Consider the following 69,902-nt stretch of genomic DNA (forward strand, 5'->3'; position numbering starts at 1 on the left):
AGGGCAGAAGGATTATCCAACAAGGCATGTTGTGGAGAGTGGGCAACGGTGCATCAATTCATATTTACCATGATAATTGGCTGCCTGATCCTAGCCTCAAGAAAATCATCTCTAAACCCCTCTTTTTGGACAGCCGGGTAAAGGTTTCAACTCTTATCGACAATGTGGGACAGTGCTGGTCTTAAAAGATAATTGACACAAACTTCCTTCCCTATGAAGCGGCCATAATCAAGGCCATTCCTCTCAGCTTGGGCAATTGCGAAGATGTTAGGTTCTGGCCGCTAAACAGTGATGGTATTTACTCTATAAGGTCTGGTTATCACTTGTTGGTGAATATGGAACTTGATGAGCTCCCCAGGGCCTCAGACCCCTCCAGTTCTAGGCGGCTGTGGAAAGGCATTTGGAGATTAAAAGTTCCGAATAGAGTAAAGAACTTAATTTGGAGAACGGGGTCTGACTCACTGCCATCGAAATCAAACCTCAGGAAAAGGAAAATACCAATCGATGCTACTTGCTCAATCTGTGGTCTGGAACTGGAAACATCGCTCTGTGCAATCTGGTCATGCTCTTCACTATTGCAGGTTTGGAATGTTCACTTTGGTTGGCTTGTTAAAGAAGCGGGTAAGGCCTCAAGCTTTCTTGATGTTCTGCAAGTTTGCTTTGAAAGGAGTCACCATATGGATTTATTTGCCATGATTGTTTCCCAGATTTGGACTAGGCGCAACAAGCTCCGTGTGGGTGATGCAGTCGCTCCTCTAGCTTTGGTCAACCAACTGGCGTCTGCCAGCCTTCTGGAATTCCAACAATCCTCCCTTAACCATCCAAAAACTCCCTCCCATCCAAAGGTCACAAAATGGTTGCCTCCTCCTTCGAACTGGATTAAAGTTAACTTCGACGGAGCAACATTCGGTGACTCTAGCTCTGCTGGTTTGGGAGCAATAATTCGCAATGACATGGGTCTAGTTATGGCTACTTTTACACAACTCATTCCACTGCCTACATCTGTAGAGATGGTGGAAGTATTGGCAGCTCGGGGTGCCCTCTGCTTTGCAAAGGATCTCGGCTTCAACAAGGTAATTGTGGAAGGTGACTCTGAGATTATCATTAAAGCCCTTAGCAGTAATGGTCTCTCTGCTTCCAGCCTCGGACACATTTTGCAAGATATCAAATCGGTGTCCTCATCGCTTGGAAGTGTTCTCTTTAATCATACTCGTAGACAGGGCAATAGAGTTGCCCACGGGCTTGCTAGAATGGCATGTAACTTTGTTAATTTCCAATCCTGGATGGAGGATGTTCCTCCAGGAGTGAAAGACATGTATGTTTCTGAAGTTATAAAATGATCCCCCCCCCCCCCTTTTTCTACGAGGGTGGTTTCTCCAAATAAAAAAAAAAAAAAAAATACAATTGTAGTCTGTCCGTTCCCAGTGCACATTAGCACACGCCCCTTATAGTGCGCCGCAGTCAAAGGTCCGTACTATTCTAAAATCTAAAATCTAAACTAAAACAAAGTTTAACTAGAAAGTGGAATCAAAGGGAACTTCCGAGTTCCAACTTCCTCGACTTCGATCAGTACTCTGTTGTTCCTCTCCTTTCTTTCTTTCTATATTAACAAATTCTTTAACTTCTTCTTTTCCTTTTTTATTTATATCCAAAACTTGAAACCCCCAAATCCAATACTTTAATATCTCTCTCTCTCTCTTTCTCTCTCAATTTCTGGATTTTTTTTTTTGGAGAGAACAAGCCAAAAAAAAAAAACAATGGGTACAGAAATACCAGAAGGAACGTTACAGAACATAATGGAGCAAGAGTCTCTGAAATGGGTATTCGTGGGAGGCAAAGGTGGTGTGGGCAAGACCACCTGTAGCTCCATCCTCTCTATCCTTCTCTCTAGGGTTCGCTCCTCTGTTTTGATTATCTCCACCGACCCTGCTCACAATCTCAGCGATGCCTTTCAGCAACGTTTCACTAAGACCCCCACTTTGGTTAATGGCTTCTCCAATCTCTTCGCTATGGTACTCTTTTTCCACTTCTACTTCAGTTTTATTTTTTGGGGTTTCTGGGTTTTTTTTTTTTTTGGTGGGTTTTTAAATTTCGAGTTTTTGATGAATTTGAGAGATACCCAGATTTCAAATTAGCTTTATTTGGTTGAATTTCATCTTGATTTGACTAGAATGTGGTTCTATTTGATGGATTTGGAAATATCCAGTTCTGCTTTTCTATATCTTTATGGACTACTTGTAGAAAATTTAGATTTTTCTTCTTCTTTTGATTATGTAGGATAAATTCTCTTATAGAGTTTTTTATGCAATGATGAAAACTGCTGGTTTGATAATTGGCATCTGAGTTATTTGGGCTTTACTCTAAGGGTAAAACTTAAGTACAGTCTCTTAGGTGCTAGACCTTCAGTTCTCCAATTGATTGTATTGACTAGTGCATGAAAATGATTTTTTTTTTTTCTAATGACAATTAACTTTTCAGTCACGTGGCTCATTGGTCAATGCAGCCAAATGGTTGAATTTAATTAGGGAACCTAAGATACAACACTTAAGTAACTGTATCTAAGTTTTATCCTTATTCTAAAAAAAAATAAGGATATACCTGAACCACCATATTTGGGTTTATATATCTTTACAAAATAGCAATGTACTTGCATTTTTATCTATTGTTCATGTTGTGTTTTTAGTGAGTTAATGTTTGGATGTTGCATGTATAGATTATGTGATCTCATTCTTTAGGTATGGTCCTTTGTAGGAGGTGGATCCTAATGTTGAAAGTGAGGATGTGGGCAGTTCTGATGGAATGGATAGCTTGTTTTCTGAACTAGCAAATGCAATTCCTGGAATTGATGAAGCTATGAGCTTTGCAGAGATGCTAAAGTAAGAGTCTTGTTTCCTTTTATTTGATTATATTGGACCTTCCAAATTCATCAGGTCATTGTTCCTCATTTCAGTTTCAAGTGTAACTGAGAATTTTTATGATCACTATAGCTTGTACTTGACTAATGTCGAGGTCTTGGTGGACTCCAATTTTGATTGAGATAAGTAGGTGATTGGGGGTCTTGGAGGACTAATGTCTGCGAATAGGCTTTTCATTTGTACCAATTATAGGCATTCATCAGCAGTTCGCTGCTAGTGCAAATATCTTTGTGCATTTGTTAGAGTTGAATAGCTAGCCATGTCAAAGATAAGGTCTCCTGAGGAAGTGGCTCTTCTGCCATATAGTCAACATTTTATTGGTTGGCTAATCTATTGAGGGGGTGAATGAAGTGATACAAATTTTAAAAGTTTGCTTTAAAACTTGGGTTCTTTAAAGTAACTAGGACAAAATTACCATATCTTGTACCAATTGATGCAAGTAAAATACGTTACTATGATATTGACCCTTTACTCACTTTATGAACTAAAGCTATCTTCATGCTTGTTTCTCACGTACTCTCCAATATTATGATACCTAATCATAGAATTGGAGTCTTAGACAAATTTTAGGTTGTAAAGGAGATATTTAATTTGATATTTTATTCAAGTTGTTTGCGAGAGACCTTGAGGTTAACTTCTGTTAACCATATCCAAGTGTACATAACATTTTGTAGCATATAAACTAAAATGAAAATGAAGACATTAAGCATATTTATGTTATACATTATTTGCAAGATTATACAGCAGGTCACAGCCTGCATCAATTTTGAGTGGCCTATTGATGCTTATGCATCTCTTCTTTTTTGAAACAATCACCCAGAAATTTGTGCTCTTTCTTTGCAGACTTCCTTTAAATGCTGTTAACCTACTTAATTTATTTACATATATTTTTCTGATTTACCTGCATGGACTAACTTCTTGCAGATTGGTGCAAACAATGGATTATTCTGTTATAGTATTTGACACTGCCCCAACTGGCCATACACTGCGGCTGTTGCAATTTCCGTCAACCTTAGAAAAGGGTCTCACGAAAATGATGTCCTTGAAAAATAAATTTGGTGGTGTAATCAGTCAGGTATGTTCTTTGTATGATAGAGCATAATCCTACTCTCTCAATGAATTTGGAACTATTTGTGGTGTGTATGGCACAGAAATCATTGGATTTGGCAACCTGAATTTTATGTATTCTCCTTGTTGCCTTAGATTTGGACAATTGTTCTGAAATCATCTCTAAAACCAGACCCCCTTGCTGGGCATCTTTAACCATTTCTGCTGCAATAATGGAAGAGTAGAAGTAGGTCATGTTGCTTTTGCAGTTTCTATTGTTAATTGTCTTACTTGCACCATCCCCTATGTGTAAACTTCTAGTAAATGTGAATTTGGTTTCATTACTTTAAATATTTATTTTGCTTGTAAGCTAGAAATGGTTCAATTTATAGTATTGATATATCTTTGTTGGTGATGTTAATGATGTAAATGGTAAGCTTTAAAATTATTCATGGCAGATGTCCCGCCTTTTTGGTGTTGAAGAAGATTTTGGCGAGGATGCAATTCTGGGAAGGCTTGAAGGCATGAAAGATGTGATTGAACAAGTTAATAAGCAATTCAAAGACCCAGTAAGATCACCTTATTCATATTTCATTTACTCTTCTCTATGTTAAATGATGATCATTTCATTATTCTTTTTTGCAGATTTCCAATTATTTCTGTTGAATCATGTATGCTGTGAAATTTTATAAAAGTTGAAGCCAGACTCTAAATGCTTAAGGTTTTTAAAGCTAGGGTTCTAAATTCATCAAGAGGGATGTGTGAACTATAGTTTTGAGAATGGGTATGGAGCGCTGGAAGCTTAGGGGGAATAGGAAGTCTAATGAGAAATTTGTATAAAGTGCTTAGGAAGCTTTTGTTATTATTGTTCATGAGCTTTAGGGTTCAAGTGATAGCCTAATGATAATAGCATCCTTTGTGGTATACATTTGTGGTAATGGCATCCTTTGTGGTGTCCCGTGTCTGTCGTTCAAACCCCACCTCCCCCTCCCCAACCATCTACCTATAAAAAAAATTGTTGTTCATGAACTACAAAGTTCCTAGCCCAAAAATAAACTTAAAATGGATAAATAAATAAACTTTGGATAGTTACATCAGCTGCATATATAAATTACCTCCTTCCCCGTCTCAGATTTTTTTCTTTTTCTCTTTAAAGATCTACGTGATCTCAGCATCAATTATCATTATTGTTTTTATGAGCATTACTATAGGTCAAGTGATGTATTACTCATAGCTGATACTAATGGGAATTTATTAACTAATTTAACCATGATTACATTCTTTCATCAATAGTAATATGATAATCTTTGTAAGAGGGAAATTGAAACTCTTGGAGAAATAGACTATTGGAAGCACAACGCTGTTGTAGGTATCCACTATACAGAAACTGTTTCGATGATTTGGTGTGCTCTTTTTATATAATCAATACAGCTATTTATTACTTATAAAAAAGGGTGTTTTTTAACTCATGGCTTCTTGCAGTAACAATGAAGCATGATTTGCAATTCTACTGAAGCATGATTTGCACCCCTCTGGTGCCTGCAAGCAGTTGCATTAACTATGGGTGTGAATTACTTTGGCATTTTTGCTGATATTTTGTCCTGTGGCTACTTTCTCCTTTGCAGTAATTGCTATGTTTAGGAAGTTAAGGCGTTTTAATGACATCAAAATTGACCTTTTACTTAGTCATTTTGAGGAGACTTAAATTCAATGAGACATCTGAACGTAATGATCACTAGCTTGCGAATTGCTCAAAGCATCAAGATTTAAGGCTCAAATGGTCATTAGTCATTACAAGCTAATACACTATATAAATGTAAAAGATGCTTTAATTTTTTTTTTAATAACTTTTTTTCAAGTTTTTGGTTCTTTATTGATATGATTTCTGGATAAATGATTTTTTTTGGGGGATCAGCAAGTGAAGAGCTTTATTAAAGAAAAAAGTATAAAAATATGTTGTTGCTACCTTACTTATCAAAAAAATACATATGTTGTTGCTACTTTATCTAGATGTATGCTAGACATGGTTCTCCCTTATGTTTTCCTTCTTAAATCTAGAGGAGTTAAAAGCACTAGGACTTGTGAGGTTTATTGTAATTTTATTTGACTTGCCAAAACTTAATCAATCAAGTTTGCATTTAGTTTCTGAATGTTTTATAGTTATTTCTGAAGCACTTGATCTGATGTTCCTTGTTAATTATGACTCAAAATTATATTGAATGTCTGATTGTTTTGTATTTATTTCTTAATGCACTTGTATTTCCCTGTTGGCAGGAGTTGACAACCTTTGTCTGTGTTTGCATTCCAGAGTTCCTCTCTCTTTATGAAACAGAGAGACTGGTCCAGGAACTCGCCAAGTTTGAGATAGATACACACAACATTATCATTAACCAAGTACTTTATGATGAAGATGGTGAGTTTACATGTTCTCATACTTCATTTTACCCTTGGAATAATTTTTTTATTAGAACAAGAGTTATAAATCTATTGGGCTCTTTCCTAATTGTAGACGTAGAATCCAAGTTACTTAAAGCTAGAATGCGGATGCAACAAAAGTACCTTGACCAGTTCTATATGTTGTATGATGACTTTAACATCACCAAGCTCCCATTGCTGCCAGAAGAGGTAATTTACAATGCCAAAAAATTATAAATCTTTAAAAAGAAAATATCTTATTTTGAAATCATCTTTTCAATTGTCATACATTAACCAATCTTATCAGGTGTAGACGTATAGTCTAACAGATCGTTAATTTTCAAGACTATTGATGATTAATTCCAAATGATTTTAGATCGAACTTGTGGAAAGACATGATGTTTCTATTTTTTCCAACATACATTGCTCTAAGTTGAACTCATGTCATTCTTACACATCTTTTCTCCAAATTATTTCCAATGCTAATTGCTGAATTTATTATATTTTCCTTAAATTTCTTGCTTGTTTCTTCAGGAGGTGGTATCCTCCTAGCTTGTGAATTCTTAGTTGATCATCATACCAAACTGAGAACCTAAATCTGAAATTCAGTAATTCTAGATGGGGTGTAAAAAAATTATTTTTACTTATTATTATTGGCCCTTTTGACATTTTTTGATTTGTAGGTTACTGGCGTTGAAGCTCTGAAAGCATTTTCATGTCATTTTCTGTCACCATATCAACCTTCCACCGGCACAGTGGAAGCGTTGGAGAGAAGGGTATCCACACTAAGGCAGCAGCTGCAAAATGCGGAAGCAGAACTAGAAAAACTGAGAAAGGGAAAACAAAAGGTCTGATGATGCTCTGGTCAAAGTATGGCCTCTGTTGCATTTTCCTTTCTTCATTCTTTTCCAAGTGACAATCAGGTGGCACCATACCCCGCTTTATGCTGCCAAGAGAAGTTCATCTTCTGCTTTTGTTTTGGTTCATGTTTTCTGTAGCTTAACTAATTTATAATTTTTTACGTGAACCTTTCAGATATAATAAATGGTATATTTTACTTTCATTGTGTGTTACACCCAGTGACAATGTGACATATCAATCATGTGATAAATGTGATCAATGATTTTGAAAGTATGGTTCATTTATGATTTTCTTATCTTATCAAGAACTATCTCTACAATGGTAAATTCCTTTTCTTTCTTTCTTTTTTTTTCTTTTTTTTTTTTTTTTTTTTTTTTTTTTTTTGTGGTGATAATTCCATAGACGAGAGTGGTGGTATTTGAACGACGTCTTCATTGGAAACACAGTTTTCTGTGGCATTTTGTTTCTCTCCTATTTGTATCTTTTTTAGGATTTTAATAAGAGAACTCATCCTATTTCTTTCATCATTTACGGAGCTGAGACCAAGACACTATCTAAAAAAACAAGAATTTCAAGTTTTGATGCTACATAAAAAAATGTGCTCCTCCCACGCTTGTTCTGTTTTGTCTAAGTGGTAGGAAGGAATCTTTGAAGGCAATTGTTTTCTGCTACGTAAGTAATGTAGTATAATAGTAATAATAGTGTAGCTTTAAAAAATAAAATAAAAGCAAATTAATGGTGAGGGTTATGCTACACTTTAAAAAAGAAAGCATCAGGAATGCTCTTATTTTTTTCTCTTAACCCTTCAAGGTAAATAGAAAGAGGATCGCTTGTGAGTAAAAAAAAAAAATGTTAAAAATTTCATCGAGAAAGAGAGGCTTTGAAATTTTGCGGCTTGAAAGAGCAAAAGCAACCAAGATGGATATCCATTAGCATAATCCTTGTAGCATAAGTTACAACTCCAAAGCTTACTCATGTATCTGCCTTTCTATCTTTGATTAAGAATCAATTGTTTAGGAAAAGAACTAGGACAACTTGTAATATTTTATGGAACAAAATAAAATATAGGTATGAATGAGAGAAACCAATGAGTTTATGTTCCTTTTAATAAAAGTTGTGTTCCATTTTGCTTCCTCTGTTTTTTTTTTTTTTTTTTTTTGGCAACACCATATCCTAATAATTCCCAACTCCAACTCCACATCGAACTGGATGTCGATTTATTAGAAGAAAGAAGTGGAAACAATTGATTGCTATAAGAATTATAAAATAAAGAATAATATTCAAAGTTGGACACATATGTCAAGCATTGTTGAGATGGCCGAGTTGGTCTAAGGCGCCAGATTAAGGTTCTGGTCCGAAAGGGCGTGGGTTCAAATCCCACTCTCAACACCTCCTTTTCGCTCTTTTTTTTTTTTTTTTTTTTTTTTGGGTAATTCGAATCCCATCTATTATTATTCCTGGAGGAACAATTTTACATTTTAAAAACTTCTAAAATGACTTGGTAGTAATTTGTTATCTTGTTAATCCTCTTTCTAAAAAGTTTAGTATTCTGCATAGTTAATCAGGTTGGATTGCAAAATAGTGAAAATACTGCAATCAAGAACAGAAAAAATCTTTTTTAAACTCTTTGACGATTTAGAAGTCACAACACAACACTGATACATTACCCTCTCTATTATTTGGTCCTTGTTTTTTTTTTTTTTTTTTTTTTTTTTTTTGGTTAAAGAGGAGCTGCAATAAAATTAACTAGCCATAAACGGCGATGTTCTGGTTGAAAGCCTTAGAGTATACAATCCATTAGCATCCGCATTTAAAATATTACAAAAGTCATCACTAGGCGGAGCATTAAGTACAACAAAATTTCCAGAGAAGGAGCAGCCAGCTCTAGCGAGATTATCGGCGCATTTATTTGCCTCTCTAAACACATGGGTGATCTTGACATGCTGGATTTGCTTCAGGAGGTACCTGCAGTCATTGAGCAGAGCAGCACATGAGTTATTAATATCTTTCTTAGACTGCACAAGGTTTACAACAACTTGGGCATCTAATTCAACATGCAGGTGGTTAATACCAAGTTGGACTGCAAGCAACAGCCCATCCCTCAAGGCCCAAAATTCAGCAGCCACACTTGTAGCCAGCCCAATATTTCTCATGTATCCCATAACCCACTTCCCATTATGGTCACAGATGATACCGCCCCCACCAGCACTTCCCGGATTCCCCTGTGACGCCCCATCAGAGTTTAGCTTAAACCACCCTTGGTCTGGTTTGTTCCAGTAGATCTGATTTATAGTGCAATGCCTTAATTTATGCCTCCTACTCACGCAATAGAAGAACTCACGTGCAAGCTGGATGCACGTCAGGTGAAGGTTGGGATTGATAGGAGCATTTTCAAAGACTACGGTTCTATGCCTCCATAGCACCAAATCGCAAATGGAAATTGGATATTCCAGGGAATTCCATTAGCAAGGATATGGTTACTGCCAACACAGCTCTGCTTGATCTAGTCCAATGGATTTAACTGCAGAAAGTTAGAGAAAATCTGGGGCGTACCCAATTTCTTCCAAAATGTAAGAGCAAAGGAGCAATCTCTTAAGAGATGGATGATGGACTCCTCATGGCAATGACAAATGGGGCATGTCGTGTGGCAGATGATGCCTCTATCTGCAAGTCTTCCGCACCGGTATACTATTGTGAAAGCAAAGCCAAATGAAATGTTGAATTTTTGGTAAGGTATCAATTTTCCACAGCCAGCCTCCGGAAAAGGCGATGCTGTTTGTTCCATCATCACGCGCCAGATCATACGCTGAGGCTGCACTGAACTCCCCATTCTGTGAAAATTTCCATACTAGAGTGTCCTCTTTCTCACCAAACATTTGCATAGGTATAGCTAGGATTTTCTCCAACACTTCCTTTGGCAAAACAAATGAAAGTTTCTCCCAACACCATCTTCCTTCTTGAAACACATTTGCAATTGTTAGCTCAAGGTCAGATTGAGTGAGCGGGCCTTCAATCAGTTCCCTTACTGAATCTCCTTTTATCCATTTACTTCCCCAAAAGAGAAGCTTTGATTTGGTGCCAGCAATCCAACCAACCCCTTTTTCAAAAACAGGAAAGCCCGCCTTGATGGCAGACCATACAGAGGAGCAAGGAAGCTTTTCAGGATCTTTGGAACTTCTTCTTGTCCGTGAGCAATATTTATTCAGAATAATTTTTGTCCATAGCGCATCCTTTTCATGGTAAAGTCTCCAGTTGAGCTTAGCAAGGAGAGCGATATTTTTTGCTCTCGCTTGTTGTATGCCGAGACCACCTTCCTCCTTTGGCATGATAATCTTGTTCCAGCCAACAAGATGAAGTTTTTTCTTTTCTACGGTAGAGCCCCATAGAAAGTCCTTGTTTTTCCATTAGCAAACCAAACCTTGCATCTCAACAAAATAGAATAGAACCCATATTTAGATTCTGCTTTGTCCCCCCTTAACCTCTTAACTTAAAAGAACATTCACATCAAGTGCTAAAAGCCTAAAATAGCTAAAATGCTATTCACCCCAAAAACACTAAAAAACTCACTATTGTTGCTAGATGGTAAATACAAAAAACGTTATTTAAATGAGAGAGAGAGAGAGAGAGAGGGAAAAGAAAGAATATTAAGTATATTGTAATGTGAAATGTTAAAATAGATAAAAAAAAAATTTTGCGTGGCTAAAAGCCTTTTCTTTCTTTTTTTTTTTTGTAAATTTAATGCGAATGCTTTACATTAAGTGGACCCAATTTGCACTAGAATCTAGATTCACTGCCGCCTTAAAGAATCTAACTGCAAAACTCCAAACAGGAAGTCTATATAATTCTTAAAATATAGGCATTTGATCTCCTACGAATTCTTAAATTTACAGAGATAAAATGGAAATGAAAAACAGATCATTTCAACAAATCTACTTGTCAACAAGAGAAAATGGAAAAGAAAATGGGCAGTAAAATCAACAAAACAAACAAAACCTCTTATAACTTGTGGGGGTACTTGGGGGGTCACTTTCCTGAATGCTTCAGTAATGAATATCAGCAAAGTACACAAACAAGGCTAGGATGCCAAAGCTCTTAATAATCTCATAATAACAATTACATTATCATCTAGTACACAACACAATCATCTCATCTAGATACTATCCACCATGCAAGGTTGAGATGAAAACCACCACATCCTTCTCTTCTAGGGTTGTATCGAGCTGCCCACTTAGCTCCCAATCACAATCATTCACAAGGACAAGAACACCAGGTCTCCTGCAAGACAAACAAAACCTCTACATGTTTAATAAGGATGTTTATGATGATAGATTGCATTAATTATCTTACTTAAAATCCTCTCCTTTCTCCAGGTACTCCCCTTTTTCACATCACTTATATTCATCACCCTAAAAGTGTTATTACCCATATCTATTTCATAGCAAAATTATGGGGTAAACTACGGATCCTCAACAGACTACTCAAGGTCAGCAACATGTATTCTTTTCCGCCTCTCAAGTGACTCTCCCATTTCATTCATAACTACAATTTCATAGTTTTGGAGTGTATGTGCACACGCCCACCTTCAAGATTGAAATTTAGAAGCAAATTTAAACTTACACAGTATCTCCTTTCATGAACATTTCAGGCCTCTCCTTGATCAAATTGGTACGAACCCAACCGAGCAAATCTTTCATTATTAACTGCCAAGTGCAAAGATAAACACATTGAGTCTGCTCACATATCTCACACTTTAAGCTTTTAGGAAAGCATCTGTTAAAACTAGAAATTTACCTTTTCTGCACCCTTTGGCATATCAACATTGACATTATGGACCTTTACAGAGTCACAGAGAAGCTCTAATCCCCCGCTGCCAATAAAATTAACATTGCATCCATTCCAATGAGACATAAAGCGTAGACAAAGATTAAAAGCAACCAATCATGTACAAAGTTAAAAATTGGAACATGATAAGTAAATTGATGTCATAAAAGAACCTAAGACATGCCCATATGAACCTTTTAACTGAACACACTGCACTGCTACAGTACTTGCAAAATCCCAAATCTTACAAAACAAAATACCCATCAATTTTTTTTTTTTTTTTTTTTTTTTTTTTTGAGATTACAAATATTGAAAATTTGGAGAATAAAGAAGTGGGTTTCGTTTATTATGCAACCTTTTTATCAGTAATCAATAAACACTTGACTGAGACAGTGAAAAACAGATTAAAGATCAAATTTTTATTGAACGCTAAACAAAAAAGGATTCATCTTGACAAATTCATGTTAACCTTAAAACTCTCAAACTTAAAAGCAGATTGAAACCAAAAAAAAAAAAAAAGAAAGAAAGAAGAAGAGAGAAGCAGTTGTTATTAAAGTCATATGCCCAAGTTTTGATGTAAGATTACAAGACAAAAGGAGCATTACCCGAATTCGAGAGTGATTTGCATTTTTTTGAATTTTCTCCTGTGTTGCAAAAATTAGAAACCCTAGAGAGAATGATATTTTTTGTATGGACGCGCCTTCTGTTTTGGCCTTGCTGTAGCGTAGGATCTAGTCAGATAACACGGCGTCGTTTCTCGACTCTGTCCCAAACTAAGTTCACTTGCTCTCTCTCTCTCTCTCTCTCTCTCTCTCTCTCTCTCTCTCTCTCTCTCTCCACGTTATGGGATTTTTAAAAAGATAAATTGTCAATCTACCTTTTTTTTCTTCTTACAAATGGTTTTATAATAATATTAATTTAATGAAAATTATTGAGTCGTATAATATTGTTTAATGTTTCACATAATATGTCCTATTCTCTCTCTCTCCATGTGATGTGATTTTAAAAAAAAAAAATGCAGTGTCAATCTAACCTTTTTTTCTTACAAATGGTTTTAATAATTAATTTAATGAAAATTATTAAGTCGTATAATATTGCTTAGTCTACATATATATATATATATATATATATATATTAGGCTAAAATACAAAACTGATCCTCTAACTTTTTTCAGATTTCATTTCAATCCTCTAACTTTGTGTTTATTTATTTTGATGGTGTCTAAAAATGAGCTAACTCCATACTCGTCCATAGTGGTCGTCCAGAGAAGGAATAACAGAAAACGAGCTACTCGTCCTTGACATGCTTGTCCATAGAGGTTTTTGGACAAGTTCATCGCGCCAACTCTACAGCTTTTGGATGACCTTCCATCCATCATTGCTTATGACGAGCTCAATGACGGTTATAGAAAATAGGAGCATAAAATATAACCTCCATGGCAGTTATGGAGGTGTACTCCAAACTTTTCGAACTCCGTAAAGGTAGGGGAAGTTATTAAATAGATAACTGTTTCCTGAACCTATAAAAACACAAATCTCCGACAAACAAAGGTAAGTTTTTTCCCAGACACAATCCCTATAAGTTTGGAATTCCCTATTTCGGAATAAAAGACTAACTTTATCATCGGAGGGTTTGTGGACGGTCAACCCTGGTCTCCTCTGATCTTTCGTTTCTTCTTTTCCAGGCCCTCAAAATCATCGAAATTCATGCCATCCAGCCTACTGATTTTCTGAGTAATATCAGTTGGCGCCGTCTGTGGGAAGATTTGTTAGACTTTATTGAGTTTTACAATTCCTTTCTTTGACAAAAAGGCTGCAATGGTTCGGACTAGATTGAGGGCTACCAGCCCAGGCCATCAAGAAAGTAAGGATGCTTCTAGCCATCCCCATCGTGATCGTCAATCTGCACCTACCATGCAACCATCCTCTATTCATGTGCAATCCATGGTAGCCGCTATGGCAGAGTTAACTCGCCAGAACTAAGAACTGACAAGGGAGATTCATCTTAGGAGGCAACAACATGAGGCATATGGGTAAGAACAAGACTAGAGCCAGGGAGATGGAAGAAATGCTGCGCCCAAGAGTCAATCAAGGGGCACCACATCAAGAAGGGTGCCACACTTGGAGAGAGAGATTGACCAGATGAGGAAGGTGATGGATGAAATGAGGGAGAACACGAGAAGAACAAATCCTGTAGAGGATCTAGTTCATCGCACAGATTCCCCTTTCACGGCTTCCATCAATGGTCATCCCTTGCCTCCAAAATTCAAGATGCCTTCCTTGGATTCATATGATGGAGCGCGTGACCCGTTTGATCACATTGCTACTTTTAAGACTACAATGCACCTTCAAGGGGTCCCAGATGAAATTATGTGTAAAGCATTCCCTACCACCCTCAAAGGTCCAACACGAGTGTGGTTCAGTAAAATACCCCCGAATTCGGTAAGTTCTTTCGAAGAGTTAAGCAAGTTGTTCGTTAATAACTTCATTGGGGGACAGAGACACAAGCATCCTTCGTCCAGCCTATTGACCATAGAACATGGGGAGAATGAAAGCCTGCGGTCCTTTATCACTCGTTTCAACAGGGCAGTCTTGACGGTAGATGAGGTGGATGATAAGCTACTACTGGCAGTCTTTCATAAAGGAGTTAATTCTGATTTATTCATCCACAATCTTTATGAGAATGAGCCCCAATCCATGGCTGAACTCGTCCATTCAGCCCAGAACTTTATGAATGCAGAAGACGCGATCATAGCCAAGAAGAGGAAGAGAGCGGTAAGAATGGAAGCAAACCCCATGCGCCACTCCGAGCAAGTCCATCGTCCAAAAAAGGGACGAACGGAAGATAAAAAAGGACCGGGATGGTAAGAGGGCTGGTCCTTCAGCACGGAATCAACAATACATGCCACTGAACGTTCTGCTCGAGTAGGTCCTTATGCAAATCAAGGACGATTCTTCCTTGAAATGGCTAGAGAAAATGAAGGGAGATCCCAATAAGCACAATAGAAACAAATATTGCCGCTTCCATGGAGACCATGGGCATGACACGAACAAATGTTATGATCTAAAACAGCAAATTAAAAATCTTATAAGACAAGGAAAGTTGAGAAATTTCCTTGGACGAGAGCATAAGGATGAAAAGTTGAAAGGGAAGGTAGAAAAGTCGTCGCGCCCTCCGCTTGGAGAGATAAGAGTTATTATAGGAGGAAGCTCAGCTGGTCAGTCGTCCAAGTCCAGGAAGATGTATCTGAAAGTAGTGCAGAATGTTCAACTCTCTGGACGATCTCCAAGGACGACGACCACGGACGAGCAAGCAATCACATTCACAAACGCGGACGCTAAAAGAGTTCACCACCCCCATGATGATGCCATTGTTATTACTTTGCTAATTGCCGATTATACAACTAGAAGGGTATTGGTGGATAACAAAAGTTTAGCAGATATTTTATATTACCCTGCCTTTCAGCAAATGAGGCTCGGACGAGACCAACTTCGTCAAGTAAATTCACCCTTGGTAGGATTCGGTGGAATAAAGGTGCAGCTTGTAGGCACTGTCACATTACCTATCGTGGTGGGGGCATACCCACAACAGGTAGCCAAGGACGTGAATTTCTTGGTGGTAGATTGTTCATTTTCCTACAATGCCATAATCGGAAGACCAAATTTAAATAGTTGGAAAGCAGTTACGTCTACTTACCACCTGTCAGTCAAATTTCCAACGGAGCATAGGATAGGACATGTTCAGCGAGATCAGCTGGCAGTAAGAGAGTGCTACCTGGCCATGTTGGCCATAGACGAGCAAGTTCAGACGATGAATATTGAAGAAAAGAGAATGGTGGCTGAGCCCATTGAAGTGTTGGAAGGTATTTCTTTAGACGAGAAAAACCCTGAGAGGTGCACCAAGGTTGAAGCAGATTTAGAAGAGAGGATTAAGAAGGACCTCGTCTGTTTCTTGAGGAAAAGTATTGATGTATTTGCTTGGAGTCATGAGGACATGCCGGGTATAGACTCTAGTGTCATTACCCACCGTCTAAATGTGTATCCTTCCTCTAAGCCTGTACGATAGAAGAAAATGGTGTTTGCTCCTGAGAGAGACAATGCTATCAAAGAAAAGGTGCAGAAGTTAACCGTAGCGAAGTTCATTCGAGAAGTTTATTATCCAGATTGACTAGCCAATGTAGTAATGGTCAATAAGGCAAACAGTAAGTGGAGAATGTGTGTAGACTTTACTGATTTGAATAAGGCTTGCCCCAAAGACAGCTACTCATTGCCTCGCATTGACCAGTTGGTAAATTCCACTGCGGGACACAAGCTGCTTAGTTTTATGGATACTTTCTCCGGATATAATCAGATAAGGATGGACGACGCAGACCAAGAAAAGACATCCTCTGTCACAAGCCAAGGCTTATTCTGTTATAAGGTGATGTCTTTCGGTTTAAAGAACGCTGGGGCAACATATCAGAGGTTGGTTAACCACATGTTTTGTCCGCAAATTGGGTGGAATGTAGAAGTCTACGTAGATGACATGTTGGTGAAAAGTCAGAACGAGGGAAAGCATCTAGACGACCTGCAAGAAACGTTTGACACACTCAGGCAATATAACATGAGGTTGAACCCCAGCAAGTGTGCTTTCGAAGTGTCATCCGGGAAATTCCTGGGGTTCATGGTTTCACATAGGGGGATTGAAGCAAATCCAGACAATAGCCAGGCAATATTGAACATGGAACCTCCCCGGAATATCAAAGAAGTCCAATCTCTTACTGGACGAGTTGTTGCCCTCAACAGGTTTGCCTCTAAAGCTACTGATAAATGTTTGCCATTTTTTAAGATACTTAAAAAGGCATTTGAATGGACAGACGAGTGTCAAAAAGCCTTCCAAGACTTGAAAATCTACCTCACTCATGGTTTTAAAAACCGGTACGGTGAAAGAACCGAAAAATGAGCTAATTACCGGTTTTATGGTCGGACCGGGGTCCGACCGATGGTCGAACCGGTGACGTCATAAATAATTTAATTAATATTTACTTAAATGATATAAATAATTAATAATTTTTTAATTTACTAAAAACATGATTAGGCTCATGACTAGCACATCACAGAGAGTTCACTGCCACACACATTTACAACATTTATCAACAGGTCCTGAAAGCCTATCATAAAATCCTCCTCCAATTACAGGGAAAAACACTAAAACAGTCAAGTAAAACAAATATCCAATGGGAAGTTAGCAACAGTGTTCCTTATTGTTAAATAACAGAACTCCCACCAGAACAGTCAAGCCTTTGAAAAGCAGATACACATATTCTATTCAACAAACTCAACAATTTATACAAAAAGGTGGCTTGGCTTATCATTCTCCCAGCTTTGCTTCAAATCCACCCAAGTTGCCATCCAACCCCAACCACAAAAATGTAGGACATCCAAAGGACATCCAAACAAACTCAACTCATGTACTTTTATCTATAGCTTTGTCTTTTAATAAAAAGATACACATAAATTCCACAACAATAAGTTCATTAGTCATTACATTTACATCCAAATGACAAATAACAAATAAGTTCATTACATCCAAATAGCAAATAAGTTTTAAAGTTTCAAAAAAACTACTAAGTGAAATCAATATCATCATCATGTGACCCAAGCCTCATTTGTTATGAAGAAAATTGAAATCAATATCATCATGTGAACCAAATGCTCCACCACTAGCATCATTATCATCATCCTCATCTTCATCTTCTTCATCTTCAACATGAATAGGATTATTTTTATCTCTAAATCCGGGAGGAGCATCATCTTCATCACCAAATGATTCCAAATTAATGTCATCATCATCCTCAATCACTTCATTGTCCATATCTATACAAATTCCAAAACCAAAGAACAACATCATTTCTCATAAATCATAAATAGTCTAATTAAAATATGCAACTAGGCAAAAAATTGTTATAAGCTAACCTCTTTGTACATGGCTAGAAGATCCTTCTTCAATTCGATAGGCTCCCTCTTCATATAATGCATTCTCTATCTCCTCATGATCAAGAAATGGAGGTTCCTCATCTTCCACTACCCAAAATTCAGTTTTATCGATACTTGCATAATCAATAGGATCAAAATTGAACTTCTTCCTTTTGACTCTATATCATAAGATGAACATAATTAATAATTTAATTAGTAACCAAATCACTTATATTTCACAATCACAAAGAACCCACTTGACCAAATCAGTGAATCACTCATATTTTCTCACAAAAACATTGAAACAAAGAGATTATATAATATATACATTTCTTTCAATTGGTAGTTATAATGAACAAACACAAGATCATTAAGTTGTTGATGCTCCAATCTATTTCTTCTTTTGGTATGTATTTGTTCAAAAACACTTCAATTCCGCTCACATCCCGAAGAGGCAGCTGTTTGGCTAAGGATCCGAATTGCAAACTTTTGTAAGGTTGGAGCACAAGATCCAAACAACTTCCACCACTCATCTAAGTTCCATATAAAACACAAAACAAAAATACAATGAATCAATAAACACAGCTATACTTATCCCAAAAATATAAAAAAGAGCTATGATCTTTAAAACATATTTTCATTTTATTATTAGCTAAAGTAAACATTATCTTACCCGGATGAGATGTCTTGGCTAATTCTTGAGTAAGTTGGGTTCCAAAAGTTTGTTCACGCTCTCGAAATAGCCTTAATTCCTCCACCAACTTCAACCGACCAACTGAAACTTTTGATTCAATAACATCTGTCACGGCCAATTGTGTCTCTAGCCTCTTATTAAGAATGGATGAGTCATATTGGAATGCAGGATTCAACCAATAAGCAGCAGCATGAATATCTCTATAGAATTGATTATCCCAACAATCCTTGATAATATTAACATAAGGCTCCCATAGTCTCTTCTTGTCCTTGAATTTTTTTTTTTGATTCCATCAATTACTTTATACATGCCATCATATACATAACCCATAGTTGGTTTTTCATCAGAATCAACAATGCGTAATAAACGAATCAATGGTGACATAATATGCACAATGACATGACAATCATTCCAAAATTGATTGTCAAGAATAATTTTCACCACTGCCTTTGCTTTCTTATCTTTTGCATATCTTGATTCAACATAAAATTTTCTAGTCACCAATGCTTGTAAGTCATGCTTATGTTCCTTAAGACTCTCTAAGGCAATGAAAGTAGTAGCAAACCTAGTTGGCCCTGGACACACAATTTTCGTCCAATTTTTTCTAGTCCTCAACCAAGCTTGCAAAGCCACATGGTTATAGATGAACGTTGTGATCTTGAATGCACGCTTTGCAAGTTTAGCTACATGATCCATCTTCCTAATCTCCTTAAAAATTAGGTTTAGGCAATGTGCTGCACAAGGTGACCAACTAGTGTTCCTATATTTTCCACACAAAATTCTTCCAGCAGCTACATAATTTGCAGCATTATCAGTGACCAAATGTACTATATTTGCAGGCCCAACCCAACTAACAATTTCATCAAACAAGTTACTCAAATTAATAGCATCTTTAACCAAGTTAGAAGTATCAACAAAACGTATAAAAATAATTCCCTTAGGACAATAGACAAGAAAATTAATCAATGTTCTATACCTAGTATCAGTCCACCCATTAGCCATTATTGTACAACCAGTGTCAGCCCAATATGAACAATGAGAATCAACAATCAATTGGACTTCTCTTTTTGCGTCTCTCAACAAAGGCACTCGAAGGGCATGATAATTTGAGCCTCTATATCCATGACCATAAGAAGCTACAGCATTGAACATAGGTTGATAATAACTAGAATTCATAGCATTAATTGGAATGCAAGCATCATGCATCCATCTTGCTACAGCCATATCAACGCTCCATTTCTTTTCTTTGCCAGCAAGCACACTTTTAATAGACGGTTGAGCTCCTGATGTTGTTCTAGGAGCAAAGTAATTACCAATGTCACCAACCTTTCTCTTGCCAAGATTGGATCTTGGTGGAAAACTACTAATACCACTTCTATTTCCCCTACCTAACCCCCTACCTCTAGGAGTAATTTCTTGGACATCTTAAAATTTTGGTGAGTCCTCTAATGGTGAATAATTAGATGCTTCTTGATCCTTTTTTGTTTATTCTTTAGATTTTGAAAATTCTTTCAAATTCTCAACCATTTGAAGCCTAACATCATAAGGTACACCTATACATGCAGCCACATCACCTTTAATTCCAGCTAGATGTCTTTTCATCCTATTGATACCCCCTCCTTTATAAGTTTTCCCACAATGTATACATCTATAACTACTTTTTCTGTCTTTCAACTCTTCAGTTACATGATCCCATGCTGCGGGATCACATTTCGCTCTCACAGATGAAGAATTAGCATTAGACCCGATTGTAGAAGCATGTTCATTAGATGGTACAGAGGCGGACTCCATTTCACTCAACAATTTCAGACTGGCAGCAACCATTTTATCAACAAATAAATTCATCAACACAACATACACAATCAATAGTATAATACTCTGTAAACTATATTTCACAAACAATAATGCTCTGTGAATCAAACCCACAACATACACAAAATCACAAATAAACTAAAATGCAATTGTAAACTAATAATTGAAGTTACCACTTACTAGTGAAGTCACAGAAGGAGAACCTGAGAACATGAATTGAGAATCTGAGCTGAAGCCGAGAGAAATGAAAAAAAGAAAAAGAAAAAAAAAGAACAGAGCAAATGATTAAAATCAAGTAATCAAAATCAAAATAAATAAATAAAAAAGAATATTAATTATTAGTTTATTACCTGATGAAGCCGAGAGAAATGAAAGAAAAAAAAAAAAAAAACAGAACCGAGAAAATGAAAAAGAAAATCAAAATAAAAAGAAAAGAACATTACCGGTGCCGCTGTGCGTGACGCAGAGAGTGCAGAGAGCGAGAGCGAGAGCGAGGGCGAGAGCGGGCTTGGAAAAAAGGGAAAAAAATAAAACCTCAGCTTGACCGATCTGAGGGAGAGTGTGCTGGTGCCGGTGCCGCTGTGCTTGACTGCTTGAGCTTGACCGATTGTGAGATGAGAGAGTTGAGATTTGAGAGCTTGGATCGTGAGGCTGAGGCTGAGTGAGGCTTAGGCAGTGAGGCTGAGGTAGAGTGATCGTGAGTGAGATGAGAGAGTCTGAGGGTGAAGACTTTAGGCTTAGGGTTAGTTTTTAGGACTTTAATGGAAATTCTAAGGACCAAAACGACGTAGCTTTCCCAGAAAAGTCAAAAAAATCCCAACCGGTCATTAACCGGTTCGACCTCCGATTTTTTCGGTTCTTAGGTTGAACTGGACGGTTTTTACTGTTTGCTAGTTTTTAAGTCATTTCTGGTTTTGTATCATAATCGGATTGGATTAGAGGCCGATTCTCGGTTGAACCAGTCGGACCGGCCGGTCTTGTTTAGTTTTTAAAACTATGACCTCACTACGGCTCCTTTACTAAGTCCATCCGTGTTGGGAGAGAAGTTGTACTTGTACTTAGCAGATACCCCACATGTCGTTAGTTTAGCATTGATATGGGAGGAAGGAAGAGTGCAAAAGCTCGTGTACTATACAAGTAGACCACTAAGGGGAGTGGAAGGACGATATCTGCTAATACAGAAGCTGGCTTTTGTATTGATAACGGCTTCCAGTAAGCTAAGGCATTACTTCCAAGCTCATGTCATCAATATCATTACCGATCATCCGCTCAAGAAAGCAACGAACAAGCTAGAAGCTGCAAGACGACTGATCCAATGGACTGTCGAGTTTAGTGAATTTGATATCAGATATCAACTAAGGCATGCAATAAAAGCTCAAGCCCTGGCAGATTTCATTGCAAAGTTCGCTCCGAGTTATGAAGACTTAAGCGAGGTAGAAAATAGAAAGAAATGGATCATCCATGTGGATGGATCATCTACACAACATGCAAGAGGAATAGGAGTTGTTTTATTATCCCCGAAGGGAGATAAATTGAAGCACAAGGTTCGTCTGCAATATCAAACAACCAACAATGAAGCTAAGTATGAAGCCCTTATTAAAGGGTTGGAGTTGGCTAAATCTGTAAAAGCGAAATCGATACTCATCCTATGAGACTCTCAGCTAGTCATAGGCCAAGTAAATGGGACATGTGAAGCCAAGAAGAACGAATGAAGAAGTACCTTAATAAGGTGGTATGCCTTATAAAGAAATTTAAGGAAGTTGATTTTATTCAGATCCCGAGAGAAGAAAATATGGAAGCAGATACTTTAGCAAAAGAAGCCTCAACGAGAGAAGTAATGAACGAATTTGACGAAATTCAATACCTGCCTAGCATAGACTTTCCAGAGGTGCAACAGATAGAGGGTGAAGAAAATTGGATGACTCCAATAGTATCATACTTGAAGGACGGAAAGCTTCCAAAAGGAAAAGATAAGGCCAGGAAGCTCAGACTCAGATCAGCCAGATACGTCCTCATGAACGAGGTATTATACAAAAGGAGTTTTTCACAACCTTATCTGAGGTGTTTAGCTACGGACGAGGCTAACTATGTATTGAGGGAGGTTCATGAAGGAGCATGTTGCAATCACTCAGGAGCCAGATCACTTATTCACAAAGTCGTCTGTGCAGGCTATTACTGGCCAAACATGCAAGCTGATGCCAAGGCATATGTCAAGGTCTATGATCAATGCCAACGATTTAGTAATGTCCCCAGACAACCATCAGAATATCTCACCCCGATGATGGCCCCATGGCCTTTTGCACAATGGGGGCTAGACAACTTGGGTTCCTTTCCACTTGGGATGAAGTAGATGAAATTTCTGGTGGTAGGTATTGATTATTTCACCAAATGGGTAGAGGCGGAACCCTTAGCAAGTATCACGCAACAAAATGTCAAGAGTTTCATCTGGAAGAACATTGTGTGCAAGTTTGGGGTGCCCAAAGTATTAATGTCTGACAACGGACGACAATTTGACAATGCACTTTTCAGGGACTTTTGTAAACACTTCGGAATTCAAAATCATTATTCCTCACCTGCCCATCCCTAAGCAAACGGCCAGGCTGAAGTTGCAAACTGATCCTTGTTGAAAATCATCAAGACTCGACTTGAGGGGGCAAAGAGAGTATGGCTAGATGAGCTACCAGGTGTTCTATGGGCGTACAGGACGATGGTGAAAACCCCAACGGGGGAAACTCCTTTCAAGCTAGCCTATGGAAGCGAAGTAGTCATACCTACAGAAGTGCACATGGCCAACCACAGGGTGACGATGTATCAGGATAAGGATAACGAGGAGCAACTCTGTTTAAACCTCGATCTAATAGATGAGGTAAGGACAGACGCAGAACATAGGACGGTAAGGTATAAAAACCTAATGTCTAGGCAATATGATGCAATGGTGAAGCCGAGGTGATTCAACATAGGAAACCTCGTCCTAAAAAAGGTTTCTTTGGCAACCAAGAACCCGGCTCATGGGAAATTGGGGCCTAATTGGGAAGGACCCTACAGAGTTATAAACTATAAAAGGCAAGGATCCTACTACTTGGAGGCCCTGGACGGGAGAAAATTGGAGCATTCTTGGAATGTTGAGCACCTGAGGAGGTACTATCAATAGAAGTGCTAGCCTTGATGAGTGTTACTATGGACGAGCTTAGAGCCTGTTTGTCTACTTATGTTCTACTTATGTTTAATAATGCTGCTACTTTATTATTTATGTTGTGGTTATGAACAAAGTTATGGATTTGTTTGTACTTATTAAACTCCCTGGAAGGCATTTGCTTCTAAGTATATGCCTCGTTTGTGAACAATATTTATAACATGCACATAATGTTGTGTGAATCCTAGTTTCTATGCTATTTTTCGTTCAAATTAGTTCATAAGAAGGCTAAGAGCCCAAGATGAGTAAATTCTCTGGACATGGAGATGTAACATCTGTAAACTCTCCTAACGAAGGTATACTCGTCCACATCATGGACGAATAGAAGCCTTAAACTTGGAGTGAAAATGTCCAAATAATGGACAAGGTAAAGCCCATAATACCTTAGTCCAATACATGGATGAGGAGAAAATTGAGCAAGCGCTCAATCTATGGACGAGAGAAAAGTTGGGCCTTCATGAAACGTGAAAAATCAGCTAAGTCTAAGGACGAGTAATGCTAGTAATTATTATTTCACAAACGAATTACACTTGGTGAAATTCAAAATAATATAAATGAATAATGGACGAGCTGAGCTTGAAGTCTATTGTTTATAAAGATAAAGCTGATAAAAGAAAAATAACATTCATTCAGATTGTTCAAGGGCGGACAACCAACGTCCAAACACCCTTACGAAAGTAAAGTCAACTGTTGATAGCTCGTCCTAAAACTATGGACGAGCTTAGTATACTTGAGTTACATTAAAAGGTCCAAAGACCAAGGACCAAACAAAACTCAAAAGAAAAATATATATAAGAATACAAAGGTAACCAAAATATTAAAAGCTCGTCTTCAGGCAGGTGGGGCATCGGTATTTTGGTCGTCCTGATGTGGCTGAGTAGTAGCGTCGTCCTCTATATTGACGTCTTCTGAACTCGTCTAGAGGAGGGAGCTTGTAGGAGCACCACTAAGATTGAGCTTGATAGAACTGAAGTCAATGTCAGGGAAGTTCTCCATGGCGTCCATCCTGAAGTCCTCAAACCCAACTGCATAGTTGGTATCCAGTAAGTCCGTAAACTGCTTGGACACCTTAAACTCCGCAACTGTGTCATCCTTGGCTTTCTTAAGAAGAGCAGTCAGCTCGTCATTCCTCTTCTGAAAGTGGTTAAGACGAGTGTCCTTCTCTACGATATCAGTTTTCAGCTCTTCAATTTGGTTCTGCAGCTCCTTTACCTCTTCCTTGGCCTTCGTAGCTATCTCAGCCCACCGTTTACTCTCGTCTTTCACCTCCTTAATCCTCCTCTCTAGCAAGACCCTCGTCTTGTCCAAATCAGTTGCTTGCCTAAACGCGGTGATGAACTTGGACATTGCCTGAGTCAAAGTTTTGTTAGAGCAAAAATACACGTCTACCTTGCTAACAAGACGAGACATATAAAAAAAAGGGAAAAGAAAAAGCATGCATACCTTGAAAAGGTCATGAACACCAGAATGCTCAAAGTCCTTTAATGACATGTTGTAGCAAGTCGTCACGTCCGCATCTGTCACAGCCGTCCCAAACCTTTCCCAAGCTAGATCCTCATTCCCAATAAGGTTTTGAGGTACCTGTTAGGAAGGCTGAGACGAGGAAGGCGCCTTGGTTGTGGACGGGACCTGCATAGGAGGATCCTTGAGCTCTGGATCATCAAGGATCTGAACATCCCCAGGCTCATGGATAGAGATGGACGAAGTGGACTGAATGTTCTTAGGCTTAGATGACCTATGCTTAGCCTTTTTCTCCTTGCGCCTGCTTGGGAGGTTCCCCAAATCAACCCCTAAGGACAAGCGCTTTCTTTTCTCACCTGCTAATGGATGAGGTTGGGACGGTAACTCCTACCCAGCTGCCTCGTTCACCACTTCTTTACCCTTGTTCTCCTTTATTGTAGCCATTCCTGAAAAGAAAGATGTCAAAAAAAAAAAAAAAGAGGGAGGGACAACAAGAAAACTTACGTCTACGGACGATGGCTTCAACGGACGGTTTAGGACCTAAGCCCTAGATGGCAAGACGTTGGAGACTTACTAGAGAATGAAAAGCACTGTTAGTGTATAGATGAGCCTTCTGAATTCACTCAATGTAAAACCTGCTTAAATGAGGTCGTCTAGCACCTATAAAAAAAGAGAGAAGGAAAATTATTAGGTAACTACCTACAAGAATAAATATAATAAATAACAAAGTCACAGCTATAAGCATACCTTCAGGACGAAGGTTCCCTACCTCTCCTATGTAGGGAGGAAATGGGTCTTAGGCAACCTCAAGGCGTCCAGCCCAAAAACCTGAGACGAAGAAGAACTCCGTCTTCCAGTTCCTATCTGAGGTAACTATGGACTTAATTAATCTATAATCTTTCCCTCTGGCTGTAAATTGATAGAAGCCAAGGGATTGATTAATTTCGGAGGGCTTATAACAGTAGAGGAACTCGTCCACGGTAAGAGGACGATTCCCCTCAAACACCTCCCTCCACAAAACTTGCATAGAGACGATTAACCTCCATGCATTGGGATTGAATTGACAGACACCTAAACCTAACTTAGTAAGTAGTTCTCTAGCAAAAGCATTTAAAGATAACCTAAGTCCACCTAAAAGATAGGCTTTATAGATACCTATCCCAAAATGTGGCTGACAGCACCACTCCCCACGAATCGCTAACCTAGGTTTAAGGTCATCTGGGATTTGATACCATTTCTTAAGTAAATCCAATCTCCTATCGTCCGTCTTGGAAGCTACTCCTATAGCACAACTATACACTACCTCAACCTCGTCCTGACCTGTGGACGAGGGAGCACTCGTACCAGCCTTGGATCCAAACTTAGTCCTCGTCCTAAGTCCTTTCAGGAGAACCTCTAAAGGAACCCCAGGAACACCGGACTTGTACTCGTCCGTGGTGTTTCCTCCACTACTACTATTGCTATTACTACTATCACTAAAGCCACTAAAACTACTAGGATCATGATATTCGTCTATGGCCTTATCCACCCTATTGCTAGACGTGGAAAGAACGGTCTCAAACATTTTTAAGAAAACTTAAAATCTGAGGACGAGAATGAAAAAAGTACCTGAATCTAGACAAGGAAACTAAGGACGAGAGGACATTTCTAGACGAGACACTAAGACGAGGAAGCTAAAGGAAGGAAATTTCAGAAATGTGAAGGATACCGGAGGAATTCTACTATTTATAGGCCGTAAGCTTAGGTATCTGAAACGACACAACCAATCAAAAAGTGACACGTGGCATGCTCCTCGAAAAAAATAACTCGACGCGACTGGTTACCAATGAGATTGTGACACATGGCACACCTAATTGTTGACATTAAATACACATTATGAGAATAACATTAAACTTATCCTAGAGACGACCCATGGACAAGGGGGCAATTAATGGTGTCTAAAAATGAGCCAACTCCATACTCGTCCATAGTGGTCGTCCAGAGAAGGAATAACAGAAAACGAGCTACTCGTCCTTGACACGCTCGTCCATAAAGGTTTTTGGATGAGTTCATCACGCCAACTCTACAGCTTTTGGATGACCTTCCGTCCATCATTGCTTATGACGAGCTCAACGACGGTTATAGAAAATAGGAGCATAAAATATAACCTCCATGGCAGTTATGGAGGTGTACTCTAAACTTTCCGGACTCCGTAAAGGTAAGGGAAGTTATTAAATAGATAATCATTTCCTAAACCTATAAAAAAACGAATCTCTGACAAACAAAGGTAAGTTTTTTCCCAGACACAATCCCCATAAGTTTGGAATTCCCTATTTCGAAATAAAAGACTAACTTTATCATCGAAGGGTTTGTGGCCGGTCAACCCTGGTCTTCTCTGATCTTTCGTTTCTTCTTTTCCAGGCCCTTAAAATCATCGAAATCCGTACCATCTAGCCTACTGATTTTCTGAGTGATATCACATTTCAGTCTTCTAAGTTTTAGATTTATTTAATTAAGGCCTTTTCGTTAACTTTTGTTAAAATTTTTGGAAAAAAAATCTGGAAAATGTTTTTCAATCATTAATTGAATTTTTTTTTAATTTAAAAAATTTGAAGAAAAATTTATAAAATTGAAAAAATAACCACAACATATAACAAAAGTTGATAGAAAAAATTTAATTGAATAAACTTGAAAGTTAGAGGACTGAAATGAAATCTGAAGAAACTTAAAGGGTCAGTTTTGCATTTTACCATATATATTAATACATAAAGCTCAGAGAAAGTTTAATTAGAATTTGAAATTAGAATCCAACTTTGCGCCATGTGTCTAATTTATGTAGGGATCACATCATAATTATCCACTTAAGTTTTTTAATCTTTGTTCCAAGTGAGTTAATGAGTGCAAAATACTAAGAATCTAATATTAATGAACTATAAAATTAAAAAAAAAAAAAAAATCACCTATACTCAATACAAATCATCACACATCAAAGATCACCACACATTCTATCTTATTAAAAAAAAAAATATCATAAGTAGTATTAAATTTGGGTAAGACTTTTAATATATGACTAATTACATTTACTTTAAAAAAAAAAATTTGATTAATTATTTATATTTTTATGATATAAATTGTGTTTAATTTTAAATGTATTCATACATATGCACATGCTACACGCTATTTTTTATTATAATAATTTGACTAATTATATATTTTTATAATAAAAATTGTGTTTAATTTTAAATGCATCTATGCGTTTGCATGGATTACATACTAGTTTCACATAATATATCCTACTCTTTTTCTCTCTCTCTCTCTCTCCATGTCATGTGATGTGATTTTAAAAAAAAAAAAAAAAACATTGTCTTTTTTTTTTTGGTAAGAAAGGGAAGATAATTTAATTAACTACTAATAAGTCTGTTACAAAAAAAGCCAGCCTCATCAAGAGCTAGCAATCTGACCACCACAAGCGGAGGTTCAACAAAACAACAAAAGAGGAAACAACACTTGATCCCAATCTAGCTAGTGCGTCTGCACATTGATTGGCTTCCCGATACACATGCTGTATCCGTTTGTTAGGGATTGTTCTGTACAGGCTCCTGCAATCAGACAGTAAAGGTTCCATTAACAAATTTGGCTTATCACTAGATAACATATGAACAACACTTGAAGCATCTAGCTCAACAATCAAGTTACAAAGCCCAAATTCCTTAGCAATGGTGAGGCCATCTCTGAGAGCCCATAATTCTGCAATAAAGCTATTAGTAGTCCCCAAAGCTCGGTTGTATCCTTTGATCTAGTGACCAAGGTGATCTTGAATCACACCTCCCTTACCTACTCTGCCAGGATTGCCTAAGGCAGAGCCATCCATGTTGAGTTTCGCCCACCCAAGAGGAGGTTTCTGCCAAGCTACGAGAACACAGATTTTGGATGGATGGATTTTGGTTTTCATACCAATGGAGAAATATTCAGCACTGCTCTGAACACATCTCTTGACAAGGTTCAAGTTGTCCCGCCTAGTTCTAAAAACAACTTCATTTCTGTGAATCCATATTTGCCAAATGCTCATGATGAAAATAATTTTCCACGGAATGCCCAGGAACTTAGAGCTGACTTCCATTTTGCAATTCACAAATAGCCACTCCCCTAATGGTTTACCAAAAGAGTCCACAAGACAGAGAGGAAAATCCAATTTTTGCCAAAGTTCCATGGCTATCTTACATCCCCGGAGCAATTGATCTATAGATTCAATATCTGCATTACAAATGGGGTAGTAGATACTGAGGTTTAAACCCCTTGAACCCAGGATTGTGCATGTGGGGAGGCTGTTGTGAAGACAGAGCCATAAGAAGAATAGAATTTTTGGAGGTGCATCCAACTTCCATATCCACGATACAGTATCAGTCCTTGGGTTCAATGGATTTAAATCTCTTGCTAAGAGATAAGTAGACCTTAAAGAGAACCAGCCATCTTTATAAAAAGCCCAGGCAAGGGAGTCTTATGTGTTTGGATCATTTAAGAATGGAATGGCCTTAATCTCTTCAATAAGGTCATTAGGTAACTCAAAGGAGAGATTATGCAAAAACCAACCAAGAGAGACACTATGGCATTGATGTACTGTTAAACATTCTTCATTTCTTGCAAGTGGACCATGGATGTGGCTTCGAAGGGTGCCCTTGGGAAGCTAGAAGTCCTGCCAAAACTTCACAGATTTACCATTTCCAATAGTCCATTTGAGGCCTCTCACATAAACCGAACCCCCAACCTTACATGCAGCCCAAATTTTTGAGCAAGGCCTATTCCTGCCCTCCTCAATCAACCTATTGGGAGTTAGGTACTTCTTTGACAATAGCTGCGCCCAAGGAGACTCATTCTCATTTGCAATCCTCCAACAAAGTTTTGCAAGTAGGGGAAAACCTTACATGCCAGCCTTACATGCCAGCCAACTTATTTTGGACTCTTTCGATCACAAAATTAAAAGCATCACCATTCCTACCTTGGTGTAGTAGGGGAAAACCCAAGTATCTTCCCAAATTTTGGGTTGCAACCATTCCAAGCTTTCTGCAGATAGTATTTTTCTTCCTACCAGAAACATTAGGTGAAAAAAGGATCCGCGACTTGTTAACATTTATTCTTTGACCAGCCAAATTGCAAAAATTGTCCAAAACTTCCAAGATTGCATCACAGTTCTTGGAGTTTGCCTTGGCAAACAGGATCAAATCATCCGCATAAAAGATATAAGAAAAACTCGGACCATTTCTGGATGCCTTGATCTTATCCCATCTCTTTTCCTCGCATAAGGTAGAGATATGAGCTCCCAAGAATTCCATACAAAGCAAAAATAGGTAGGGGGAGATGGGATCTCCTTGCCTAATACCCCTAGAGGGGTGGAATGAGTCTAGCTTGTTACCATTAAACAGAATTGCTGTTGATGTAGACGTCACTCAGCTCATAATCAGGTTGACAATGTTTGGGGGGAAGCCAAAATGATCCAAGACCATTTTTATGAAGCTCCATTCCAATCTGTCATATGCCTTTTCAAGATCAATTTTTACTACCATGAACCCCTCCCTCCCTTTTCTATTCTTCAAGGAGTGGATAAGCTCTTCAGCAATGATGATATTGTCTGAACCTCTTCTACCAGCAAGGAAGGCAGATTGCATGGGAGAAATTAAGGAAGGGAGAAGGGGCTTCAGTCTGTGGACCAGAATCTTTGTGACAATCTTGTAGATGGTAGTACAAAGGCTAATGGGTCTATAGTGGCTCACCAGCTCCGGGCCCATCTGCTTTGGTATAAGTGCAATTAAAGTTTGGTTAAGATAGGCAGGGATTTTTTGGGTAGCAAAGATCTCTTTCACTTCCCTTTTGACCGAGTCTCCCACTAAGAGCCAGAACCTTTGGAAGAATTCGGCATGGAAGCCATCAATACCAGGTGCTTTAAAAGGTTTCATGGATTTAAGGGCATCCCAGATCTCAACATCAGAGGGAGGTTGGGCTAAAATAAGAGTTTCTTCCTCAGCCAAAGAAGCACACCAGTTAGAATCCCATGCTGGGCTTAAAGGGCAATAGACTTGCTCAGATTGATATAATTTATGGAAATAGTCCACAAAAATTCTTTTCACTTCTACAGTATCATGGACCCACTCCCCATGGGCATTTTGAATGCTGGTGATTCTATTCTTACTTCGTCTCACAATGGTAGACAGATGAAAGTAAGAAGTGTTTCGTTCACCGTTGATAATCCAGTTAGTCCTGGCCTTCATAGCCCATAATTCTTCTTCAAGCTCAAGGATATTATTGTACTCATCAGAGAGTTGATTCTGGAGATTGATAAGGAAGGTGCAAGGTCTGTTGGCCATAGCTTTCTGGATTCCCACCAACCTAGCCATAAGTCTCTTCTTCTTGGCAAAAACATTACCAAAAACTTCTCTATTCCAATCCTTGGCTTTAGAAACAAACACAGAGATGGCATCAGCCAAATTGACCTGTTGCCCCGACCAAGCATCTCTTACAATACCCGGAAAATCATTGTGGCTAAGCCATATAGATTGGAATTTGAAAGGCCTATTTAGTTCCTCTCTCACGGAAGGCTTCAGCTTAAGCAGCAAGGGGTAATGATCTAAATTTACTCTGGCCAAATGTGTGACACTTGCTTCATCAAAAAAGGCCTTCCAGGCCGGGTTGGCCTAACATCTGTCCAGCCTACATTGGATCAAATCTTCAACACCCCTCTTATTTGTCCAAGTGAATTTTGGGCCTGAGAACCCAAGGTCAAGCATGTGGCATGTGTCCATACAGTCTTGGATGGCTCTAACCCGTCTCTGGCTAATGTGGTTGCCACTAAATTTCTCTTCCTCAGTTATAACTTCATTAAAGTCACCCATAAGTGCCCAAGGACGGTCATGCATATAAGCTAACATTTTAAGATTTTCCCAAAGAATGCATCTCTCCTCAAACCTAGGACTAGCATAAATAGCACTAATAAGCCAGTTAAAAGTTTGACATCTTACCCGGACAATGGCATGGATTTCTTGTTCTGTGGTCGCCAACTCCTCCACCTGCACCAAATCAGAACGCCATAAAAGCCATATTCCACCAGCAAAGCCAATAGTGTCAGTGACCACCGCACCATCAAAAGGAAGGGTCTCAATAATTTCATTGGCTCTCGCACCACTTAGCCTAGTTTCCGTAATGACCATGATAATGAGGTTATGCCAATCAACTAAATCCATCACCGTTTCCTAAAGAGCGGTTTCATTGCGCCTCTGCAATTCCAGACCAAAACATTCATTTTTGGATATAGGTGGGTAGCAGTTTCAGAATGAGACTCAAAGGAGCTATCCGCTGTGTCCCTCAACCTCCATGCTTCCATCAGTTCCCTCTTCCCCTTCATGCTTCCTCGAAAAAGAGTGATTGAGTGTTTGATTATCCACATCCTCGCCTGGGTTGCTTTGATGAGAATGGTGACTTTCATCTCTGGCTCCGCAAACTGAAGTAGTTTCACTTGATGAAGGTTGCCCCACATCATGCTTTCCACAGGTATTTCCTGAAGAAACTTTCTCACCGTTATCTCCAAGTGAATCCCCTCTATCTCTGCTTCTGAGAGCAATTTTTCCGAAGGGTGCACATTTGATCTTGTTGCAAATGGATCCGAGCTAATCTGAGGAGAGATTTGGACTGCAGGTCGGTCGGAGAGGAACCTCCACCATGGGTTTGGTGTGAGGGCCCAGGCTTCGTCTTTCATGGGCAGGTACCCCAGCCTCTTGCTCACCTCTGTGAGAGGGAACAAATTCTTCCAAGCTAACATCAACTCCAAGTCAAACCAACCCCATATCTCCGTCTAGTCCTGCCTGATCCATTTGATCGTTTCCTCCCCCATCGGAATAACTTTGCCTTGATAGAAAATTGCCCAGCTATTTGTGGTCGTCATTTTTGTGAACTCTCATAGCAGTATCTCTTATCTTTGGTTTAAGTAAAGAAACCTTAGACGGTGCACTCGCTGGGCTAGAAAAAATTAGAGGTATTGGGCTCGGCCCAGGTGCACCCTCATAAGATTGGCTCTCTCCAAAGGAAAAAATGGGTTCGTAGTTGCTTGTCCCCACCTCATATCGTTGGGATTGAACCAAATGCCTTCCCTGTTTAGTTGCCTTCGCGCGCGATTTCACAGTCAATGAGTCAGATTTCACATCCATCCTTTCTTGGGACTGGCCTAGCAGTCTTATCAACCATTCTCTGTGACCCCAATGAAGCCGGAGATGGAACTTTTCTCTTGCCATCTTTTTTGCTTCACTCATCCACTCTAGGTGACCTTTTACCACCTTGCCCCTGAGAGGCATCAGACATTTGACTCATTGTCTGAGTTTGGTTACTTATCTTAGCCTTGCTCATCGGCTTCCGTCTTGTGACCACCATCCAGTCGCCATATTCCTTTGATTTTTCATCCACCTTGCTGCTAGCCTCATTGTTTTCTCTCTGTGGTAACGGGGATTCCTTTTGGCTTAGAGTTGTCTCCTTATGTATATCCTTAATGGTATATGGACATTCCTCCATCCTATGCCCAATCCTACCACAGGAGAAGCAGATAGAGTTAATCCCTTCATATAAAATAGTTTGGGTCCGCTTACCAATGGTTAGAGATTTTGCCAAAGGTTTGTCTAAATTGACTTGTAAGCATATGCGAGCAAAACGTCCCCTAATTCCACTCGCTGTGTGTGCGTCAATGCAAAGCACAGGCCCTATCGCTTGCCCGATTCTCCGGAGAACAGCAGGGTCATAATATTCAATAGGCAATTCAGGTAGGCGCACCCAAACTGCTACAGATGAAAACGTAGCTTCTGAGGCACGAAACTCTGGTTCCCATTGTCTAATAGCAAGAAATTGCTGTCCAATAAACCATGGCCCTCCTTTGAGTACCCTGTTTACATCCTCTTCCAAGTCAAATTTGATTAAAAAATAATCTGAACCCAGATCAATACAATCCATCTTTCCACACGGATTCCACAGGCTTCGGATTTTGGGGTATAAATAATTATACCCTACCTTTCTCCCAAAAGCCTTAATGATTAAAGCCTTTCTCCAAACCGCCCTTATACGTGCTATTTCTTCTCTAGACAAGCATACCACCAAATTTCCTTTAGTACCATCCCCAGTCTCTGAGTCTGATTGAACATCTTCATCTATGTCATTGGACAACCCAAAAGCCCCTGGGATCTCCCCAATGAGTTTGTCTTTATAGCTTGTAGTGTTCTTAAAAGGGTTCTCTTGATTTTCCTCAGTTTCTACGTGACTTTCTTTGAACTTTTTTGTGTTGCGGGTTAAAGCATCCTCTTCTTCCTCGGTGCACTTCAGAGTTTCTCTCTCCATCATACTTTGAGAATTGTCCTAGCCGACTAGTAGTGTCTACCTTTTCTTGTCCTACAATGGTTTTAATAATATTAATTCAATCAAAATTATCGAGTTGTATAACATTATTTAAAGTTTCATATAATATATTCTTCTCTCTCTCTCTCTCTCTCTCCACGTGATATGATTTTTTTTAAAATACGTTGTCAACCTACCTTTTCCTGTCTTACAATGGTTTTAATAATATTAATTCAATCAAAATTATTGAGTCGTATAACATTACTTAAAGTTTCACATAATATATCCTATTCTCTCTCTCTCTCTCTCTCTCTCTCTCTCTCTCTCTCTCTCTCTCTCTCTCTCTCTCTCTCTCTCTCTCTCTCTACGTTATGTGATTTAAAAAAAAAAATACATTGCCAATCTACCTTTTCTTGTCTTACAATGGTTTTAATAATATTAATTCAATCAAAATTATTGAGTTGTGTAACATTATTTAAAGTTTCACATAATATATCCTATAAAAAAGTTTCATTATATATATACATATGTCTTATTTAATGACAAAAAATTTATTGAGTAAAAAAAAAAGACTTATCAATTGAGCTAACTAATTAAAGTGAATGCATAGCTTTAATCCTATCACCAAGATTAAAATAATGACATAAAAAATTAGAAAAAGTCAAATCTAACATCTTGAAGTCCTTACTAAAGAAATACTCTTTTGCAATTAAAAGTGCTTAGGATTCAATTGATATTTAAATTGTAATGACACTATTTGCTGTTCCTGATATCTATGATTCTTTTTTTTTGCTGAATCTAATATCTGTTATTCGAACCCTTACTCTCCACACCAAATATCTATCTAAAAAAAAGGTGTTAAAAAGACTATGGACACATGTTAAGGAAACAAAATTATATTGTGCATGTAATAAATTTATATTATTTTAAATCTAAGAGGTTGACTTAGTAGTTCTTGAGGTCTTAGGTTTGAAACTTCTAATTAGCGTTTTAGCATCACTTCAACAGGTTCCTCCCTGCTATAAAATAGTGTGTATGTGGGATGAGAAAACAACACACACCCATTTGAATAGCTATGTATACTCTTGTTTATAAATAATAATAAAAAAATATATTACTTTTTCAAAATTTAAATTTACATTACTTGTATTAAGCAAAAATAAAATTATATCATGGATCGAAATAAGATATCTTGAGTAATATTGACACTTAATCTCAAAGAGGTACAAATCATAATTTCTTTTTGGTGAGTAATAAAATTTAAAGATTCCTAAAACGAAAGAGAAGTGCTATATTTACAATAATTTCACAACACATTTACAACAAATCCAATATGGTAAGTTATTATTAGTTATAATTTGAATTAAAAACTTAAATTACATTTTTATCCATCATAACAGTCAGTAACAACCTACCACTTAGGATTTGTTGTAAAAATATTGTGGACATGATATTTCTCAAAATGAAATGAGAGATTTACAAAACTACAAATGAATTAGTTAAAAACTTAAAGTAACAAAATTTTTTTTTTTTTTTTTATACCAAATTTGAAAAAGACAATTTTCACCAAACAATTTCCTAACAATAAATATTAGTTGAGAAAATGCTGATATTGGTGAGTAAAATTGTAATTTAAGCAGTAAACTCAGATTAGAACTAGTAACAACTTGTTACCCAAAATTTGTTGTAAAAACATCATGAATAGATCAATAGAGCACTTATCTTATTATTTTTATCCAAAAATAAACTAGAAAAAAACTAAAGGCACTCAGCTGGCTGTGGTGTGGATCCCATACAGTCGGGATCTAAGCAGCAAGTGTAGAATCATTATACATAACAACTACTACAATTGCCAAAGCATGTCATCATTAAAACACATCATAGTATCGGACGGTCCCAATGAACGGACAGATCTAACAACCTTAAATTAGCAAATGACATAAGTTTACAGCTCACCACAACCTTCATTCTCTCTGTCTCTCTTATTATATTCATAGTCATTGCTCAGTTTTGAAGTTCTCAATTATCGGGTGTCAAAATCTAATCCTAGACCAAAAACAAGGTTTCACTATTAGTTTATATGGGTTTCTGGGTCAGGGCCCAAACGGTGAATAAGACCAAGGTGGTGGTGGCTTAGCGAGCCAGGGGTTGAGTTTGCAATCAGTGCTGTGAATTTCTTTGTTTCTGATATGGATGCTTATAAGAGGTGGGTTAGGCGGAACAAGGAGTATGTGCACTCGTTGGAGTCTCTAGCCAATGTGAGCCCCGATCAATTCCTTGTAATTTCGTTTTTTTTTGTTTTTGTTTTGGTACTTTGTCAGTTGTTACAAATTTAAGGACAAAGTTTTAATATTTAATTGGGTATTGGATTGTTTGCTGTGTTTGGCTTTGTGGGTTTTCGTTATTATTGCTTTTGATATCCATGCTAGCTTGATATGTGAGAAATTCCGAGAAAAAAAAGTAAAATTTTATTGCGTTTGAATATTTTGAAATTATGAATTATCTCATATGGGACAATGAAAAAAAGTAATCTTTAAACTATTTTTGGACATGTAATTGAAAGAAGTAATTGTGTTTGGGTATCGAGGTGATGTTATCTCATCTAGGCCAATGTGCGTCCTATCAGTTAATGATAATTATATTATCTGTTGTGTTAAGATTATGAATGTAATTGATCAATATCTAATCTTATGCAGTTTGTGGGTTGTCCATATATGTTTTTGTAGCTCCAAGATGGTAAAAAAAAAAAAAAAGGTACAGAAAAGGGTTTATCATAAACTGTTTTCGTATGATCATATTTTGTTTCTTACCTGACTATTGAAATTCGTGGGTTATTGAAAACCATAGTGAAGAGTCCGAAGCTCTGTTTAGTGGAATTTTTTGATTGATTCTGCTGAGGGCTGAGGCTAAGCATATGGCTTCAAAAAAGGTCCTTGGTTTCTCAATTGAAGCCATACATCTGGAAGCCATGTAACCTATTATAAACTGAGAAGAAGAGGGAGTTAAGTCAGTCACCATCCCAATTAGGCTACTCAACCTTAAGCCTGATTTCGTGGCCAGCTCAGGTTTTGAGCGAGAAACCTTAGGTGGAGGGAAGATTATTGTTCACTGTCTGCCCCAAGAGAAAGAATAGGCATGGATAGGTGTTGTAGCCAGAAGCCCAACCTACGGAGATTTCATGATAACAGGATCAATTTGTAAGATATTTGAGGAATTTGGTCGTGGTGATGCTACTACTAGCGTTAAGCTCCCAAAACCAAGCAGCAACAGAGTCCTAAGGAAATTGATTTAGTAAGTATGGCAGGGTATTCATAGCCTATAATGGAGGATGGGATGCCCATGGGGCAGTGAAAAGAGAGTCAAAAATAAAGAAAAGAAAAATGTTGGCATGAGGCTAAAAATAAGTTTTAGTAGCTACTAGCTTCTAGCAATAGAGGAAGTGCTTAGGAGCAGGGAGCTGATTCAGGAATGGAGGATTGTAGCTCAGGTGAAAAAAAGAAAGGGAAAAAAGATGTATACTCAATGAGGTTGAGGGCCTGTGATTAAGGATCTTCACTATATTTCAACTCATTATTTACCTCAAAATAAAAGGATAAAGTCATGTTCATTTTTGTGAGTTGCTGGTTAATAAGCCATATAAACTACATGCAAACTCATTGCATAATCTGATATATTACTAATTGACCTATACTTTTCCCCAATTTAATTAATTTGATTCTCTTGACTTGTTCTCTAATTATCATATCATCCGTGCTTGCTCATGAATGTTGAAAACATAACTGATCCCGATCTTTGTTTGGCTAGTGGAGCTTTGTTATCTTATTTAGGTGTTGAAAATCTTTTGCAGGGAATGACATGGCTTCTTCCTGAACGGTTTTCTGATTCAGAGATAGGACCAGAAGCAGGTTTTGTGAAATTTTGGTAACCTTTAGCTTCTCTTATTAGCTTAAATATTGAAAAGAGTTTTTCTCCCATTTTGGTTGATGTCTTTTTGAGAAAATGAAGGGATAGAAACAAAAGTAAATTTCTTGGAAAAAGATAATTTAAGCTGGCCTGTGTATATATATATATATATATTTTTTTTTTTTCTTCAGTCTGCATGTAATGGAAAGTTTTAGAATTGTTATTTGTTTTTCCTATCTTTTGGACCGGTTGGTTTGTCTATCCATTTTATTTTATATTCTTTTACAGTATAATTTTGTGTTTTTCAAGTCTAAAAGACAATTTAATCCCCCAAAATTTACACTTCATACAAGTTGTCAATCTGGCCCCTCACATTGGCAAGCATGGTCAATCAAGTCATTTTGCTAGCTGGTGTACACGTTTATTGTTAAATATATAAGATGGAACCATTTTGGACCAAAACTTGATTTTCAACAAGTTTTTACTACAACAACAACAACAACAACAACCCTTGCTTTAGCCCCCAAATTTTGGGGTCAACTATGGATCATCAATAGACTAGTTAAGGTCGGCCTCATTTTTTTTTTTTTTCCCTTATTCTATTCTATCTAAAAGTCATACTTTTTGTTACTTAAATAAAATTTCATTTTTTACTACTTCTATCAATGTTATTTTTGGTCTTCATCTACAGTTACCAATTAACTCACTTTTTCTTACTAGTGCATTAATCGCTCTCCTTTGAAGATGATCAAACCATCTCAAGGGACTGTCCTACATATTTTCATCTATAAGGGTCACCCTTATCTTTAAGTAAATTTCCTCACTTTGAATCCCATCTTTCCTTATATTTCCACTCATCCATCTTAACATTCTACGCAAATTTCCTTATTTTGAATCCTATCTTTCCTTGTAGTTCCACCCATTTTTCTTCCTATTCTATGAATATGTTGCTTCTTAACAAGATTTCATTTAAAAGCAAAAGCATAGATGGTCTTGTAGCAATCTTATAAAAATTTTCACTTTAGCTTAATCAGTTTTCTTTTACTTATCCAAAAGCGGTCGTGGTTTTGAGGTGAGTGGGTATTATCATTCTCTCTCCCCTTCTATTGTCGTATCTTTCTTGTGGAAAATGGAAAATGGTGTGGCAATTGAAGGTTCCTCCTCAGGTAGCTTTTTTCTCTTGGACTGCTTCTTTAGGCAAGATTCTAACTACGGATAATCTTTGGAAGAGGCATATTGTTGTACTTGAGTGGTGTTATATTTGCAAAAGGTGTGGGGAATTTGTAGATCATCTCTTCCTTCGCTGTCTTATAGCATATGAGATGTAGAGTCTTATAGCATATGAGATGTAGAGTATGGTCTTTTGCTTGTTTGGTATTTGTTGGGTGATGCCGCAAAGGGTGGTGGATTTGTTGGATTCTTGGTCATGCAATTATAGGCGACATCGCAATATAGATATATGGAGGATTGTGCCGCGCTGTTTGATGTGGTGTATCTGGCGGGAATGGAATGTTAGAAGCTTTGAGGGATGCGAACAGTTCATTCTTGAGTTTAAGTCTTTTGTCTTTTTTACTTTTCTCGAATGGTGTTTAGTTTTATCATCTTTTTCTTGTCTTTCCCCTCTTGTTTTGCTTGATCATTGTAATTTGGTTTCTTGATGTTTTTGCCCCTTTAGTACATTTCCTATGTACTGGACTGTATATATATATTTTTTAATAAAATCTTTTTGTTACTTATCCCCCCCAAAAAAAAAAAATCCAAAAAAAAAAAAAAAAGGTATTCTATGATCATATAATACTCTTGATGTGTTTTTCCGCTCTATCCACCTGCTCTCATCTAATGATTCACATCCTCTTCAATTTCAACAAGTTCTTACAAAACATATTTTTTAAGTCATGTAATGAGGATAAAGCAAATGGGTCAATGAGGAAGTGCAATTTCTTTATTGTTACCAGGATGGGGAAAAACCAGAAGATGATGGCACTAAGTGAGAGTGATGATGTGGATTATGAACTTGGCAAATTCGAGACTAGACCTTTCTTTGTTGGCAACGTGGGGAAGGGGATTGTATGTGGGTAGTGATTGGTTGGCGTTTGAGGAAGAAGTTTTTGACAAAGATGATGAGAAGCACTCAGAGACTCTCATTGTGCTTGACCACGTGTGCATCTTCTATTCCTCTTGGCTTGAGAGAGATTAGCTTGGAAAGTATTTTGCTTTGTACTCTTCCTGGGTTGAAGCACTAGTCCCAATGACAGTTTTGTTAAAATTTCAACCACACGTAGCCCCATTCAAAATCATCCAAGCCACCACATATCACATTAACCACCATACATGACCTGAATCTCCTTAATTCCAGCCAAACCCACACCCAAACATGCCGCCAACAGCCACTATCAATATTCACCAAACCACTTCACAGTTGCGAACTTTACACATCCATTTCAATGCCGGTCAGCCTGGTCCTGAGGGGCCAAGGATAGGGAAAAGGAGAGAATGATTTTCTGATTTTTTGAAGAAGGGGAAACTGCGTCGTTTTATGCTGCAAATGCTTTTCCTCTTAATAAGCCTGGAAAAAAATGATTCTTTAAATTCAAAATTTATATTAAAAGGGGTGTCATGGACACCAAAGGAAGGGCTTAAATCACTTGAAGACCCTAATTGGCAGGAATTCACATAAAGGGCCAAATTGACAACTCATGTAAAACTTAAAGGGACTTAATTGTTATTGAACCCTGTTTTCTTTGTGCTATATACTGATTGGTGCTTTGTTAAACAATTTGGTGATCTTCTGCAGTAACTACTATTTTGGGCATAATCACTGCTATCAATGAACATATCATTGATACGGCTCCTGCTCCAATGCACAGAGGCTCTGCGGAGCCTTATTCATTTCCTTATCCATTATGTATATCTGCGCTGAAGGACTTGGAAACATTAATTGAAGTTGTGGCACAACATTACTATGGAGATGATAAGAAATGGAATTTCATTGCTATTACAGAGGCTTCCAAGTAAGCAGCTTCCAACACCCCCCCCCCCCCCCCCTTCTTTTCCCCCCCAAAAAAAAGCTGTCTTCAGTCTGCCACTTGTTATCATCTCCAGTTAGGCTTTTATTTTATGATAGCATTTGTCTATTTGACTTATCATTGGGTGTTCAATGAATCTCAGGGTGCTAGTTAGGTTAGCCTTGTTTTGGAACAGTGGATATAAGATGCTTCTGCATGGAGGGGAGACACCAAACATCGACAAGCAGCCAGATGCCTTCAGTTCTCAACATGAAAATGGTGGTTTCGCAAAGCCTGGAGGGCAGAGTGAGTCAGATTACTTAATGAACAATCATGCACAGAATCTAGAAGGAAGAGCACTGTCTGCATTAAACAGGTTCGGAGAAAATGCTAGGATGGTTTCAGAGCCAGTATGGTTGCGCAGGGTTCAACAACAACATGCTATAATGGAGCCTCCAAGTAACTATTCATATAAAATTAAAATAAGTCATTGGTTAAGATGATGTGTTTCATTCATAGAATATGTTACAAAAATAATATTCTGTTGTTACAGGATCAGTGGTTCAGAGGCCAACCATTTCCACCATATTGTCTGAAAAGGGTCTTCATGGGGCTTTATTTCTAGCAGGGGAAATGCTATTTATCACAAGACCACTAATTTATGTTTTATTTATCCGGAAGTATGGAATCAGGTCATGGATTCCTTGGTTGCTTTCTCTGACTGTGGACTTCGTTGGGATGGGCATTCTCTCAAAAGTTACAGAGTCGAGCAGTCTTAGAAAAGAGCAACAGTTTCATCTTTCAATCTCTGAAAAGAATGAGGTTTGAGTCTCTCTGAATCTTACCATGTAGACTTTATAGACATTTTGGGTGCATCCTGCTCATCAGTCTTCTGCATGAATTTAGCAATATGTATTCTTTGGAACTGACTTTTTGGTTTTATTGTTTAGTCCTTCATGAGTAGAGTCAATGCTGAAGTGTTTTTTGATATAGGTTAAAAGAAGGAAGCTGTTATTGGCGCTTTACCTTATGAGAGATCCTTTCTTTAGCACGTATACTAGGTACTGATCTATTTCAGTATTTCATTCTTAATCTACACGGTTTATTTGTGTATGACGTTTCTAAAGAGGAGAAACTATATGAAACAAGACCATAATTGTCATATATATGGTTTTGATATCTCAGGCAAAAACTTGAAAGCACCAGGAACGTCTTGGAACCTGTACCTATCATTGGATTTCTTTCAGGTGCTTTTCATATAGTTTTTCACTTTCAAATTCTTTTTTATGTAACCAAGTGTGCTACATTAATAGTATGCTCGCATCTTTCTCATTTTCTTTACGTATTTCTTCATTTGCAGAGAAAATAGTTGATCTTATTACTGGAGCCCAAACACGATACACTTACATGTCAGGATCATAAGATGGAAGCACCAACTAGTTACCCTTCTTACGGTCCTATATTTTTAGGACCTATTACCCAGAAGGAACAAAAGCAACAAAAGAACAATTTTTGGATGAAGTAATCCTCCAAAATACAATTTGAAAAGCACTAGGGTGAGCTTTGGTGTCTCACACTCTTGCTTTGGTTCAAAATTTTGTCCCCTCTGATTTGGCCACTGGTGATAGCTTAGATCCTCACAGATGTTTTCTTGCGAGTTCCTTATTTTTTATTGTTATTTTATTTTCAGGCCAGAACATAAGTTGGTTTTTTTTTTTTTTTTTAGGGGGTAAAGTTTTCTTGATCCACTGTCAATTTGAACAGTATATTTATTATGAGTCTGGAAAATCCATGTACAAGTTTGGATGGAGGATGTACCTGAGTTTTGGATGTTGTAATTCAACATGACATCATTCGTTACTTGTCTTACTTCTCAATAGTGTAGTACAATTGGTTTTCGAATATCTTTCCTTACATATATTCTGTTTGATAAGATTTTTTTTTTTCTTTTTTTTTTCTTTATAATCATATTATCTATATTTCTGAAAAATTCTTTGTTCCACGGTCAAGTTGCAACCTTTTTGTCTTGCACAAAAAGCATTGCTACTCGTTATGCCGGCGTTGGTCTTCTTGACATGTGACGTATAATTTGTCAACTCTATCCCTTTGTAAACTGTTGTAAATCATGCCTCTCTTGATTCCTGCTGGATATTCCTTTGATTGAAGAAAGCATCTGCTATAACAAAGGATATTCTTTTGATTGGGCCAAAGATTATCAGTATCAGGTTGAGTATGTATATAATTCAATAGTTACAATAATTGGGAGGTCCTTTCAAAGAATCTTGGTTCTCCTATCAAGGAAAAGACAATGCTATTGAACTATATGGCTCTTAAGAGATTGAATCGGTATTTGATAAGCAAAAAGATGTACAAATGAGGTTCACTTGGGAGGGAAGTCTTAACATGCCATTAAGAAACTACTTTATGTCACATCATTATACTTTAGGTTAGATTTTTAATTAATTTTATGAAATGTAGAGCCAATAAAGCTAATTTTTTGAGTTTCATTTATCACTTCAGTTATATTTTAAATTATTTTATTAATTTATATCAATTTTTTATTAAAGAGACCTCACAATAAATAATTCTTAACAAACACTTTAAAGTATCTGTCAACATTTTCCATAAATTAAATGTTCATTTCTTCTGTTTTGGTTTTTTATTTTTATTTTGCTCAAGTCATAGCTAAATCCTAACTTAACCCCATCCATTGGTTGGTTGGGTGAGTATGTCATTGTTTACTATTATTATTATTAAAAAAATCAGCACTATAAAAGTGAGTGCAGGTTTGGCTGATTAGCTTACATTTTTTTAAAAGTACAATTGAGAGAGAGAGAGATATTACATGCAGCACCGCGAAATAGGAATACGTTAGCACTTAGCAGTAGTAGAAATAAACTTGAACAATATTGTAAACAAATTATGTGCAAATGATACTGCTAACTCCACCAAAGACATACCATTACATAATTTACATCTATTAACTATACAAGGAATTAGCAGTAAATTAAAATACATATAAGGTTCTTCCATTATTACATTTTTTTTTTTTCAAAATCAATATGGAATGACATGGGGACACTTGCCAATTCCATATGAAAACTGTGGTGAGCAAAAAAAATGAAATTATCGAGTGGAAGCTTTAGCTAGACCTAGACATAAGCCCTCAATTAACTTCCCCCCCCCCCCCCCCCCCTCCCAAAAAAAAAAAGAGAGCTTAAGATACCAGTTGCTCTGAATTATTTTACATAATTTTTCAAAAACAAACCAAGGCTTACGGTTCAAAAAAAAACACTACAGCTTTTCAAAAGTTCAATAATGGTATGATTTAATTTTCAATTAAAAATTTGGTCCCATGAGCCATGCCCCCCACCAGAAACAAAGAAAAAAAAAAGTGAGATATTACTTTCAAGTTTTCAACAAACAAAAAAGGAAAAACAAAACCGTGCATACGTGCCACGAAGAGTTGGTGGTGGACAAGTTAGTGCAGGAGTTATTAAAACCAAAAAAAAATGTGGGGGTCCCATCCCGTGTACCAAAAAACTAAAATGGAGGGACCAAGCCAAGCCAAGCCAATAAGAGGGTCCCCATCTAGAAAACTAAACATGGACCACTTTTGTGCAAGTGGGTACCTGTAGTGGCCTACTGGAAATGGTTATGGTGGGTCCCCCACCCCCCATAGTCATAGATGTAAATGTGGATGTGGCTGTGGCTGCGAGTAACCAGGAACCGGTAATAATGGTGGATCCCACCCCCAGTTGTATGGTCCATACGGACCACACCACACCACAAAGTGCACGCACAGTTGTAGAATCTGGAAGTAGAACTTAGATGCCACCACAATGGGACCCCCACCAGGTGAGAGTTGAACCGTTAGATTAACTGAAGGGGATTAGATCCCACCACGTATTTTTTAAAAAGTATGAACACTTTATTTAGAATGTTGTATTTATGTTGTATTGATGTCAAAAATTGCTCGTGTTTCTATATCATACTTATATTTGTACCCATACCCACATATATAGTTGTAGAAACTAGAATCTACTATATAGAACCTTGATGCCATCACAAAGGGCCCACCAAAAGAGAGTTGAGCCGAGGGGATTAGACTCCACCACTTATTTGGTAGGTAGTACAAACAATTCGTTTAAAATATTGTACCCGTATTGTATTAGTGTAAAAAATTATTTTTGTATCCGTACCATACCCGTGTAACTATATAGTTTGTAGAATCTACCATGTAGAACTTAGATGCCATCACAATGGGGCCCACCATAGGAGAGTTGAGCCGTTAGATTAGCAGAAAGGGGATTGGACCCCACGGGTCTATTTGTTGCCGTACACAACAAGCTGCGTGTGCAGCCTTTACATTACAGCGGAATCCCCAAGGCCAAGATGAAGATAAAGAAGTGGGTCTCACAGCTCTCACAACCCATGCACGCGTAGGGTACCTAACTAAGCCCATCACCGCATGTTTTTAGTTCCTCGCCATTGTGGGCAAAGTCTTGCCCTATACAACAACAAAGCCACGGCTTGTTTAGAGTGGCTGGGGTCACACATACGCGTTCACATCTCATACTAGCCAATTAGATAAAAATAACTCTGACCCACCTAAGAAAACAAGAAAAGGACAAAACTGAAAAATGTTTTTAGTGTTGTGCAAATAATTGTTGATTTCACTTTCACATTACCCTTCTTTTTTCTCTTTAACATGGAGCAATTCAATAATATGTTTATTTTATTGGGTGTATGTAATCCTCAGACCCCACACACATTAAATAATTTCAAACAAAAACCGAGCTAAAACTTAATATGATAACTTACACAATTGAATCAGTGAAACTCAACAGGCTCTTTGCAACTTAAATAAGTTGTTTTCATCAACCAGTTTTTGTTATTTCGAATACAATTACTTTTATATTTCCATTGTAGTACCATTCTCTACTTCTCTACTATTCAAAATGAGACAATTTGGTAATTTGCTATAGTTAACAACTTATTTGTCAATCTATTTATTTGTTTAGCAAAGACATGTAATAGGATTTTCATCTATTCCATGTCTATTTATTTGAGAAGATATTCATCTATTTATTTGTCAATCTAGAAATTAAATAAGTGTATTTTTTAAAAAACATGTAATAGGATTTTATTTAGCAGAGATATGACTGAAAAATCTTTTAATTTAATGTTTTTTGGTGTTGTTACTTGTAGAACCTTGATTTTCAATTATATTAGGTGACTAGTTTTTTAGACTTAATTTTAAATAGGAATTTAGACATGCTTAATTTTTTTTTAACTTACATATTGATTTTATGATTTCTCAATCATTTTTGTTATATATATATATATATATATATATATATATCAATTTTTATTTTATCTTGTGACTCTGATGTTTCATTGCTTGAATTAGTGACCCAGTAAACCAACTCTTCAACTCGGATTAAATCTTATCTGGGTTTAATGATTATGCTTAGTGTAATAAACATAACTAAATTATTGTATGGACATTAATCAATTAGAATTTTAGAATTCATTTTTTCACAAGATCTGTTGAAATTTATACAAAAAATTCCAATAATAAATAAATTCTTGGTAAATTATGTTTGGTTTCCTCTAAACAATTAGGTTTGGTCTTCAATAAAATATTGTTTGATCTTCTATGAATTTTCGAACTTTTTTTATTCATATGTTTTGGCATCTCAAAACAAAATCTAATCAACTTTAATTTCATTACGTACTCACTCTGTTTAACCCTATATATTCACATGCAATTATATAAACCTACTACATAATATCCTGATTGTTTGTTTTTTAAACACAAAACGACAGCAAAGTCAATAAATATTATGCATGCCCTATTTATTTTATATATATATATATATATATGATTATATATTTTGTTGTATAATATTTGAGGCAAAATTTTTGGATTAGATTATTTATATCTTTATCAGGTTAGGTTTCTGTTTATATTTGACATAAAAAGTTTCGTATTCTGTTTAACATTATATATTCACATTATAAACATAAGTGTGCGTTTGGCATGGTTTAAAACCGAGCTTATTTGATTTATAAGGAATATCTTATTAAACTCACACTTTTTCTGTACACAGCAAATTTTTTCAATCCTCACTTAACAAAATTGATCTCACACGGACCTCACTTTTAAAAACAACTAAAATATACCACAAAGTTTAAGCAATACAAATACCTGCACTTTAATACTCCTATATATTTGTTTTTTTCTCTTAAAAAATTACTCGTATTTGTTTTATAGGTAATCTCCATTACTCTTCATTGTTAATTTGATTAGTATGATCGTTTCTGTGTTTTATTTTTTATTTTTTGAGGAGACTATGTTTAAAAGTTGAAACACAAAAACAAGAGAGACAAAAAATATCATGTCATATTATCGTATTCGAATGAAAAATATATAAACCATAATTATTTTCATAATGTTTTTGTTACATTTATTATGAAATACTATACCCCCATTAAGTTAAATAATTGTAGCAAAGTATTTAGAACATCGTAACTCCACTTTCCTAAAAAAAAAAAAACATCGTAACTCCACTATCTTATGATTGTTTCTCCATTATGTATTTATGTTGTGATTAAAGTATTATTTAAAATTACAATTATTTTAACTCCATATAAAAGACTATTGCCGCATTTGAGATGTCCACCTAATATGTCTTTTTAGGTATAGAATGTGAAAATGATTGATAGCAACATGCATAGAGTGGATATTTTATATCTTATTTTGTGGGTAAAAATGACATTTCCTTGTTTGAGTTCTTACTCTATGGTATAGTGCAGATGCATGGAATGATGGAATATATACAACATATGTGACTTTTTTTCCCCATTAATTATATATATAATTGTAAGGACCAGATTTGAGATCTTAGCCCAAAGTATGAATGGATTTCGGCCCAAAAAACCCAAAACAATAAATTTGTAGAGAATGGGTTGAAGAACTGGGCTCTAATGGATTAGACTAACTAAAAAATAGGTTTAAAGGAGAAAAAGATGTGAATGAACAAGTTTATAATGAATAAAATCGTCCTCAGCAAAGTCCAAGGAGATTTGTTCTTATGTATTTTTTTCAAGTCTGATTACAAAGTCAGTTTTAGATACTACAGTAATTTTCCCTCTCTTTTTTCGATCCCCTTTTCATCGTGGGTCTCTTCTACTATATAGTTTCCTTTAAACAATTTTGGCCTTCCACTTGTTGATCATCCAGGCCTCTAATTGAGCGTCTGTCCCATCGGACACTTTCCTCTGGCTTCTTTGTGCGTTGGGGCGGTCAATACAACCTTGTTCAGGGGTCTTCTCCACATTAATGCAGCCAGCAAGTTAGCTGTAGAGCCTTTAATGCGGTGATAGTAGCTTTCTTCCTAAATATTTTAGGACTCCCCTCTGTACTTTGTTTTTGCAATGCTTATCCGTGTCTGCAGAATTTCTAGGAAAGTCCCTATGGACAGCAGACCACCTATTCGGATCTCGATTTTGTTTACCCGAGGTGACATTCGTCCTTGGCCTACCCTTTTGTGTCGTTGTGATCAAAACTAATCTTGTCATCCACTAACACAAACTCCCTTGACAGCATTTACCCCTTCTCAGACAATCTCTAGTCCTAGGCTTGGGCTTTAGGCCCAGTACATACAGTGATAGTGAGCTCCTGGGCCCAATATCCCTACAATAATAATAGGTAAAGTTAAGAAAAAATTCAATTAGATTTCAAATTAGAATTAAATTAGAGTTTAATTTTACGCTGTGCGCGCCGGAAATGAGGCTGTTGGATTTAACCTCACTTGGGCTCACAACTTACTTATAAGGTGAGCTTAGGATTTCCTACTTTAGGTCGTTCTCGGCACAGAGACTCAACATAGTTTATTCTCTCTCTTTTTGAATCGCTGTTTTGCTCTCTTCTCTATTTCTTTTGTGAACTTCCCAACCCCCCTTTTTCCTTCCCCAACTTCTCCTATTTATAGCTCTAAATTAGTGGAGAGATCATGATTACTGCCATAGTTAGTGCAATTAAAGGTCCAATATTATCTGTTGTAAGTGGATGTTTAGGTGAGAGTGGAATGTAGCGATTGTGGTCTTGGAACTTGGTTCCAACTCAAGCGAATATGCTCGGTAGAGATGTTTCCTAGAAACTGCCGAGCATGCTATGGTATGTTCAGATTTCAGTCTTTCTTTATTATTCGAGCATTTTACGCCGAGCAGTGGTTAGGTGACGAGATTTGGACTTGTAGTTTATGAGGGTAGAATAAAAAGGGATTGAAAAATTGGGCTAAGCTATTGGGCCTGAATCCAAGGCCCAATTGGATCTAGGCACCTCAGTGCCGTACATACACCCTGTATCCCATCTAATCTAAGTTTTTAAATTTTTGTACTAAGTGAGTTAATTCATTAATATAAAAATGGGATTTCAATCAGAGTTTAATTTTGTGACATGTGTCCCATCTAATCTAAGTTTTTTAATTTTTGTGTCAAATGAGTTAATTTAGTGTAAAAAAATGAGAAGTCCAATATAAGTAAATCATAAAAAATATAATTTTTGAATGATTTTATATTTATGAATTTTTTTTGTATAACTAAAAATAATTCAAGTTTATAAGTCATATATATATAAATAGCCAAAGTTAAGAGAAAATCCAATTAAATTCTAAACTGGAGTCTAATTTTGCGTTATGTGTCTCACCTAATTTTTAAATTTATGTTTCAAGTGAATTATTAGGTGCAAAAATTAAAGAATTTAAAATTCAATTAGATTCTAAATTGAATTTTAATTGGAGTTCAATTTTGCGCATGTGTTCCATCTATTTTTTTAAAAAAAATTTCATGACAAGTAAATTATTGAATGCAAAAATAGAAAAGTCTAGATCTAATTAGATTCTATATTATATATATGTATATATATATATATATATATATATGAAATTATGATTGTTTTTAAATGTATCCGTGCATATGCACTGAGTTACACACTAATCTATATATATAATAATAGGTGAAGATGAGAGAAACTCAAATTAGAATTCAAAATTAGAGTTCCAATTTTGCGCCATGTGTCTTAAATTATTTATTCTTAAAGAGTTTTATTTCTTAATTTTAGAATAAAATGTGGAACCACATCATAAATATTCATCTAAATGAGTTATTAAGTACAAAAATCAAAGAGTCTAGACTAAATGAATCTTAAATAAAAATAAATAAAAAAAAAGTGCTTTACAATAATTTTTTAAAAAAAATTACAATTTACATTTTATACCTAATAATATCTTTACAAAATTTTTTAAAGAGTTAACAAAATATAAAAATGACTATTAATAGTATTTAAATTATATATATATAAGAATTATATTATGTATCTTATTGTATATTTTTAAGTGTTTCCATGCATATACATGGGGTTACAAGTTAGTTAAGCATATTTAACAAGAGCCTTGTAATTTAATTAATTTGCGTGTTTTAGTGTTTTTAAGACATTAAGGTTCAATTCCATGGTCCCTTGGAAATTGGAATGAAGTTAGTCAAGCTTTTTATTTTTATTTTTAATATTAATTTCATTAATTTTTCAGTATTTTTACTTAATTAAAAATTTGGACCTATAAAAGGCTATAACTGACTTTAATCCTGATATGGGGAATTTTATATGGACACTGTACCACGTCATAAGTTGGATAAAAATTCATGCTATCCAAGTTGCATAAAAACCTTTTTCCTTTCTTTGAATTCAAGCTTTTAATACGAAATTGACGTACTGAATTGAAAACTGGTAGCCCATTTTTGGGTTTGAAATAGTTAAAATCTTGATTAATTTGGAAAATCTAATTTGCAACTTTTTTTGGACACAATTGGTGACTTTTAATCTCAACTTTGTTTTTATCAAATTTATGTGTTAAATATTTTTTTTAGAGAGTTTTAACATATGTCATCAACTCCTGATGTTAAAAAGTTTTTTTTTTTTTTTTTGGATGTGTTAAATGTTAATTTAGAACTTTTGATTATTTTTTTTAAGGGAACCTTAATTAATATTTGATAGTTAGAATTATACCAAAAATTTCCTTAGGTGATTTAAAACAATTATAAAGTTAATGTTTGTATTTTGATAATAATAATAGTAGAAAATAGGAATAGTTATAATTTATCTATACTATATATAAGAGGATTCCCCTCTTTCAACTATACTTTTATGTGGTTCAAAAATACCATCATTAATAAAGGGTAACTTTATCTAGAAATAGAGACATAAATGTTAAATAACAAATTTTATTTTAAATTCAAAAAGAGAATTTCTAAAATTTAGAATTTTTTTCCTTCACGTTCAAAAAGAAAATTATAGTTACCGCTTATCTCTAAAGTTTATTTATTTTTATTTGTTTGAAAAATAAATAAATATTTTTAAATTATAATAGATGCAATTTATTAACATTTACCTAAAAAAATAAAAGAGCTTCTAAGCAGGCACGTGATCGCGTGCTCAAAGGCTAGTAATAATAATAATAATTTTTTTAGAATACATAATCATCTTATTATAAAGAGAGAGAGAATTTTATTGGAAATTAATTATTATTATTATTATTTTCATAACTTACTTGGGAAGCAACGCATTTATACCAATATCAGCCAAATGCTTGACTAATAAAAACGACAGGTCTCCTGTCCACAGATTTACCAACTGCTTTAGTGACAATTGAAGCCATACTTTTTTTCTCGAACAACACTTTTTAAAATAGTTATACCAAAGAATTCTTAGTTTATATGGCGAGCTATGCTTTGAGATCCCTTTAATTTTCGGATTCAAAAAAAAAAAAAAAGAAAAAGAAAAAAGATCCCTTTAATTTTCTACTCATTTCTTTTTCTCTCTTTTAGTTTCCTTCTGTTTGGATAAAATTTATGGGCACGTCTGTATCTTTTTTATTAACTAAAAAAAAAACGTCTGTATTAGTGTATTAGGATTAGGATTAGCGGTATTATGTCTACTGATTCCAGATTATATTAATAATTACTAGATAAATATCCACATAGTATAGTTATTATATTTTTACTAAAATTACAAAATATATTGCTAAAATTTTTCACCATAACAGGTCATGAGATTACAAATTAGGAATCAAATAATCAATGCTACAATAATATTAAATGAATTTCCACTTTGCTTAGATAAGTATCCATAAAATAAACTCATTGATACACACATATCATTAGCATCTATTTAACAAATTGCTTAACGACCAGGCTTGGGTCTAGTAAAATCCTGTACATTGAATCCATTAAAATTTGGACAAGTTCAAATAATTGCCATCTATGCATATCTCAACGAGTTTAGTACATTAAAGTATTATTGAACCCAACCCTTACCCTTTTCTTATGTAACAAAAACGGAAATTTGAGAATGCTAGAATATTAATGTATTATCGGAAATGAGTTACAAAACACAACCTTATCATTGAGCTTGATGTTTTGAGTATTGTTTTGCTTATGAATAATGAAGCTGAAAATATCATGATGGAACCATTACTTTTTGATTGCAGGAGCCTCTTGAAGCAAATCCCAAACAAGCATGTGTTTCATGCTTACCGTGAAACCAATCAATGTGCGGATGCTTTGGCCAAGTTAGTAGCGCATTCCGGCACTCATTTTGTTGTTTTTTTGTAACCCACCATCTATGGTGGAGACTTTGTTAGCTTTTGATAAAGTTAGCATGTTTTGTAATAGACTTATAAATTCCTAATTTAATATTATATCACGGTTTACCCAAAAAAAAGAAGAAAAGAAAATGAGTTACAAAACCAGTAGAAATGAAACTCATCTAAGGTAAAAAACCATCTTACATTTTACCCTTAAGTCTGGCTCCATGACTTTTTGGCTTGATTGGATTAGTGAGTGCGTGCGAGTGAGTAAAATTTTAGAAAAGAGATGGAACTACAACAAAAGGACCAAAAAGTGAGGAGTCCTTGAAAGGTGACAACTAGCAAACACCCTGCAGCTTTAGGCCTGACCAACTCAAGGCTATAGGTTGATTATGATGACCATATAGTTTGGCCTTCGGTCTAAGGCTTAAGCCAATCCCAACAGGAGTCATGAATATTGGACCAGAGAAGGTGGAGCAATATTATTGTGTTAGCATTATTATAGAGTTTAATTGTATTAATATTACATTTTTATACAGAGATATGATCCTCATGAAACTTTTTAGATTTAACATAGAATTAAACACAATCATTATTACATTTTTTTTTTTTAAATTTGAATTAAATGATGGATCATGCTAACGAATGTCCTAAGGTCTAAGGGTACTCGTTAACAATTCATTTTAAGAAAATTTTGACATCACTTTTATGAGAAATGAAAAAAGTTGTTAAAATATTAATTGTTTTTTTTTTCTATTAAAACTTTATTTAACTGGATTCTTAACTAGTGCTTTAAAAATACTCGTTAGCATTTCTCTTAAAGGATAATCACAACTCTGAACATTCCTATTCACAAGTATGACATTTACAAGAATCTATATATAAAGAGATACGTAAATGCAAATCTTTCATTTCATATTGCCCACCATGACACGATTCATGACAGACATGAAAGTATGGGCTAAGTTTCAAAAATTCAAGCCTAATATTAGACTCATAGTCTGACCTCATGAAAATTCAACCAAAACAATATTCATCTTGTAATTTATAAACTCAAACACCAAAAATAATATTTGTTAAAAAAAAAAAAAAAAATCAGAGGATTTGTTGTGTGGCTCATTGGAGTCATCACCACCTTTGACCGAAAACCCAAACAGATAAATCCAGTGAAACGGGAGCCACCACGTGTCGTCATCGAGTGGGTCAACCGAGTTTTGTGACTAATAGACAACCGTAGATTTATTAGCCCATGGAAAAAAAAAATGAAAATACTAGGCCAAACATATCAATCAAACCACACTTCATTTCCACGTTATATATTACGAACGGTGCTTTCTTCATCTCAACGTGTTATAGGTTTCGTTTCTCTCCATTTCATTCCCCAGCTACTCTCTCTCTCTCTCTCTCTCTCTCTCTGGTTTCTCACTCTAATGCGTAAGCTAAGAAGAGAAACGCACATAAAAGTAAAACTAATCTTCCCTTAACTTTCCCGAGAAACTTCGCTATTTTTTCCCAGAAAAAAACATTCCATTTTTTCTCGGAGTTTACGTGGAATTCTATCTCTCTTTCATTTACTAGGTTTTGGACTTTTGTTTTGGGTCATAGTAGTTGTTAGTTGTTGTCACTCTCATGGCTATGTTTCAAAAACAAGAGCTTGAAGAAGAATACAGAGGCGCCACGAGAACCGTTGATCTCAGAATCAACGAAATCAGCGGTGCACAAGAAGCGGGACCCACGTCGCCGCCTAAGCCGAAGGAAGAGCCGGACTCAGAGGAGGACTCGGAGGAGGGCATGTCACGTGCGATGCAAGTGACGCCAGTAGCTATGCACGTGCCTTCGGGAATTCCCATGACCAAAGCGGCTGCGAAGAGAGGCTCCACCAAGGACCGCCACACCAAAGTGGAGGGTCGCGGCCGGAGGATCCGAATGCCCGCCACGTGCGCCGCTCGGATCTTTCAGCTGACCCGAGAACTCGGCCACAAGTCCGACGGCGAAACCATCCGGTGGCTGCTCGAACACGCCGAGCCCGCCATCATCGCCGCCACCGGAACCGGTACCGTTCCCGCCATCGCCATGTCCGTTAATGGGACTCTCAAAATCCCAACCACGCCCGCTCCAACGTCCGACCCGAAACCCGGTGACCCACCCGTTAAAAAGAAACGCAAACGACCCGCCAACAGCGAATACATAGACATAAACGACGGCGTTTCGGTCTCCTCTGGGCTCGCTCCAATATCAACAGCAGCAACAACCCCCATGCCTCAAATACAAGCGCTGCCTCAAGCTTTGGTTCCCATGTGGGCTATACCATCAAACGCCGTCGTTCCGGGCGCGTTCATTATGGTCCCTCCGATGACGTCAATTCCCGGAGCTCCGAACCCGGCTCATATATTCACATTCCCGGCCACAGCCACGCCTTTTATTAACATTTCGGCCCGACCCATATCGTCTTTTGTGTCCTCCATGGCCAATATAGCCCCGCCAGTTCAAATCCAAGCCAGCTCAGCAGCTTCGTGTTCAAGCTCTGCTACAGCTATTACAACAAGTACAACAACAATTGCTACAGTTAGTGCTCCCACTGCAACTATTTCAACCACTCAGAAGCTGAGAGACTTTTCGTTGGAGATTTACGATAAACAGGAGCTTCAGTTCATGTCTCGGTCTTCGAAACACTGAAAAAAACCACCGAAACAAAAAAAAAAAAAAAAGAAGGAAAGCCACCGAGAGAAAGTCTGAAACTGAAAGTGTTTTCCGTGTTTCTGTTTTTGGAATTTCATGAAAGGGGGAGCACGTGCGCACGTGAGGCCAGGGAAGTGTTTTTTTATAAAAAGTGGAGGCACGTGTGTGTGGTGGGGTTGATACTCCAAAACTCAAAAAAAAGTGGGCCCCCAAAAAGGTGAAGGAGTGGGAGTGGGGGCCAAAAACGGGACCGTTTTCGCACTGTAACCTATGTTGCGTTGCGGCCTTCGCGGTCGCTGGTGGTCCCTACTCTCTTACTGGGGTGGGTTTGGTGGTCCGATCGAGACGAGTGGGGTAAAGTATTAAAAAAGCTTGGAGAATTGGACACGTGTCACTCACTTCGTAGTACAGGGTGTGGGGTACGCGATGTTTCCTCTTGGAGCACGTGGGGTCCCATTTTTTTTTTTTTTTTTTTTAATTGGGGTGGGGGGAAGGGGGGGCCCAACCCCAAGTATAATGTATGGGCCTTTTGATTGCGTTTGCTAAGCAAAGCGTGATGATGATGGTGGTGGTGGGTATCAATTTCGGAATCAGATGCGTTCTTCCATATATATATATATGCATGTTGCGTACGAAGATTGAATTGTGAATTGTATTTTTGTTAATTAATTACTACTCGCTGCAATTAATTTCTCATTTTCAGTTAATAACACATAACACGTTGGAAGCAATGCAATGCTTAGCGTAATGGAAATTTTTATTATATAGGAGTATTTCGTAGAACTTCTTTATTTCATTCACTTATGAATTTTTGTTACATAAATGTGATATAATCGTATAAGGATACACTTGCACGGCAAAAAGGAAGTAATCTTTTTCTCTTAAAAGGACGTTAATTTATTACTCAAATATGGAATTTATTAATGTCAAATATGCACGACATTCTAAATTTAATAAGAAAAGTTTGGTGTAATTTGTGGATAAGAATCCTAACTAGTCACAAAAACTTGAGATAATGATTCAACATAGTGATTTACCACCCAAAAAAAAAAAAAAAAAAACCGTAACTGTCTTATGGAATAAAAAGGAATATATTTTTTGGTGAATAAGAATATTCCAAATGTTCTAATACTTTTCTGATTATGCTTTGTTTACTAATTATTGCCAATGGTTTAGAATGTCAAAGAATTTTAGAAATAGTAGCATGAAAATTAATGATCAATAAAAGAATATTGGAGAACCTAAAAAGAGAGAGAGAGAGAGAGAGAGAGAGAAAAAAAGAATCACCAAGTTTTCATTTCACTAAATTGAATCATAATTGTTAAATGTTGTCGCGTTCTCTCAAGTCTCAAACAATCACACACACATTTATAAAAAAGAATCCAACATGGCTTGCAATGATTTGGTTTTAGTAAGTGTTAGATATATTATGGTCCAAGTGGCTCAATTAAATTGTAGGCCTATGTACTTGTAGAACAAACATACTAACCTTAGGTTAGTTTATGATTAATTTAGGGTTAATTAAGCACTCTCTAGTATATAAACCCTACATTGGGTTCATTGTAACACAAGTACTTGATATAATATATGTAAAGGTTTTTTCATTGTAAATACAAGCCGTTTGGCTGAACCACGTAAATCTTTGTATGTTTCATGCTTCCGCTCAGCATTGGTGCCGCATTTTTCACTCTGCTCTAATAAAAAGATTTTGATAAACTTTTTATTAGTGAATTTGGAGTGAACTAGATATCAAAATTTTAAACCTATTAGAATTTGTATTCATCCAGTTATGTATTTAAATTATTAATTTTTTAATTAAAAAAAGAACTAAATTTTTATATACATTTATAACAAAAGTATAGGTGTGAGTGTGACTCTAACCCGATCGGCCTACCCCAGTTTCTCCAATCTCTACAAAACGGTTTGTACCGCAGGAGAAAGTAAATGCAGGGCCAGGGGTGGTGTGTGTTTCAAAGTGGCCCAGCCACTTTGGGAGCTGAAAATTGGTCATATAGGCAATAGCCACCGACAATGGCGGACCCATTGGAACACGTGTTGGGCAATAACCATAATGGAATCAAACACCAAACCCTTTTTGTAGTTTTAACTTTAATCTAAGGATAAGTCTATAGCCCCATAATATGTGGCGCAATTTATGTCACAATTTGTCCATGTAGCGAGTTATAGTTAGTAAATGAGTGTCTTTATATGGACCCATTATTACCTCTCTACCCATTACAATTCGTCATATAAGCGAATTGTGACACAAATTGTAGCACTAAACTTGTTCCTAATCTAATCTAAATAAACTAGTGAAAAATAGTAATATCTACGGTGGGGAGTCCAAATTCTAAACTCTAAACTCAAAACCTCATAGGTAGAGGCCTAAAGTGTGGGGACAAGTGTGGACGATGAAATCAGAACAGATCAGATCCGAGGCCTAAAGTGTGTACCTAAGTTGTGGTGGCCAAACGACCCCAGTAAAAAGATGGGTCCACACACAACACCTATAGCTAGTTAGACAGCCTGGATAGGTGGTCCACGTGTACGGTTCATGTTGAGGTTTGGTTCTTGTTTTTAATGCGATGGATTGGTCGGCCCCACCTCCAAAATTTTTCTTACGCAATGCCTATTTAGTTTAATTTAATAGCCGTTTATTGTATTTATTTTACCCTACAACTGCAAAGGTATTAGTACTATTCCCACCTTACTCATTGGCGCGTGTTCGACTGTCAATTTTTTGTTTTTCATTTTAACTTATAATTTGTATAGCTACCAAGAAAAAGAGAGGAAATTTTCCTTTTTCAGAAGAAGAGAGAGGGGGAGGATGTGAATCTAAACATTTCGGTTGGACTGTAAATCATCGTTCATGAGTTTCTTAATTCTTATATTATGACAATTGATAAAATAATAATTTATCATATCTTAACTGATAATAATGAGTAGTACGTAATTGTACAACAAAATGAAAAATATTAAGTTTAATTGATTATATAATAGATATTTAGAATTCATGAATTGATTTTTTTTGGGTAATACATTTAAGAGAATTGAGGTGGATAATTATGTGGCATTCATGCCATTGAAAAAACTATTTTATAGACCAAAGAATTGCGATATGATGCGCATTTACAATACAAGGACCACTAGGGCAACCATAAGATTCCAAAAAGTATAGTATAGAAACTATAAATCAAAAAAGAAAAGAAAAAAAAAAAAAAAGACGTCCTTTAAACAGAATGTTTTTCTTTTGAAATGGAGATAATCGTGATCTTTAAAAATGGACACCCAAGGCTTATTAATACATGGACTTGTCAATATTCTTTCTTTGTGAGGAAGAAGCCTAGGGAAGGAGTTTGAGTACATAAAGTAAAACAATGTAAAGCATTTTTCTTCTTATATCATATTCATGCTTTGTGATATTTTTATTCTTTTGCTCCTTGAATCTAGAAAAAAAGTATCTCTTCTGCTAAAAGTCAATAATAACTTCTTGTATGTTTTTTTAGAAACAATAGTTACTTATAGTAATTGATTTTGACAGGCTTATTAATTTAGTTAATGGCTAGTATTGTTCTTAGCTTTTAAAATTTAAGTAAATGTAATTTATCTTTTTTTTTTTTTAGAATAAGAATAGATATTTTATTACTCAATCATGGCTATATTAGAAGCCATAATACATTCTATACTTTTTTTACAACAGGTAATAAATCAGTCCATATTTTTGTACCCTTTAGTTCTTTAGTTGGTCTTGATAATGTATGTGCCTTACTATTCCCTAGTGTTTTTACATGTACAAGAATATATGTCTACATTCTTAACATTAGAGTGTGTTTGGGTACCGCTTATTTGCTAAAGACTGAAAATTGATTGCTGAAAACATTGTAACAAAATAATTTTTGAATAGTACTGTGGGACCCAAAAATGCATTGGTATGTGCGTTTTTTTTTTTTTTGGCTGGGTCGTGAACAATGCCGTGGGACCCAGCCAAAAATGCAAACGCTGAAAACGCACACGAGTCGCTGCCCAAATGCACACTTAGTCACATCTAAGATAATACTTTTTTTTTTTGAGTGGTAAGAATAAATATAAATGATTTCAAATTACAAGAATGGAGATTTTTGTCCATTCTTATAATTACTCATATTCTCATGTTTGAAAAAAACTTACTAAAATAGTAATTACCCTCAGAGCTCATAAGTAAAAACAAATACTAGTAGTAACACTAAAAGCACTTATAAGTAAAAACAAATTATATCCTTGTCAATGATCATTATAAAAGCACTCACATTATACTAGCAATCCGATTAGTTGAACTAAAATTTACATGTTCAATCTCAAAAACTACCACAAAAGACTAATTAGTCAAACTACATGCTAGCTCCAATAAACCCATTTTTAAAGTGGATTAATTTCTTTCCCATCCCTCCTCCAAGGTATGTCCCTCCGCCAAATGAACAAAAAGTTGAAAAGCATATCATTCATTGTTAGGTTAAAAATAAAAATAAAATATAAATATAAATTACAAACTACTCCCTTAAAGTTTGGGAGAGTTCGGATTTTATACCATGAAATTTTAGAATTTAGATTTTACCCCTTAAAGTTCGATTTTGTTTGCATCAGCAGTCTCTTCGTCTATATTTTCAATTAGTGACATATAAACTTGTAACACATGTTTAGTTTATTCAATAAAATGATGCAACATGATCATTTTTGTAGCAAAAATAAAAAAAATGACATGATATAATAAAAATAACGTGACATCATTTTAACAAATGAACTAAACACTCATGGCAAACTTATATGACACTTTCAAAAAATATAGATAGATGGGTTTTAGATGCAAACAAAATAATACTTTAAGAGGTAAAATTCAAATTTTAATATTTTGGGGTGTAAAATCCAAACACACTTGTTTAGTTTTGTAATTTAGCCAATATATATATTTTTATTTATTTATTTATTTATCTAATGGATTTTCCGTTCAAGGTGTTATTTTCCATGTGAACCGTACGGATATCTTCAAAAGTACCACCATGTGAGAGAGTGCTGGTTGCACCCAATTGTGGCGCGTGGAGCTATTCCTTTTTAGCTGACCAGCAATGTTGAGATGCTTATCACCATTCACTACATCAATGGGGAATGTAGGGCCCAACCCACCACCAGTATGGAACCCCATATGTTTGTGGGCCATGGTGGCTTATAGTGATGGACCATTCAACCCCATTAGATAATAAAGGTTGAAGACAATGGACGGTCCAGATGATCTCAATTGGAATTCAATGTTATTTTATTATGGCCGCTTTTTCTCAAGCTTTCTTTTGTGTGGGGCTTGTGGGGCCCATTTCCGTTGGCCCGTTCGAGAGGTGAGGCCCAAAAATGGTGGGTGAATTGGGTACTAGGGTCCACTTAGAAGTCGGTGAGAATTTGGAATAGGCCTGGGCCCACATTACAACAGCATACGCAATCTCATCCAATTGATTGCATTAAACATATTATGTTATATTAATCGTTTTCTCTTTTTAGGTCAAGCTAAGGCTAACCAAAAAAAAAAAAAAAAAAAAAGATCTTGGGTTCTTTACAAATTACTTTCTTTTGGAGGGGTAAACAAGAGAGAATTTTATTTAAAAAAAAATAAAAAATAAATGAGCACAAAGGGCCTACATTCAATAATTAAAAAAAAGTGCAAATTGTGCACAAAAATTATGCTTTTGCGGCCTACAATTGAATATAATGTATAAAAATATATATGTTTTTTGGGAAATAGACCAGGGGCTGGGGACATAACACAACCGAGCAACTAGATAAAGACATTGTGATAAAAAGTTCGACATTTGCAGCCATGATTCTCCTTATTCTTTTTCACCTTCTTCAAACAATTCATTTTACACTAAACATTGTTAAGAATTTTTAACTATACTACACAAACGTGCAGATTAGGTGTGGAAGAACTTCTCCATTGTGATTGTGACTTGGTCAAGTATGGTTTTTTCTAACCTTTATCTATTTAGTGCTGGTTGAAAAAGGCTACAAAAACATCCAAATTCTCTCAACAAAAAAGACATTTGAAGAATAAGCGGTCATGATTTTCGGAGGTTGTGACTACAAACTAAAACATCATGTTTTGCATTTGTTGTTAACTTGTTGGTATGAATTAGATCCTCAAAATGGAGAAATTATATAGTTCTCATGGTGGACCACGTCATTTATCTACAATTTCACTAAAAAAATTTCACCTGTTTAAAATTATCGAGTCAACTCATGATTAAACAAAAAAATTGTTAAACTAACTCAACAATTATAAATATGTGGAAGTTTTTGAGTGGAATAGTGAATAAGTAATGTGATTTACTATGAGAATCATATAATTTCTCCTCAAAATAATCTCTCCAGTAAAATATTATAGTAAAGTTGTCAATTCCATGTCGTTTCTTAGTCCAAATGTTTTGCACAAGTCTGTAAGTTTGTACAAATAATCCTCATGTTTCCCTGCTATCCAAATTCAGGTCAATTTCAATCTATTTTAGCCCTTTTTAACATTTATTTTCTTCCAAATTATGTGAAAAAGTCAAAATTCTTTAAACATTTCTAGATTGTCTTAGTTAGTCACTAGTGTATCAGTTTGTAAAATAGGATTTTATGGACTTCTTCCATATTATGTGAGGATATGTTAAGAATTTGTATTATTAGGTAAGATCAAGTTGTTCCATTTAGTTTTTATTTATTTGATTGATACTGTGAATTATTATTGAATTATTTGTTTTCTATATTCTTAATATACATATTAAATTTTGTGTTGATTTGATGTTATTGACTATTTGATTTATAAATCATTATTTGTAAATACTTTAATGTTAAAAAAAATTAAGTATTTTACAGATGAGATAGCTATTGACATTCGATTGTAGGGTGTAAGGAGAGAATATAATTAAATGGGTAACTTATTAAAATAAAATCATCAAATAAAAAATTATTAATAAAAGATGGGAAATGTTAACAAGCATTATGCGGTGTTTGTTAAGATTTTCTTATATGAGTCTCATTTAAAAAAAAAAGAAAAAAGTTGTCAAAAAAACTATCAATAAAGATAAAAAATTGCCAAAAATTGACAAAAAAAACTGTTGTTAACGGGCACTTAACACAGCCTGTAAAAGATACACCACCTTTTGGGTTTAAAAGAGAAGTGGTGGGTGATTGATTTAAGGGCAGGTTGATGAAATCATTGGGTCCAAAGAGGGAAACCCACCCCCCAAAAAACACTCCCTGAAACCTCTTTATGAAACTATTAAAAGTGTGAATAAGGTGCAGAACAAAGCCCACAACTTAGATAGTTAGATCTAACCGATATCCAACATGTATAAAAATAATAATAACCCCAAAAAGGATAATTGTTATTGAAAAAAATTGTGTTATACTTTTTTCGAGAAGATATTTTTTTTTTGTTATACTGAACAAACTAGAGCGATCCTTGAAATGAAATTCAAATAAAAAAGTATAAATATTGGCATTTATTCATTTTGTTCCAAAAAACTAATAATAGGAGCTGTATCTATCTATTTTATTAATAATAAGCCTGTTTGAGTTTCATTATTTTGCGTACTAAAATATTTTTACACAACTATTTTTTAATTTTTAATTTTTTTTATACAAAATAGAAATTTCATTTTAACTTAATCTAAGTGAATATGTGTGTGAAACTCCTCCTTGCAAACTTGAACTTCGGTCTTTACCCCCCACTTCCCACACCTCACTCTTTTAGTTAGATAATTTTAAATTTAAAAACACAGGTTAAAATAATAATTTGCTATTTTAAAATTTTTTTTATAACTTTTAGGCTTTCAAACCTTTATCAACTTCCCTTGTAGAGAAAAATCCTAAAAATTAGGATAGTTTATCTGCCTCACTTTAATAGTACAATAAAGAATTGAAATGGGCCTCAGAAGAGGCCTGTTTATTCGAAATAGTCATGGTGTTTTACAGTTTGAACCATATATATTTGGTTGGTGTGGCAGCCTTGACAGGGTGAGGTGAAATTGATGAGAACCCAATCGGCCCAAACCCGACAGTACTACCCGCCGAACCACAGGTTCTCTCTCTCTCTCTCTCTCTCTCTCTTCTCTGCTCTGCCATATTGGATTTTGTTTCTTGTTCAATCCCTCCATGTTTTTGTGCTGGGTAATTTTTTTTTTTTTTGATGATGTTTGTGTATGGGGCATTGAATTTGAGGGACTTTTGTTCTCAAAATTTGTCTCTTGAATTGTTGCTCACAATGTGTTTGTTAGAATGCTTGAGTGAATGAGGATTGTTGAATTTGTGGGAATTTGGACTTGGTGGGTGTAGACTGGAAAATCAAATTATGAGTTTCCTTCTTGTTGATTTTTAAAAATTATTCTTATGGGCTGTTGTAGTGAGGAAAATCAAATTATCTCTTCCCTTCCTGTTGATTTGAACATGCTTTCTTTTTGTCATGAAAAGTTGGTTATGTGGGTTGGTGTCCATTTGTTTCAACTTTCAAGTTTTATTCACAGAAAAAATTGTGATTTTCCATACAAGCCAAAAATTGGAAAGTGTTTTTCAAATGCATTTTTAGGAATGGAATCATACATTGGAAAACAAGTAGCTTTTACGCCGAAATGAATGGTGCCAGGTGGCTAAGTTTGCTTGCCGGTTCCCTGGTAGCTGATTGAAGAGAAATGGCATGCCATATGGTCTCTTCATTTGTGTTGTATAGGGACCAAATTAGGAAATTACAATTTTCAGCCCAGAAATTCGAATATGTGCTAAGGACCAAAGTGTGTTTTTACTTTTTAGGCTAAAAATATGTAAAAATAAAATTTTTGAATACTATTTATTGTGATCTCTCTGCACATTATCGACAAACACCTTTGAAGTGTATGTGAGTCTTTGTGAAAACTTACTGACATGTATCCCAGAAGTTTTGCCGACTTTGTGTTTGTTTATTCCATATGCTATAATTTTGCTGTACTACCTATCAAAAAAACATGTTATAATTTTTTTGTACCGTTTTGTGAACATCTTATTAGAACTTGTTTATTGAAGTGGTTTTCATTGTTTGGCACCAATTTCTGCAGGACAAATCATTTCATTCGCCACTGAAAATTTTATTGTTTTAGTAGATTTTGCAAATCAAACTGAAAAGCTCTTAGTTGAAGTAATTAATGGGTGATGCCTCATTGGTGGAGTTGTCTATCCCACAAGATGTCCTCCAACCATTGTTGAGTGCTTCAAACTCATCTTCTTTGGAAGAAACCTTAGAAAATCTTATAGAAGCTTCAAGGACTGATGTTGGCCGCTCGGGCCTTGCTTCCAAGAACATCCTTCCCATAGTTCTTCAGCTTAGTCAGAATCTCCCTTACCCTTCTGGTCGTCACCTTCTCTTATCATCTTTGAAGCTCCTCAGAAATCTGTGTGCCGGAGAAGTTGCAAATCAAGATGCTTTTGTTGAACAAAATGGAGTTGGTGTTGTTTCAAATATTTTGAGTTCTGCTGGGCTCTTGTCTGATCCAGATTATGGGACCATTCGTATGGGGTTGCAGGTTTTGGCCAATGTTTCTTTGGCTGGAGAAGAACATCAGCGTGCTATTTGGCGTAAATTTTTTCCAGATGAGTTTGTTGCTCTTGCAAGAGTCCGTAGCCAGGAGACTTGTGATCCACTGTGTATGGTTATTTATGCTTGTTGTGATGGATGCCCTGGATTGGATGCAGAACTTTGTGGTGACTTTGGTTTGCCTATTGTGGAGGAAATTGTAAGGACTGCTTGTGTAGGTAAATCTGGATGTCTTTTTGATTGTAAAATTTTGTTTTAATTTGACGTGATCTGTATCTGTTTGAACTACATTTTTGTGTCCTATTTTTTCTGGTGTCTTAACAGCTGGCTTTAGAGAGGAATGGTTGAAGTTGATCCTTTCCAAAATCTGCTTAGAAGGACCTCACTTTCCTCCATTGTTTTTGAAATTATGCCTTTTTGGTGCCTCTTCAAATGGTGAAGACATTGAATTTAGAAATGATCTTTTTTCGTCCGAACATGCGTTTCTTTTGAAGATTGTATCAGAGATCTTGAATGAGAGATTAAATGATATTACTGTTCCTAATGAATTCACATCATGTGTTTTTGGGATATTCAAGAGATCTGTTGGAGTTACTAATTCTGTTTTGCAATGCAAGTCTGGTCTTCCAACAGGCTCGACTGCGATTGATGTTCTTGGATATTCGCTCATCATTTTGAGAGATATTTGTGCCGGCAAGAGGAGTCTGGGAAGCTCAAAGGAGGATGATTCAATGGATGCTGTTGATATGCTACTATCTTCTGGACTAGTAGAAATGCTTTTATGCTTGCTTGGTGAGCTTGAGCCCCCAACCATAATAAGGAAAGGCCTCAAACAAGGTGAAAACCAAGACAGTTCAAGTTCTTATTCATTGAAGCCTTGTCCTTACAGAGGATTTAGGAGAGACATTGTTGCAGTCATTGGAAATTGTGCATTCGGAAGGAAGCAAGTACAAGATGAGATTAGACAGAAGAATGGGATTCTTCTGCTTTTACAACAGTGTGTTACTGATGAAGATAATCCATTCTTGAGGGAATGGGGCATTTGGACTGTGAGAAATTTATTGGAAGGGAGTACAGAAAACCAACATGCAGTAGCAGAGTTGGAGCTTCAAGGATCTGTTGAGGTGCCTGAATTAACTGGACTTGGTCTTCGAGTGGAGGTGGATCCAAAAACTCGACATGCAAAGCTTGTAAATATCTCATGAAAAAGTTCCAAGCTGCAAAAAGAGCTTGGCTTGGCTGGAGTTGATAACTGTGTAGGATGAAATTTCATGCTCATGCATGATATGAATTTGGTGTCAGGTTTTCATTTACTAGTTAGTAACTCCACCCAAGCATCATTCTTTTCTCTGATTGTAGTTTCATGTTTTGTGTAGAATGGGAATATTGAGGATGAAGCTAATTTATAGTGAACTTTTGGTAGATACATACATTAGAGCAAGAGGTGGATTGAATTGTTTCACCAAAAAAAAAAAAAAAAAAAAAAAAAAAAAAAAAAGGATTGAATTGAGATATATCTTTAAATCTGTACTGTCATATCTAGTTCTGTTTACTGTCTCTAGATTTTAAAAGAAAAAAAAAAGTTTTGTTTTGTCTCCGTTGTAAACTGTCTCTATTGTAAGAGCTTGACGCATCTCCTTCAGCTTTTGCGTTAACAGAAGGCGTAGAACTCTGTGTGTGTGTGTAGTGTTGACTGGGTATGTATCCTTGTTGGAGTTGTCATTTGCTGTATTGATGTTGTGCCTTTAGGACGTTAAAACTTGCAGTGAAGTTCATTTTTGCGAGTTTGCATAGCTAGGCTTCTGAAATATTAGCTCTTAGCGCATGAGGAAATAAGTGTGCTACAGAACACAATTACATTACTTCCAGGATGAGAGCAGTCATAGGTAAGAATATCCCAATTTAAGGGACAGAAAAGGGAATCATGATCCAAATTTCTGGCAGTTTGCATAAGCATATCTGGACTTCGGAAATATTAACATGCAGTACATTTTTATATATAAAAAAGTGTCACAAACAACACATGCGTTAATTCCAAGATGAGGGGACAAAATTGGGATCCAGTCATTGCCTAACATTGTGAACTTTCTTCTTCCCTTATCATGAACCAAATTTCTGGGCAGTTTGCGTTAAGGCAAATCTGGACTCTCTGAAATATTAACTCGTAGAGCATGAAAGAAAAAGAAAAAGAGAAAGTGCCACCAGCAGCACAGATATCTTACTTCTAAGATGATGGTTGTCACAGATAACACAATCCTAATTTACAGGACCAAAAAGGAATGAGCAATGGATAGGAATTTCTTAATATTGTGATCTTTCTCCTTCCCTCATCATGACCTGAATGCTCCAAGAAACAGGAGTTTTCAGAAAGAAGCAAATTCAATGGCAAGCTGCATCTAAAAACTTATCGAACTGTAAAGTTTCAGAGTGAATTGTAACCTGTAACTTTTTGCTCTTTTTCAAAGAAAAAAACTGCACTTGTATAAACTCTTCCCTCTTACCATAAACTTTTTGTCGGAGAGTTGTAAAGAATGTATACTTTCAAACATTTCAAGTTGGACTTTGAACACATACAAAAACCTGACTGATTCTTTGTGTGAGTATATTACACTGAAATATACAATAAACTACAAAAAAATTGCAACACTATACTACTAAAACAAGAGGAAAATGGAAAAAGAGCTGTACACCATCGTGAGATTTGGACATATGGAGTGTGTTTAGATACCTCTTATTTGTTGAAAACTGAAAACTTATTGCTGAATAATGTTGTAGGACCCATAAAACACTGTTGCTGCGTTTGTTGGGGGTTGGCTGGTCCATGAACAGTGACATGGGACCAGCCAAAAAAACGCAAAACGCACGTTCATCCCTGGGCAAACGCACACATGACATATAAATGTGAAAAACTTGATCATACTCCGTAATTTCTTTCTCATCTAAATTTGCTAGCAAGTAGAAGCTGGAAATGAGCTGCTCAGATGGTTAGATTCTCCTGAATGGCAAGAAATGAACCAACTATACTTCCTCCAACATCTGGGAAAGTTTCACATCCAGGAAGGGGCTTCACCTTGCCCTTCCGATCAACTTCAACTGGGTATTTTAATAGGTGGCCTGTCATCTCTATGATCTCATTGGCTGCAAATTGTTTCCAGTTCATCTCTCCCAGTGATCTTACTCTTCTCACACAATCAAGAGACTCTGGTTGTTTGAAGTGGTCTTCAGTAAATCCAAGATGTTCTGCCCATAATGACATCCTATATCCATAAATCTATGAAATACACATTCACATGAAACAGAAAGTCAGTTATTGTAAGTCCAGTTAAAAACCAGTAAGAGTGATGAAATAGTAGCATCTAGGACAGCAACAAACAAATTAAGTTCTTTCATATCCCTTAAATGTTTTACTACTCATTGTTTTTGGTATATCTAGGTTGTTATAAATTTCATTATTTTTTGTGGCAGTACCACCTTCCTTGGAATTGACACTACTTTTGTTTTGCATATTAGTCCAATCTAGAAATTTTAAGTAACTTTACTGAAAAAAAAATTCATTCCCTGGTACCCTCAGCTTTGGAGAAAATTCTTGGCTGGGAATTACCTTATTGAAAGATGTATTATTTGGTGGATTGGTCTTATATGTGCAAATGTATGGCTGGAGAAGCTGATATAGCGAGCATAGAAGTTCTTTTGCTTGCAATACAGCTCCTCTTTGTTTAAAATTGACCATATGGAGGGAGAGGAATAATTGAACATTCAATGGTATGGAGCTCTTTGTTATTGGGTTGAAGTCGGTGAATTTGAGATTGTTGTTCGAGCGGTCCTGCACCCTTTGGTGAAAATGACATGCATTATGTTGCAGATTTTCTCTCTTTGCGATTATAATCTTTTGATTATGTAATTTTTTTAGGAGAATCCTCTGTAATTTTTCACCCTTTGGTTAAACAAGAAATGATATTCACTGGAACATCAAACTGCACAAGTAACTTCAAGAAAAAAATGAGTGCATTTACTCTAGGAAACAATATTCACTCCATCATTGTGGTTTAATGAGTTTGGTACATTTTGATTGAAATCACAATGTCACAACTGAAAACTTTTTCAATGTGTCCCAGTGTAGGTTCTCTAAAAGAGAAATTTTTTAAGAAATGTCTATGGTTAAATAAACCATTGATTATGGACCTAATTGGAAAATCATATCACACTGTTTAAAGATTGAAGCTAGATTAAATTTTATGGATGTAGGCCTTCTTGCTTCCCCTAGATCTTATGTCCATGTGATCATGTGACTTACATAGTAACTGAACTACTAAACGATTTTTTTGATATTTTTACATTTTAAACAGCAAAAAATTATCTTTTATTTTCAAGAAATCTAAAATTTTAAGCTGTTCCTGTTCCTGGTTAATTCCAAAATATTTCCAGTTCCATGCAATTGAAAATGAAGAGCCAAAAGGTTTCAAAAAAAAAAAAAAAAATTTTTTTTTTTTTGGGAGAGCCAAAATTATATCAGCTTAGGATACAACAATAAAATAAATGATTCTGTTGAGTGTTCAATTACGCCTAAAGATGGTCCTAAAGTTTGAG

General features: G+C 36.2%; 9 protein-coding genes and 1 non-coding gene across 14 annotated transcripts in view; 6 read left to right on the forward strand and 4 right to left on the reverse strand.

Annotated features, from left to right (window-relative positions):
* Window positions 1–1,504: 1,504 nt before the first annotated feature.
* On the forward strand, window positions 1,505–7,508 carry LOC126697029 (ATPase GET3A). The gene is made up of 7 exons (XM_050393833.1): window positions 1,505–2,012; window positions 2,752–2,876; window positions 3,840–3,990; window positions 4,421–4,531; window positions 6,237–6,375; window positions 6,472–6,587; window positions 7,061–7,508. Exons 1-7 carry the CDS (start codon window positions 1,758–1,760, stop codon window positions 7,229–7,231), a joined length of 1,068 nt encoding a protein of 355 aa, XP_050249790.1. The 5' UTR covers window positions 1,505–1,757; the 3' UTR covers window positions 7,232–7,508.
* Window positions 7,509–8,546: 1,038 nt separating this feature from the next.
* Window positions 8,547–8,627, forward strand: TRNAL-AAG (transfer RNA leucine (anticodon AAG)). The gene has a single exon. It is a non-coding gene; the product is annotated as a tRNA-Leu (tRNA).
* Window positions 8,628–11,056: 2,429 nt separating this feature from the next.
* On the reverse strand, window positions 11,057–12,832 carry LOC126697030 (ubiquitin-related modifier 1 homolog 2). Its single transcript, XM_050393834.1, has 4 exons — window positions 12,665–12,832; window positions 12,030–12,105; window positions 11,856–11,938; window positions 11,057–11,513 (listed from the first exon to the last, which is right to left on the reverse strand). The coding sequence occupies exons 1-4, from the start codon at window positions 12,685–12,687 to the stop codon at window positions 11,396–11,398; spliced, it is 300 nt and encodes a 99-aa protein (XP_050249791.1). The 5' UTR covers window positions 12,688–12,832; the 3' UTR covers window positions 11,057–11,395.
* A 1,368-nt stretch (window positions 12,833–14,200) lies between these two features.
* LOC126696480 (uncharacterized) lies at window positions 14,201–16,124 on the forward strand. The gene is made up of 2 exons (XM_050393214.1): window positions 14,201–14,833; window positions 14,988–16,124. Exons 1-2 carry the CDS (start codon window positions 14,201–14,203, stop codon window positions 16,122–16,124), a joined length of 1,770 nt encoding a protein of 589 aa, XP_050249171.1.
* Window positions 16,125–17,702: 1,578 nt separating this feature from the next.
* On the reverse strand, window positions 17,703–19,931 carry LOC126696481 (uncharacterized). Its single transcript, XM_050393216.1, has 4 exons — window positions 19,015–19,931; window positions 18,677–18,907; window positions 18,014–18,192; window positions 17,703–17,914 (listed from the first exon to the last, which is right to left on the reverse strand). Exons 1-4 carry the CDS (start codon window positions 19,929–19,931, stop codon window positions 17,703–17,705), a joined length of 1,539 nt encoding a protein of 512 aa, XP_050249173.1.
* A 13,507-nt stretch (window positions 19,932–33,438) lies between these two features.
* LOC126696482 (uncharacterized) lies at window positions 33,439–34,515 on the reverse strand. The gene has a single exon (XM_050393217.1). The coding sequence runs from the start codon at window positions 34,513–34,515 to the stop codon at window positions 33,439–33,441; it is 1,077 nt and encodes a 358-aa protein (XP_050249174.1).
* Window positions 34,516–36,454: 1,939 nt separating this feature from the next.
* LOC126697031 (peroxisome biogenesis protein 16) lies at window positions 36,455–43,324 on the forward strand. 4 transcript variants are annotated; one of them, XM_050393835.1, is made up of 8 exons: window positions 36,455–36,770; window positions 38,360–38,417; window positions 41,210–41,426; window positions 41,584–41,879; window positions 41,974–42,242; window positions 42,414–42,481; window positions 42,606–42,667; window positions 42,781–43,324. In XM_050393835.1, exons 1-8 carry the CDS (start codon window positions 36,702–36,704, stop codon window positions 42,840–42,842), a joined length of 1,101 nt encoding a protein of 366 aa, XP_050249792.1. In that variant the 5' UTR covers window positions 36,455–36,701; the 3' UTR covers window positions 42,843–43,324. The 4 variants fall into 4 exon arrangements, with proteins under 4 accessions (XP_050249792.1, XP_050249794.1, XP_050249793.1 ...); XM_050393837.1 differs by having other exon boundaries at window positions 36,680–36,770; window positions 38,360–38,433; window positions 40,371–41,426; XM_050393836.1 differs by having other exon boundaries at window positions 36,680–36,770; window positions 38,360–38,433.
* An 11,083-nt stretch (window positions 43,325–54,407) lies between these two features.
* On the forward strand, window positions 54,408–56,419 carry LOC126697033 (transcription factor TCP9). Its single transcript, XM_050393839.1, has one exon. It carries the CDS (start codon window positions 54,701–54,703, stop codon window positions 55,745–55,747), a length of 1,047 nt encoding a protein of 348 aa, XP_050249796.1. The 5' UTR covers window positions 54,408–54,700; the 3' UTR covers window positions 55,748–56,419.
* A 7,257-nt stretch (window positions 56,420–63,676) lies between these two features.
* LOC126697035 (uncharacterized) lies at window positions 63,677–66,741 on the forward strand. Of its 2 annotated transcripts, none has more exons than XM_050393842.1 (3): window positions 63,677–63,833; window positions 64,840–65,533; window positions 65,640–66,741. In XM_050393842.1, exons 2-3 carry the CDS (start codon window positions 64,927–64,929, stop codon window positions 66,518–66,520), a joined length of 1,488 nt encoding a protein of 495 aa, XP_050249799.1. In that variant the 5' UTR covers window positions 63,677–63,833; window positions 64,840–64,926; the 3' UTR covers window positions 66,521–66,741. The 2 variants fall into 2 exon arrangements, with proteins under 2 accessions (XP_050249799.1, XP_050249800.1); XM_050393843.1 differs by lacking the exon at window positions 63,677–63,833 and adding an exon at window positions 63,840–63,922.
* A 1,052-nt stretch (window positions 66,742–67,793) lies between these two features.
* LOC126697034 (phospholipase D gamma 1-like) overlaps window positions 67,794–69,902 on the reverse strand; it is a 10,562-nt gene continuing 8,453 nt past the window's right edge. Inside the window, exon 10 of the mRNA XM_050393841.1 lies at window positions 67,794–68,586. Coding sequence (XP_050249798.1) covers window positions 68,293–68,586 — 294 coding nt within the window. The 3' untranslated portion in view covers window positions 67,794–68,292. The remainder of the gene's footprint in view (window positions 68,587–69,902) is intronic.

This window comes from Quercus robur, chromosome 8 (assembly GCF_932294415.1).
Source record: "Quercus robur chromosome 8, dhQueRobu3.1, whole genome shotgun sequence".
Taxonomy (NCBI): Eukaryota; Viridiplantae; Streptophyta; class Magnoliopsida; order Fagales; family Fagaceae; genus Quercus; species Quercus robur.

Excerpts from the sequence above, each read along its gene's own strand:
- LOC126697029 (XM_050393833.1), top strand. The coding sequence starts at position 1,758 with ATGGGTACAGAAATACCAGAAGGAACGTTACAGAACATAATGGAGCAA. Across the intron at positions 2,877-3,839 it reads AGCTTTGCAGAGATGCTAAA|ATTGGTGCAAACAATGGATT; the intron begins GTAAGAGTCTTG and ends AACTTCTTGCAG. Across the intron at positions 4,532-6,236 it reads ATAAGCAATTCAAAGACCCA|GAGTTGACAACCTTTGTCTG; the intron begins GTAAGATCACCT and ends CCCTGTTGGCAG.
- LOC126697030 (XM_050393834.1), bottom strand. The coding sequence starts at position 12,687 with ATGCAAATCACTCTCGAATTCGG. Across the intron at positions 12,106-12,664 it reads CAAATCACTCTCGAATTCGG|CGGGGGATTAGAGCTTCTCT; the intron begins GTAATGCTCCTT and ends TTTTATTGGCAG. Across the intron at positions 11,514-11,855 it reads TTCATGAAAGGAGATACTGT|GAGACCTGGTGTTCTTGTCC; the intron begins GTAAGTTTAAAT and ends TTTGTCTTGCAG.
- LOC126696480 (XM_050393214.1), top strand. The coding sequence starts at position 14,201 with ATGAGGAAGGTGATGGATGAAATGAGGGAGAACACGAGAAGAACAAAT. Across the intron at positions 14,834-14,987 it reads CCAAGAAGAGGAAGAGAGCG|GTCCTTATGCAAATCAAGGA; the intron begins GTAAGAATGGAA and ends CTGCTCGAGTAG.
- LOC126696481 (XM_050393216.1), bottom strand. The coding sequence starts at position 19,931 with ATGGCTGTAGCAAGATGGATGCATGATGCTTGCATTCCAATTAATGCT. Across the intron at positions 18,908-19,014 it reads GGTTATGTATATGATGGCAT|AGATATTCATGCTGCTGCTT; the intron begins GTATAAAGTAAT and ends TCAATTCTATAG. Across the intron at positions 17,915-18,013 it reads TTCTAGCCATGTACAAAGAG|ATATGGACAATGAAGTGATT; the intron begins GTTAGCTTATAA and ends GAATTTGTATAG.
- LOC126696482 (XM_050393217.1), bottom strand. The coding sequence starts at position 34,515 with ATGGAGAGAGAAACTCTGAAGTGCACCGAGGAAGAAGAGGATGCTTTA.
- LOC126697031 (XM_050393835.1), top strand. The coding sequence starts at position 36,702 with ATGGATGCTTATAAGAGGTGGGTTAGGCGGAACAAGGAGTATGTGCAC. Across the intron at positions 41,880-41,973 it reads TGCTATAATGGAGCCTCCAA|GATCAGTGGTTCAGAGGCCA; the intron begins GTAACTATTCAT and ends CTGTTGTTACAG. Across the intron at positions 42,482-42,605 it reads TTCTTTAGCACGTATACTAG|GCAAAAACTTGAAAGCACCA; the intron begins GTACTGATCTAT and ends TTGATATCTCAG.
- LOC126697033 (XM_050393839.1), top strand. The coding sequence starts at position 54,701 with ATGGCTATGTTTCAAAAACAAGAGCTTGAAGAAGAATACAGAGGCGCC.
- LOC126697035 (XM_050393842.1), top strand. The coding sequence starts at position 64,927 with ATGGGTGATGCCTCATTGGTGGAGTTGTCTATCCCACAAGATGTCCTC. Across the intron at positions 65,534-65,639 it reads TGTAAGGACTGCTTGTGTAG|CTGGCTTTAGAGAGGAATGG; the intron begins GTAAATCTGGAT and ends GTGTCTTAACAG.